The sequence below is a fragment of the Solanum lycopersicum genome, chromosome 3 (genome assembly GCF_036512215.1).
Source record: "Solanum lycopersicum chromosome 3, SLM_r2.1".
In the NCBI taxonomy this organism is placed as follows: domain Eukaryota; kingdom Viridiplantae; phylum Streptophyta; class Magnoliopsida; order Solanales; family Solanaceae; genus Solanum; species Solanum lycopersicum.
In genome coordinates, this window is record NC_090802.1 from 53699451 (window position 1) to 53771539 (window position 72089).

The 72089-nt window shown below is 33.0% G+C and overlaps 7 protein-coding genes and 2 long non-coding RNA genes across 11 annotated transcripts; 4 read left to right on the top strand and 5 right to left on the bottom strand.

Annotated features, from left to right (window-relative positions):
- Nucleotides 1–426: 426 nt before the first annotated feature.
- Nucleotides 427–4956, bottom strand: LOC101254979 (transcription elongation factor TFIIS). Its single transcript, XM_004235179.5, has 2 exons — nucleotides 4338–4956; nucleotides 427–1637 (listed from the first exon to the last, which is right to left on the bottom strand). Exons 1-2 carry the CDS (start codon nucleotides 4500–4502, stop codon nucleotides 657–659), a joined length of 1146 nt encoding a protein of 381 aa, XP_004235227.1. The 5' UTR covers nucleotides 4503–4956; the 3' UTR covers nucleotides 427–656.
- A 9003-nt stretch (nucleotides 4957–13959) lies between these two features.
- LOC138347765 (uncharacterized) lies at nucleotides 13960–14687 on the bottom strand. Its single transcript, XR_011220296.1, has 2 exons — nucleotides 14532–14687; nucleotides 13960–14445 (listed from the first exon to the last, which is right to left on the bottom strand). It is a non-coding gene; the product is annotated as an uncharacterized lncRNA (long non-coding RNA).
- A 2479-nt stretch (nucleotides 14688–17166) lies between these two features.
- On the top strand, nucleotides 17167–18075 carry LOC138347667 (uncharacterized). Its single transcript, XM_069295970.1, has 2 exons — nucleotides 17167–17517; nucleotides 17635–18075. The coding sequence occupies exons 1-2, from the start codon at nucleotides 17167–17169 to the stop codon at nucleotides 18073–18075; spliced, it is 792 nt and encodes a 263-aa protein (XP_069152071.1).
- A 941-nt stretch (nucleotides 18076–19016) lies between these two features.
- On the bottom strand, nucleotides 19017–19571 carry LOC138347668 (uncharacterized). Its single transcript, XM_069295971.1, has 2 exons — nucleotides 19402–19571; nucleotides 19017–19325 (listed from the first exon to the last, which is right to left on the bottom strand). Exons 1-2 carry the CDS (start codon nucleotides 19569–19571, stop codon nucleotides 19097–19099), a joined length of 399 nt encoding a protein of 132 aa, XP_069152072.1. The 3' UTR covers nucleotides 19017–19096.
- A 1673-nt stretch (nucleotides 19572–21244) lies between these two features.
- LOC138347766 (uncharacterized) lies at nucleotides 21245–23137 on the bottom strand. The gene is made up of 3 exons (XM_069296069.1): nucleotides 22319–23137; nucleotides 21694–22206; nucleotides 21245–21626 (listed from the first exon to the last, which is right to left on the bottom strand). Exons 2-3 carry the CDS (start codon nucleotides 21898–21900, stop codon nucleotides 21261–21263), a joined length of 573 nt encoding a protein of 190 aa, XP_069152170.1. The 5' UTR covers nucleotides 21901–22206; nucleotides 22319–23137; the 3' UTR covers nucleotides 21245–21260.
- A 1560-nt stretch (nucleotides 23138–24697) lies between these two features.
- Nucleotides 24698–29888, top strand: LOC104646456 (chlorophyllide a oxygenase, chloroplastic). Of its 3 annotated transcripts, XR_011220057.1 has the most exons (8): nucleotides 24698–24975; nucleotides 25834–26004; nucleotides 26412–26705; nucleotides 26876–27061; nucleotides 27185–27256; nucleotides 28987–29093; nucleotides 29232–29374; nucleotides 29550–29888. XR_011220057.1 is itself a non-coding variant. In XM_069295159.1 (6 exons), the coding sequence occupies exons 1-3, from the start codon at nucleotides 25835–25837 to the stop codon at nucleotides 26946–26948; spliced, it is 537 nt and encodes a 178-aa protein (XP_069151260.1). In that variant the 5' UTR covers nucleotides 25784–25834; the 3' UTR covers nucleotides 26949–27256; nucleotides 28987–29093; nucleotides 29232–29374; nucleotides 29550–29888. The 3 variants fall into 3 exon arrangements, 1 of the variants encoding a protein (XP_069151260.1); XR_011220056.1 differs by having other exon boundaries at nucleotides 26876–27256; XM_069295159.1 differs by lacking the exon at nucleotides 24698–24975 and having other exon boundaries at nucleotides 25784–26004; nucleotides 26876–27256.
- A 3594-nt stretch (nucleotides 29889–33482) lies between these two features.
- On the top strand, nucleotides 33483–38863 carry LOC112941092 (uncharacterized). Its single transcript, XR_003246029.1, has 2 exons — nucleotides 33483–33637; nucleotides 38434–38863. It is a non-coding gene; the product is annotated as an uncharacterized lncRNA (long non-coding RNA).
- Nucleotides 38864–52550: 13687 nt separating this feature from the next.
- Nucleotides 52551–54984, top strand: LOC138347669 (uncharacterized). Its single transcript, XM_069295972.1, has 5 exons — nucleotides 52551–52600; nucleotides 53441–53698; nucleotides 54686–54785; nucleotides 54827–54882; nucleotides 54981–54984. Exons 1-5 carry the CDS (start codon nucleotides 52551–52553, stop codon nucleotides 54982–54984), a joined length of 468 nt encoding a protein of 155 aa, XP_069152073.1.
- Nucleotides 54985–57229: 2245 nt separating this feature from the next.
- On the bottom strand, nucleotides 57230–63155 carry LOC101256267 (rhodanese-like domain-containing protein 7). The gene is made up of 5 exons (XM_004235182.5): nucleotides 62661–63155; nucleotides 61536–61787; nucleotides 61322–61420; nucleotides 58228–58512; nucleotides 57230–57745 (listed from the first exon to the last, which is right to left on the bottom strand). Exons 1-5 carry the CDS (start codon nucleotides 63075–63077, stop codon nucleotides 57368–57370), a joined length of 1431 nt encoding a protein of 476 aa, XP_004235230.2. The 5' UTR covers nucleotides 63078–63155; the 3' UTR covers nucleotides 57230–57367.
- Between the last annotated feature and the right edge of the window lie 8934 nt (nucleotides 63156–72089).

The window sequence follows — 72089 nt, forward strand, 5'->3', positions numbered from 1 at the left end:
GCTTCAAAATGTAAAGTGGCGAGGGGGAATGCATGCACAAGAATAACACTTGAAAAACAGAAAGTTGAAAAGTCACACTGTTTGGGTTGTGTGGTCCACACATCGGCTCTAAGAAATAACACACACCAACATTTTAACATTCTTCAGTTCCTCTCAAAGTCGAGGTAGAGAAAGAAGGGAAGAACATGACAAGCAACATAAACAAAGAAAAACGGGAGCTTTTGGATCAATTGCAGTGAAGGTACATGGAAGAATTCTTGCAAAAGCAAAAGCAGAGCGGTGCAGCACTTGGCTGTAGGTACCAAATGGACTCACCTGATGGTTCGCATGCCATTTAACCTTCCCTATTCCTTGAGCCCATACCAAAAACTATAGGAGTCACACCTCTCCTCTGATCAAGCATAGAGCTGAAAGAGTCCTAAGAAATAGACGAAAAACCCGACTTCTAAATAAAATTGGGTCAAAAGAAACAGACATGGTTCAGATGTCAAAATATACCATACAATAAAATAGTTTGGGCGATCGTACCATGCATATCAAAGACCGCCTCAAAGAAGACAATTAAAAAATAACCTAGAAACTACATCATAGTAGTGAAAGGACCTACGAAGTTCTTCATCCATACCACTGAGTCACAAATGCAAACAAGATCTAGTTTAACAGAACTTCCAGCGATTATCACAGTTTACACATGTGACATAGGTTGTCATTGGTTCATCAGCACTCCGAGTTTGCATCTGGTAGTAGGTGGTCTGATTTTTCCCGCACCTACCACACTTAAACTTATCTGTGCTGGCCTTGGGAGGACCTCCAAGCTGGCTATTAAATAAAGCTTTTTCTTTGATCTTCTTGTTCTCCTTTTGCCTTTCATCACTTGCCATTTCTTCTGGGCTCAAATCAACAATACTGTGAGGTGAATACTGTCCTGTAAGGACTTTCCTCCGGAAATCTGGGTTGTTTGGATCCTTGATATTAAACATTATTGACCTATACTTAAACTTCTGGGAGCCACTAGATTTTCCCCACTTCTCAAACATTGCAGTCTCAACCTGAACTGCCACTCTATAAGGATCAGAACCATTCACAGCATCCCTCAAATCATCGTCATCAACTTCAACAGAGACTTTGCAAAGAGCCTCAGAAAGGAGCTCCCGAACTTTGTCTCTCACAGGATCCTTGCAATAAACAAGAGCAGACAACTTTGGTGGGGCAGCACTAGCCCCAGATCTCAACTTTTCATCCTTGGGTTTCTTCTCAATCTTAACACTTTTGGAAGTTGTATTCTCAGTCTTCATAACAGAAACATTCTCAGACTTTACGTCAGTGAAGGAACTTTCTGCCTTCACTGCTCTCTCAGATTTTAGAGTCAGAGACTTACTTGACCTCTCAACTGTCACATTCTCAACCCTTGCCACCTTTTCAACCTTCACCGAGTTAAGACGCTGAAATTTATTGCCTTCATCACCATCATCGCCAGCACATTCAGCTTTTACAGATTCCCCATTTACTTCATTGCCGTTCTTATTTTTCATTGTCTCTCTCACAATTATAGTCTTCCAGTTCTTCACTACATCAGAAGCCAACATCTGGATCTTCTCCCTAGGATGTTTTGTCAACGTTCGGAGGCGTTTGCCCACCTGTAACATTATTCATTATGTCAATTACAGAAAAAGGATCCATTAGCAGATGAGCACCTCCAAGAGGACAATATAAGAAAGAAACAATAACAGGTAATAACACCAATACATGAAATTCCTGAATCAATCTCCGGGAAAGCCCCTGAGAGAATGAAACCACACTAGCTGAAACACACAAACACACAATACTGACCAATGTTTTTTTATCCAAAAGAAGAGAAAAGAGAAAGAGATACTAGTAGTACTACTAGTAACAACCAACAACAATAACCGTGTGAATAGTGTGAACTTACAATACTGACATTCTTCTAACATTGTTCTCGAAACATTTGAATATATTGAATTAAAAAATTATATAGTATTCAAGTATTAAGTATAAACAATACAACAACAATAATATACCCGATATAATCCCACAAAATAAAATTTAAACAATATAGTAATTAAAATTCTAGCAATCATAATTTTTAAATCCACAAATTTTATACACTATTGAGATTTTTAACTGGAGATCTTGATTGTACTTATTTTTTACAGACACAAGATTAATAAATTTTCCTCTAATAACAATACAAGCAGCAAGAAAGATAGATATACCTTAACTCTTAAAATGAGACAAAAACATTATACATAGCTTGTATATAGATGTTATGAAATCCCATCTATTTGGATAATAATTAAAATGAAATCGATACGTCATATTTAATTTAACCCAGCAATTAATGCACATAATGAGCCGCTGAAGAGTGCTACATGGGTTTTAGATTTCATTTCAAATATGACCGACTCAGATGTTTCAAGACCCGATAAGTGGTAGAATTTTAAGAAAAACAAATGTACTTAATGAGCTATCATCCAAATAATTCAGATTCAATGAGACCTAAGGGGCGTCTGTCGGTTTTTAAGAAATACATATTTAAAAAATGTTTGTAGTAACTTGGAATCGAACCCAAGTATTTACCATGATATTGAACAATTCTACCACTAGACTACACATACTCTTTGATGGAATACTTCCTTTGTTTTCTTTTATTTATACTCTACGATTGCAGTTTTGCATTTCAAAAGGTGGCAAAATCGATCGGTTTTCAAAGAAAAAAATTTATAGTTATTGAGCATTTTATGGTGGATGGCCGTCGGTTTTTCTTAAAGAAAAATAAAAAAAATTATAGTTCCCGAGGAACATTGCGTGAAAAATTATAGACAAACATCCTTTGATTTTCTTTTTTAAAAAAACCATTGAAAAACCAGCAGGCTCCATCTGTTTTCACTAATTGTTTAGTACTTTAGTCACACACTTCAAGTTGGTATTAGAACACGCAGAGGTCCTAAGATCAAATCTAACCGTCATCTGTTATCAAAAAGAATTTGTACATGCTTAGCGATGAAAAAAGAATTAGGCCCACACGTGAAAGAGCACGATAAAATATAATTAAGCAAAAGTGTGTGCTCTCTATCCTCTTAAACTAGATTAGATGATCACACAATTTTAAATTTTACTTATTCATCGATCCGTTAGAAGCGCACGCTTCTTTGAAATCCCATCACTTCTACTTCCCTTTTCATGATTGACAAAACCTTCTATTTAATCATGTAAAAGGTACTATCTGCATATGCAAGGATTTAGATATCACGGTTCAATTGCTTTTTTATTCTCTAGCTCTGATTTCTGATCACATGATTCAAAAATGGTAGTAAGAGCAAAAGTTGATTTCGATATGATCACTTGACTAACTCCAAGGATAAGGATAAAGTTCACTTCTTCATACAAAGAAAAAAAAAATGTTCACGACCTAATTAATTCATCGTGATTGTCTGCAATGGTCATTAAGACTTAAGGTTTCTAGGTAATATGATGTCAGGGCCATTATGTTATTTTAGCATGCTAGTATGCTAGCTGTGTTTCGATTTAAGAAAGGGGTACAGAAAGAAAGCAGATATTTGTGAGTTGTAACACTTTTTTTAGACCAAGAGAATATCCATTAGGCTGACTTACCTCTTCTGATTCTCTATTTGCTTCCTGAGTGGTAGTTCTTCCACTACTGAATGTAAAGGCATTAACTTGTATACTGCTAGAGTACTAGTTAAAGTCCAGGAGGTGGGATCACTTTAACTTAAGCAGTGATGACCCCTTGCTTTGTTGCTTTAAGTGATGGGTATCATTTTAATTCCTGATTTGGAATAATTACTAATAATGGCTTCTACATGATGTGCCAATTGATCCTAATTTTAAGGAACAGTAGTCCCAAGATTGCAATTCCACAACCTTCCAATTATGGTAAATCACATTTTTGGATAATAACCCAGAATCCTCATGAAGCTAAAAAGCATATCAAACAGCGGAACAGATCATTTTCTTTAAACAAAGAACGAATTCATTTTCTTTCAATGAAGAAGCACAATTGATATCCAAAGCAATTTGTAACTTAAAAGTGACAGAATGGTGCAAGGCTAGGGGTTATCACTTAGCATAAGAAGCAAGTGTTGTCATGTACAGAACTTTATTCCAAAGAAAAACACACAGAGATTCCCTTTAGCAATTTAATTTATTTTCTCAAAATAAAAAGATGAAGAATTCCAGGAACTGAAACCGTGCAAAATCCAAGCTTTTCAAGAGCAGGCAAATGGAATTAGCAAATGCGTGGATGCTAAAACTGAAAATAGCAAGGCGACGAAGAAAATGAGGATATCTTTGAATACCTGTGTGGAAACGAGGACTTGATAATTGACAGGAAATTTCTTAAGCCGCTTCAAAGCGTCAAGGCACCTATCCTCCTCCGGTGAGGAATCTGCACCGCCGTCAACAGCGGCTGCATCAGCCGATCTCTTTACCGCATCAAACAGCTCGATTAGCTCCTTCTCCATATCTACTGACTAAGAACAATCGGATCTTCAAGCAAGAAAAACAACAAACATTCTAATGCGCAAAAATGGAGCAGGTGAAAGTCTTCGGCGTTTCTTCAAATGATGATGAAACCCTAGAGTTCAGATGCGGGGGAGATTAGTCGTTACGATTGAAGCGGGGATGAGCTAATCAAGGTTGTTGCGGCACGTGTGCGGCGATCGGACGGTAGAGAAAGGCACACTGGATATCAAGATCCAATGACGTAACATCGGCGATTGATTATAATTAGCATAGTCTTAATTCTTTGTTTTTTCATTACTACCGCTTCCTCCTCCTTTTTTGGGCATATATTTAAAAACCGTATAAGAAATACCCATTGTAAATCACTACATTTTTTAAAGATCAAAATATTAGAAAGATCTGTTGCAGATAGTAAAATTGCGGTACTAACATAGATTTTTTCATTTTATAATTAAAGAAAAAAAAAAGAGTTTACGGTATAATGTGATTCCAAAATGGCTGTTTGAATATTTGAAGAACCGACGAGGATGATGCTTTGCAAGGTAAATGAGCAAAGAACCAATTAAGCAATCCAATATTAGAAAAAGTCCGTTAGATACTTTTGCTATTCCCAGCTTGCACATTCTCATTTCCTTCACAGAATAAATAATATGCCCTGCGAGTTGAACCCCAGTTGGCTCACAGGCATGTTAGTGTTAGATTCGGGTCTTGACATCGAGCTCAAAGCACTGATGCCTACCTATCTTGTATTAGATTATGGTACAAGCTAAGAATGTTATGTAATAATTCTTATCTAACTGTTCACTCTCTTGCTGAAACTGTGAAGCACAAAATTTAATCATCAGATAAATGATGAGATGAAAATTGAACATGCAACACCAATTAAAAATAAAAGTTGGATTATTTTGGAAACCCATTCAACCTCTGCATAGCATACACACAGGATCACAATTCTTTCTGGTGAGTACACCATAAAACAAAGCGTCAAGTTAACAATATGAACAAACAGTAATGAGCACAAAGCTCGACCAAGGAAAATAAATCCAAATCAGAAAATTGATGGAAGCAGCTAACCATCAAAGGCTCGTGATCATAATAACAAGGACCATGAAATGTAAATGTATTATTGACTTTAATCCTGCTCAAGGATTGTTTATCACCAAAAATGATATCAGTTAGCTACCAACTTCCTCAACATTTTTATCACTTCTCTTCTTCCTGCTTCTCGATAAATGTCTTCCTCAAAAAATCCCATGGCTGAAAAGATATAGTGAAGAATGTATAAAGTCAGATAAGCAAATTAATTATGACATCAGTAAATCAATTTCACATACAACACTGTGGCAATAGCAACTAAATCAACTAGAAACACATTCGAAAATCTCAAAGGGAGTTGCAGGTATTTCCTGAATACCTCCCCCCCTCCCTCCCTGGAAACTATATTAACTGGAAAAGCATTGAACAATCTCAAAAGGAGTTACAGGTATTCCCAAAATCTTAATCAGCAACTTCTTTTTACCTCTAGAGACTGCCTTACACATACATAATCCTTTCTGGGGATATAAAGCAAACAGCTCATTACAAAATATCCCATCAAGCTCAACATATTTCAAAAAACTTCTATCCAGCTCAGCTCATCTGGCATCTATAATTAAACCTACCTCTCCTATCTGTTTAACACATCTTTGGATATTATGAGCACGGCATAGATTACAACTTCCTCATAGCTGCAGGAAAATGCCATGGGTCATCAAGAAAAGGTCTTATCAGACCTGATAAGAAGCTTCTTTAAGTTATCAAAACAAGAGAAAGAAACAGATATAATTTCAAAGAACTCAAGGAAATAGAAGTGTGGTGAAACCTAACATTTATATCACATCCCAAATAACTTAAACTATGCAGCCAAATATAAGGGATAAACCATCAAGGATACTCCTGGGGAACCTTTCAAACTAATAACAGGTAGGCAACTCGTAAAAGATTTCAAGCAACAGATCGTTGGGAGAACCAATTTTTCCCATATGAAACAACAAGAACATAAAGCTACAAAAACTAAGGTAACCACCAAGAGAGATCAAGAGTAAACCAGTATCAAGAACCAAAAATCATGGCATTTAGAAAACAATAGTTCAAAAAGATGCTTGCCAGAAAACTGTTTCCACCTGCACCCTCCTCCCCAAAATTGTAGCATTCATGTCTAACTTCCATAGTATAGCTTATTGTAACTCTTTGAACTGAATGTTATCTAACACTTCACTTTTTTAGGTCTTTTAACTTGGAACCTACGGAGTACGAGCACCGAAGGAAACCAGAGGCAAATCTAAGATTTATAAATTATGGTTCTAGTTTGTGGTTCTACCACATCTCATTTGATTTGCTGGGTTCAAACTCAATCAATTATACTTATTTTGCAGATATTTTAACAGGGTCCAAATGAAAGCTATAGGACTCAGATGAACCCACAAGCTATACACTACATCAGCCTCACCTTTATTAGACCAAATCAAAGGAGAAACATTAGCTTGATGGTGTAAAATAAAAACATCAATATTTCAGAATAAAAAAATTTCACATTAAAGAGTACCAAAATCTGGGAGGTGGCAGAACATCTCAGTCTATCTAAGATCTGGACTAACTACAACAGTAAGTGGCTCGGAAAAGTTCCATGGATCACCAAAGGTCACTAACCATACAATTCTCGTACGTTACAAGGATCAAAGAAAGTAAAGCGGTATTTTGCAAGTGCAAAAAGCTGTGTATTGTTCCTATCCTTCTCTTTGTCCATTTTTATTGTTTTCTATTAAAAAAAAAAAGAAATTCATCACTGTAAACATTCTACTAATAACCCATCTTTTGTTACTTCGTCATTGCTTAAACCAAACATATTCAATCCCCTACCGCATCCTCAAATTTAGATCGAGCAGAACACATAGATTATGAAATCTATCAACAAGAGTGTAAACCCAAAAACAACATGAATACACAACTGTTCAACCATTGAACATCTCCAAATCCAAATCCAATAAAACTCATTAATCCTGATTAATCATTTGATAATGATTCTAGATTAGGGGACTGAAGGAAAAATCAACACAATCGATTCAGTATCTAATCAACAACTTTGACTTTCAAATAGTATCCAAAATAAATGAAACATAAGGGAAAACAAAGCAGATCTGGATATATATTATAAGTAGAGATCTTAAAATTAATCAAAAACAGAAATGAGGAATTGAGGAAAAGAAAAGGAGAAAAGACCTGAATCACCCAGAGGGCGCCAGTAACGGCGGCGACACCCCACCCTGCGGCGGCCTGTATATCGGTGGATTGGGGACGGCGTTTGGGGCTGAGGAACTTGAAGAGTCCGTTACCTGCTGCAGTAGTCATCTTCGGCGTCGGAAGCCCTAGACTCTGTTTTTGCAATGTAATTAATGAGAAAAAGCAAAAGGAATGACAAGTCCTATAAAGCGATAGCCCCACAATTTAAGTTGGTCGAATTCCAGCAGAATAGTTTTTTCACCTTCTAGGTCTAATTTTAGATCACCACATTTTAAGGTTCGTGGCAAATTGAAGTTAAAAATAAAATAAAATAAAATATATATATATATAAATAATTTTCGCATATATATATATATATATATTAATGTGTCATTCAATTTAGTTTTAATTAGTATCTATGTATTTTAATTTTGAATAAAATTAAAATTAAACTCGTATAAAATTAAATAACACATTCATGTCATGTGATTCTACAAAGCATTCTTATGTGGCGTTTTATATGTATTACGCCACGTAGAGTGTATAATTTTACTTTTACACACTCAAAATTAAAAATATAAATATCAGCTAAAGTCAAATTAAATTACATATTCATATATATGTCTATAATTTTATATTCATGAAATAGGTCTTCACAGATCCATGTCAATAATTGTAAAATTGTTATAAATACATTGAATTAAGTGGATTGTCCATTAAGCTTATCATAAATTTATCCTTATCATGGATATGTATTCCCAAGATGATGAATCTTTTTGGGATAGAAATGTATCTACTAATGTGACATTAAACATGGTGACCTTTTGGTTGATTTCTCTACCTATAAATAGAGATATCATTCACCATTGTAATATACACTTGAATAAGAAGAAAATGACTCTTTTTTTTATCTACTTCTCTTGTCTTCTTCTCTTTATACTTATATTGCTATGAGTTTACTTTTATAACACGTTATCAGCACGAGTATCTAGCTAATTGAGAGTGACTTTTAGTTTTTCTTTAACTCATGTTTAGGTTGATCTCGTTATGAGAATCAAGGTATTATTTGTACAGAATCAGGTATGTGTTAATTTTTATGATTTAGAATACAATAGTATTTAATCACTAACAATTATCAGGAACCAAAGGCATATACTACTTTTGGTTGAATATGAAATGCTATACAAAATTTCTTAAATAGAAGAAGGTATAAATTTTGAATAGCATGAGTTTGAATATTATTTTGATTGTTTTGAAAGACTCAAAGAATAAGTCATGTTGTACTTCGGTCTATTATACCGTTGGTTAAAGGTAAGACGATGGATTCAAATTTCATCGCACCAAAAGGGTAAGACATCAGGTTAAAGTCCAGATGCACCATAATGAAAAATATTTGAGGATAAGACGATAGATTCAATATCTATCACACCAAAAGGGTAAGACAACAATTAGAGTTTTGATGCACCGTGATTGGGTTCAAGTCCCATAGAATTATGGCGTAACACACCGTATATGGGTAAGACATTGAGTTTGAGCCAATGCACCATAGCGATGATAAAATGATGACTAAGAAAAAATAATATATTTTTGATGAAATTTCTTGAAATTCATCATATTGAATTTGCTCCATTTCTTGAAAAGAATGTGGTAGCAACATGTGATAACTCTAAAATTCGCATGTTGACTTGCTCCATTCAATCATATGAATGTGGAAGAAGTGAATGATTAGTCTGAAAGATGACAAATAACTAATGGTATGAATAAAGCGTGGAGGGACGGAATCATAATAGTCATGATTGCGGTAATGCTAAAAGGAAGAACACTATGAGTTCTTCAAATAGTCCTTCAAAATGTGAAGACATCAAAATGGTATGAAAGGTCATTAGACTTGTGAATGTTGTCAACACAATAATTTGACAAGTTTATAAATCCTCTATCATGATATAAGAAGATAAAGTGATGGTACACTTGATCTTTCAAAGTGATGTTGAGGTGTGTCATGAAAATATGATGAATTTTAAAGCCATGACAATGTGCTTATAATCCAAATTTATGAAGTACATATAAATAATTAGTCCATTCCTTGAAGAGAATGTGACTTGTGATGAGTATCGTGAATGCTCGACCATTCTATAAGAGAATGAGTCCAGATGTGATAAAATCATTATAGGTTGGATATATGTCACAACTCACCTCTATGGAAGGTTTGAGAAAAAATGGTATATGTCACTTCTCATTTCTACGGGATATTTAAGAGGAAATAAATTTTATTTGGTAGAAATGGCTAATTGTATTGTACGTTTTATACGTCACTATGGTATGTTTATTGTGAACTATCGAAAGGGCAAAAAATAGAAATAGTTCTTGCCTATAAGGGTTGTGGTCATTATTGTGTGGCAATACAAATTTGTCATTTATGGTGTACCTATGGTACAACAAAAGTAAAGCAAGAAAGACGTCTTGCTCGTAATGATTTTGACCATGACAATAATAATATAATTTTCTCCTTGAAGGAGATGCTCACCATAGGGATGGTGTCATGCAATATGTGATAGTACACAAAATTAATTGCAAAGTCTAACGAGTTGTGCTATTATCAGAAGAATAATATTGGGGTTGTAGTAAGTCTCAAAAAAAAACTTTTTAAGTTTCGGATGAACTGAAAATAAATATTGAGACTATAAATCACTACAAACCGAAGAGGGTTATAAATGTTTATGTAAAAGATTACTCTACTTTTCCTCTTGTTTCTTCCATACAAACATGTACATGCTGATGAAATCACATGTAAAAGTAAATTATAAGTGTACTAAAATAAAGATCAGTTGGCATGACTGGTTGACCATTCCGATTAAATGTGATGCAAACGTGATTGAGAATTCAGGTGATTTATATGATGAAGAAATAAAGATTCTTCAAGAATTCTCTTGTGTTGCTTGTTCTCTTGATAAAATGATCATTAAGGTTGGGATTGTAATCCCCTAAATTTTTTGAAACATATAAAAGGGTAATATGGGCCCGTTCACCTGTCATGTGGATCATTTGCAACTATATGATTGATGCATCTATGCGATGGTCACATGTATTTTGTTGTCAACTTATAAATTGATTTTTGTAAGGTTGTTTGCTCGAATTGTTAAAATTAAGAGCACAGTTTCAAACTATGAAATTATATTAATAATGCTGGTTGATTTAGCAGAAATTGTATGCCTCCAATTATAGCTAAATCATGGTTATGAGAACAAAACTTCCAAATAAGATATGGTATGAGATAATTTTATTTAATATGTAACAACACATGTATGCATCAAACCAACAAGGTTTCCCCATTAAAATTAGTTCAGGGTCAAGAACCATATAATTTTCATCTAAAATGTTGAAAGTGCGGTTATGATTTTAATTGCTCCACCTCGCATAAAGATGAACTTCCAAATAAGGTTGGAATGAATGTTAGATTTTCTAATTGGGGGGGGGGGGAGATGATTGACAGCTGAAAATTATTTGTGAGGTTAATTATGAATTATCTAGATCCTCGTTAAATAAATATGTGAACTTAAAGTTCAAGGGATAATTCAGTTGCATAATGTTGCAAATCAATTGCCAGATGAATGCACTGACCCTATGATATAATTCAGCTGCAAATGCTCCAATGTGAAGTCCTTGAAGGACAGAGTCTATGATACACTGGAAGCGTAATAGACCAATCGATTCCAAATATAAAATTCCTTGAAGAAGGAACGAGCAAATGATCAATATGATCATGATAATGAGGCAAGTGCTATAAGAGAGCACACTAACATAACACTTCATAAAATCTTGAAAAAGGTTCAGGTACCTGAAATAATGAAAAATGAAGAGATCTCGATAAGTTATGTCTTGTTGGAACCGATATCAAATAACCGTCGACGGTATCTTTGATATGAGGTAGCACTCAATGATATAAATTGTGACGAGGATCTTGAATTCAAATCTGTCATATAGTGTGGACAGATAAATGGTTGGCCAAGTAAAATGCACAATTCAAGTATATTTTGTTTCACTTAAAAAAGTGATATTTTGGACTGGTAGTCCATAAATTAAGGTATAATGTCAGTGAGGTACAAATAAATTATTATGCGATAGTATAATTGTAAAATATCAAATACGATTTGTGCCTTGGGGCATAAAGGTTTATCGCAAAAATTTTGACATTATTGGAGATGTTTTCTCCTTTGGTGGATGCAATGAGGTTTGTTTTGATCTGGCAACATATGAAAACTTGAATGCATGTAATTAATAATTGTAATGTCTAGCTAGACAATGAAGGTTATATGAAAATCCTTGAAACAATCGAGGTGTCTGAAGCATATAAGAGTTTGAAAGAAACTTTTCCAATAAAGCTTCAAGAATCCTTATATGGATTAAAATAGTCAAGGAAGAAAAAGGGTACAAAAGAATGACCCTGATTGTCCTTGTATTTTTATGAAAAGGTCTTAGTAAGACAAAATTTTGTTTTGACCTGCAGATTGATAATTTGACAAATGAAATATTTGTCTAACGGTGCACATACAATGAAAAGTTTTGATGCAATTTTATATGGATAAATTGCATTCATTGAGTACCCAAATGATTATGAGATCACTTGAGATAAATGATGATTCAGTTTGATCTCAAAAGAAGGATGAAGAGTTTCTTGGTCATGAAACTCTATCTTGGTGCAATCAGGGCATTAGTGCATCTTACTAACAATATTTGACTAGATATTTGTTTTGCAGTAAATTTACTGGCAAGATTCAATTTCTCCCGATAAAAGGACATTGGAATGGTGTTGAGCACATGATTGAATATCCTTGAATGACTATAGGTATGAGTTTATTCTATTCCGAGGAATCCAAGACAAAATTGATTGGGTACGCAGATGCATAATATTTATCTGATCCGCATAAAGCTCTATCTCAAACACGCTATGTGTTTGCATGTGGAGGCACAATAATATTCTGGCGATCAATGAAGCAAATGTTGCTATGCAGAAATAAAAGTCCTTCATGAAGCAAGTCGAAAGTGCGTCTGGTTGAGATAAATGACACACCATATTCAAGAAATGTGTGATTTTTCTTTGAAAAAGAATATACCAACCACAATGTACGAAGATTGGAGACATCATCACAAGAAATTAAGTGATGTTTTAATCAGGGGAGTATAATACGTGTTGCACTCTTTTTCCCTTAACCGAGGTTTTTTCCCATTGGGTTTTCATGACAAGCTTTTTAATGAGGCAACAAATAGTGCGTATCAAAAGATATGTGTACTCTTTTTCCTTCACTAGCGTTTTTCCCATAGAATTTTTCCTAGTAAGGTTTTAACGAGGCACATTATCTATGGACATCCAAGGGGGAGTGTTATAAATACATTGAATTAAGTGGATTGTCCATTAAGCTTATCATAAACTTATCCTTTTCATGGATATGTATTCCCAAGGTGATGAATCTTTTTGGGATGGAAACGTATCTACTTATGTGACACTAAACATGGTGACCTTTTGGTTGATTTCTCTACCTATAAATAGAGATATCATTCACCATTGTAATATACACTTGAATAAGAAGAAAATGACTTTTCTTTTATCTACTTTTTTTGTCTTCTTCTCTACTTGTATTGCTATGAGTTTACTTTTATAACAAAAATGTTACTATTTTTTTATATTTTTCATGCATTAGAGTTGTATGGGAAAAATTAATGTAAAAATGTTGTATGCCATATTTTTGACAATACAAGGTTTTCGTCTATAATTTTTGCACTCTAAGCCTTCTCCCATTACTTCTCGTTTAAGGCATATCTTTAAAGAATATTTATGAGCAAATGACATAAATGGTCCTTAAACTATTATAGTAAACTTAAAATAGTCTCTTAACTATACATATGAATATGATCTTTTAACTATTCTTTTTTTTAATCAAGTTTGATTTCTATTCATTTTTTGTAAAAACTATTAACAAACACAAATAAAAAATCATTAGACGCCAGTCTGTCTCCTTTCTTTTTTCCAATTCTTCTCGGCTAACTTTCTTTTTTGTCATTTCTTTTGTCCATTGTCTAACTATTTCCTCATCTTTTTTTTTTCAATTCTTTTCTTCATTGTCTTATTGCAATTAAGTCGTTGGTCGTTATTTCATGCAAGTCAAAACAAAATACAAAGTAACGAATAGAATTGAGAAAATATTGTGAGCAAAAATACGATTCTATTTTCATGTTAATAATCAATTATTATATCAATGAAACTGCATAAATTTGCAGAGAAGTTCAAAAATCAGCAATTAAATTAAACTATAGTGCTCTGTTTTCAATAATTTTTGTGCAGAAAATAGCTTAAACTACTAAAAAAATAGCAGTTAATCCAATTGCAGCACCAAAACACCCAAAAAATCAGCAGAAAACTGCAAAATCAGCACCAAACTATACATAGCACATCACTAGACAGCAGCATCAAACCGCCAAAAAATCAGCACCAAACTGCACAAAACACAGCTCCAAGAAACGTCACCAAACTGCACAAAAATAGCTCCTAAAACGCCACCAAACTGCTGCACAGACAGCAGCACCCAACCACCAAAAATCATCACCAAGCTGCACAAAAACTAGCATAGAAACTGCGCAAACTGCACCAGGAAACATCACCAAGCTAACCTAAACTGCACAAAAACAACACTAAAAGACTGCAATGATCAGGTAAAGAAAATAACACAAAACAGCAACTAATCACATAAAATTATCACTCAAATGTAAATTTGCACCATAAGTAAAATGTCGTCAAACTACGTCAATCACGAGAGCACGTCACTTTGTTAAGTCGAAATTAGCTTGTCTCTCCGGAGATAATGAAGAATTGGAAAAAAGAAAGGAGACAGATTGACTTATAATGATATGTTAACGGTGTTTATAAAAAGTGGATAGAAATCAAATTTGACCCCAAAAATGGATAGTTAAAAGACAATATTTCTATAGTTAAGGACTATTTTAGATCTATTAGGATAGTTTAGAAATTATTTGTCATTTTTTTGAATATATATCCCCTTATTTAGAAATAAGACTTTGGGTACGAACACAGTAGACTGTTGTACCCAAAGCAATGTAAATTGTACTGTCAATTTGTTGCTGAATGGACAAGTGAATAAAAAATAATAGTGAACATGTGTAGCATCTCACATGTGGATTTTTTTTTTTGTATAAATTTAAGGAATCCCATAGTGTAATTCAATAATTACATTCTGTCCCGATAAGTTTAATAATTACAAAAAATTCCTTAAAATTGCTGAGTCGTGATACTTTAGAAAGTTGTGATACATGGTAAATGATACATAGTAACTTAAAACTGTTAAGAAAAAATAGGGGATAAAAATGGTAAATTTAAAGCTGTTACTAAAACAGCTTAATTTGTGATAACAGATCATTAATCAGCATTAAATCAGCACTTAATTGGATATTAATTTGAAAATCAAAGATTGTATCAGTTATTTAGAAAACAATTGGAGCTGCCGAAATTTTTTTGTTGTTGCAGTGGATTTTTGAAGATGAATACTTCGATTTTGATGAGACATTCCGGAATTTGGGTGAACGAATTGCAGTATGAAAATTACAAAATTGATGGAATCGTTGTTGGAGATTCAATTTCGTTTTCTAATCTCAAAGCAACAATTGCGGCTGAGTTGGACATTGATGTATCAAGGAAAGAAATTGAAATTCGACACATTGTAGAAGGTAACTCCTGTCCGATGAAACTTAAGAACGATATGAGTGTTAAACTATATTTTGAACTGAAAAAAAACGAGCCTGAATTTTCAATATATCCATTATGTATTGACACAATTGAGAAGAATAGTGGTACTGTACATAACTTTGATGGAAGAAGTGGAGAAATAACGTGTGTAGAAGGCACAACAAATGATACACAGGCTTTGGCAATAGTTGAAAATAGCTTATTTGAGACACATGAAAATTCAGAAGTTGGAGTTGCAAATGTTATAATCAATTCAGATATTGTTGATGTGAAGACAGGTCAGATATACAATGATAAAGCAACACTTGTAGATGTGATGACGAAATATAAGATAAAGACCAACTTCAACTGCAAAGTGAAGAGGTCTGATCAACAAAGGTATGACAGTATTTTGATATTTTAATGTATCATGTGTTGTTTTATAATTTAATTAGTACATGAAACATTACTGTTCTATATGAAAACCTGCAAGTTTCATATGTTATTTTATAATCTAATGTATCATCATTTCAGGAATTTGTTTTTGATACATTGAAATAAGTATATTTGATACTTGAAAGTACTACTACTGATATAGTAAGGACTGTATCATTTTAAACAGTCATATCACAAATAGTGGATAAATTTCATTAAAGTTTGATACTTTTCTTAAAAATTGGTTGATACTTTTTGTGTGATTCATTGTTTGATTACTTTAAACATTATTGTTGAATATATTATATATGATGTATTTGATATGTGTATTAATATGCTTAAAAAATGTACGCAGCTATGTGTTGGTATGCTTTTCAGACAAATGTGGTTAGACTATGAAGGCGTCGTGCAGGAAAAAATCTGATATATTCATTGTTAGAAATTTCAATAGTGAACATACGTGCCCGATGAGGGAGAGGGTATTAACCAAAGTCCAAGCAACAGTGGGATTTGTAAGTGGAGTGACAGCTCCAAAATTGGTCAATTATAAACGAATTTATACACCAAGGGATATAATTGATGATATTTGAGAATATTATGGTGTTGAAATATCTTACCAGCAAGCATGACGTGCTAAAGAACGTGCACTCTGAATGATTAGAGGAAAACCATCTGCTGGATATAGACGGATGCCGCGATACATACACATGTTAAAAACTGTGTATCCAGATTCTTATATAAGAATGCATAAGATTGAAGAGGATGAATTTATGTATCTGTTCATCGCCTTAAGACCATTCATTAGGGGATTTAAATACTGCAGACCAGTAGTTGTTGTGGATGGTGCACATCTGAGTGGAGCTTACAAAGGGACATTTGTATCAGCAAGCACACTTGATGGCGCAGGTATTTTTTATTTATAGTAATGATGTCTTTTTATATATTAAGTATCAAATAATATAATGTGTGTGTAATCAGGTTGCATATTTCCATTGACATATGGTGTTGTTGACACCGAAAATGATTGTTCGTGGAAATGGTTTTTCGAACAGTTCAAACATGCATTTGGCGATAGAAAAGATATGTGTGTTGTTTCAGATAGAAATGAGAGTATCATGAAGAGTGTAAGGATTGTGTTCCCCGATGTACCTCATTATGCACGCATCTGGCATCTTTGGAAGAATGTATGTGGAAACTTCAAAAGGAGAAGAAAGGCCATAAGTGATCTATTCTACTCTATGGCCCAGGCATATAGAAAGGAAGATTTTGATAAGTTAATGGCTAAGGTTGATAGAATTGATCACAGGGTTAAGGAGTACCTTGAATATGCAGGTTACGAAAAGTGGTCAAGAGTTCATGCAACAGTAAACAGAGGTAGAATGATGACTTCAAACATTGCAGAATGTATCAATGGTTGTCTTGTTGAAGCACGCCAATTAACTATATTAGAATTCTTGGAAGAGGTTAAAATTCTTTTTGGATCTTGGCATTGCAAAAATAGAGAAGTAGCCTCATACACAAAGGACACATTAGGTAGAAAATTTGAGGAATTGTTGATTATAAACGCGGCTAAAAGTTCAAAAATGGAGGTATGTATCATTATATGATACTTTATATTCTATATATCTAATTCTGTGTATCATTATGCTTTTTTAACATGATTTGGTTTTTAAAAGTTATATATTTAAAATTTTTAATGTACACAGGTTGTTCCATCATCTGAGTTTATTTTCTCGGTTTATGAAAATGGAAGAAGATATATTGTTTGTCTTGAGCGGAAAGTATGTTGTTGTGGTAGATTTCAACTAGATGAGATACCTTGTTCACATGCAATCGCTGTATTGAAAAAAAAGAATGTCACCGATATGAATCCGTATTGCTCTGATTATTACAAGCCTGATGCGTTGGCAAAAACATATGAAATTCCAATGGTGCCAATGCCAGATAAGAAAGATTGGTCAGATCCTAAACACGTGGTAGCTGAAACTGTGTATCCACCTAGATACAGAAGATCATCTGGACGACCAAGAAAAAGAAGAAGAAAGAATGCAGATGAAAAGATTTCGGTGAACACAAACTGTTGTGGACAATGTGGACAAGAAGGGCACAACAGAAGAACTTGTACTTTCTACCCAAAAGAGAAGTGAATTTGTCGTAATGTTTCTATGATATAAAGAATAATTTATCACGTAAACATTTTAATGAATTTCAGATTTAATTACGACTGCAAATTGAACATTTTGTGTTTAGATAAATAAACATACAAACATGTGGTAATTACATTTGAAGTCGTGCTTATGATTATAAATACTTTCTTATTATTGGTGTTGATAAAAATACTTTTGTCAATATTTGTTTTGAATATATAAATCTTATGCTACAGTAAGATAAAATAATGTACATGATACATATGGTTAATCTAGTGTATCATGTACATTTATTGTGTATTTTTTTACACATTGTTTATATAAAGTATCATGTACTTTTAGTGTGTATCATTGGTTTGCATAATGATACATCTCCATTAGATAAAAAATACAAATATATTGTTAATGTTATTGAGTACTTTAGAATGACTATAAATCATGTATCATGTGAATTTATATAATTTAACTTGTGTAATGTTTTTTTTGATATGCTTTTATTGAAATATACAGTAAATAACTTTCCTTTAAAAAAATAATAGCAATTCATATGAATATGCTATTCAATTTACCTAAATATCTTGTAAAATTTAAGGATTAGAGTGTAACATATTGTACATTATACATACGGTTTGGCCAATGTATCAGTTATTTTTAGTGTGTTTCTGGTACATATGTATCATTTGGTTTTGGCAGTGTATCATCTAGATTAAATAAAAAATTTAAAAATCTTTATGTCTATGTTTGATTATAAATACTTTGATTATACTTTATTAAATGATTTAAACCTGGTTTTGTCAGTATATTTATTATGTCTATTTTTAATTAAAAATTTAAAAATCTTTACGTCTATCATTTGATATTTATATCTTCAATATAAACAAATTTGTTACGTAATGTGAAAAAAAATATTCATGGAAATTGACAAAATCAAAAAAATAACATTAAAAAGGATAAAAATAGTTGTTCAATAACATATAAAAATAATAAATATAACATTAAAACATTGTTTTATCATGAAATGCTACGCTATGTGAACTAAATCTTCTTCTGGTGGTGGTGTGACTACGCCCCTGGATTTTGGTGGATCATCATTGTCGCTAACATATCCGCACTTAGCCTTCTCACTTCCATAACTCCACAGCAATGCTCCATATCTTTGACGCAGGTAATCAGGATTAAAATCAGCATAAGATATATTGATTTGGTCACTGATATACTCGGCAAATGCAGTAACATATAACCCACAGTCTCTACAAAAAATACAGAATAAATTAAAAACTTAATGATACATTAAAAAGGGCAAATGAAAAAATTCTTGATACTTACAGGCTATCGCTTTCCTGTGTAGGGATGTCTTGTGCAAATTCTATCATGAAAGGAACTTGAGGCTCCAGAAGTGAGCCATTATTGTTGTCTTTATATGCTTGACAATCAGCAAATTTTGTGCGTTCATTTTCTTCAAAAAATCCACCGTCAAGTAGGTATGAAGGAAGCATTTTAGACAACATCTTGATCTCATGAGGAATTGTTTGTTTCCTTGTGCTAATTGATGAGTCAAAAACCCTTATCAACCTGTTTTTCAACTCAACAACAGCCAACACCCAATGGAATTGTTGATCACAGTTAATTGGGATGTAGACCTCATCTACAAGATGCCATGGTAAAGCAGCTAGTATTCCAAACCCTTTGATGATGTTAATTATTGACCTCTCATGTACAGATACAACTGAAGCGCGATCAATATGTTCTTGTGTAGTAATACTATCATCATCATCGTCCATGTAATATCTATCATAACAGTTTTTTACATGTGACATGAACAAACAGTGGGTTGTTGTGTATCTGTATTGATCCATGCTGCAAAGTTTTGATTTTTTACGAAGGTAGTAAAAAATCACATCGATGTGCTATAAACAAAATGAAAACAGAACAAGAAATTATTTACATCTAAACAATATAAAAAAAGAAATATAATTATGTGAATATAGTATGATACTTTTGCAAATTAAATAGTATGATACTTATACATAATGTATCATTGCTAATTAAATAGTATGATACTTATAGATAATGTATCATGATGTTATAATATAGTTATGACTGATACATATTTCATAAATAGTTTAATATTTTACCTCATCAGACCAACACTTGTTTGGTTGTGACATGGCATAAAACCAATTCTTGTTCATTGGAAAAGCAACAACAAAGTCCATCATCGTAAATCCAAAAGAAGAAGATCTTGATCTGTATTTATCGTCCGATGGGTTCCTGCATATATGATACATAAGTTTTCAATGTATGTACATGATACATAACACTCAATTATTTACAGTTTTTATATAACAAAGTATCATGAATTAGTTGTATATAAAATGATTACGCCTAACACTGAGAAAAAAAATGTATAAAACTTACTTATTGTTATGATTTTTTAGAAGCCCCCTCAACAACCAATTCATGTAATCCTCAATCAGTTTCGGCGAAACTTTATCTGCAATGCCACATCCTTCGAACGGGAAATGGAGTCGAGCCATATCCTTCAATTTCTCTTTTCCCTTTTCGCTTGACCCAAAAGAAGTACAATATGGAGATTTAAACCTTCTCGAAGGCATTCTATTTCTATGCGCAGGAGTGACTGCATCAGTTTTAACAACAATCTCCGTTATTGGAATTTCAGTGGGTAATTGACTGTCGGTCAACAAGTACTGGCTGCTAGTTATATTCTTTGGATCGTAAGAATATAACTGTCTAGCATTGGTAGCATCTTTACCCAAATCTTTGATAAGCGCATCTATTGCTGCTTGAGTTGATGCCGATATTGTTGTTGAAGTTGAAGAATCCTGTATAATATGATGTAATGATTTTTAGAATAAATTTGTGTGTAATGAAATTGTGTGTCATAAATCAAAATTGAAAAATGTACCGATGAATCCGTTGTTGTTTTTTCGGGCAACACATGAGGGATGTTGTGATGAACATTGTCGTCAACGACTTGGTCCATGATATGTTCATTTAAATCTTGGTGCGACTGATGTGCGTCACCATCCTGAATATGCAGTTTTGAAATAAAAACTGTTAATATAATTTGTGTTGATACGTAACATTGATAACAATCACATGATACATAGTATTGATTAAATATGTATGATACATGACAGAATATAAAATGAGAAAAAAAATGATCATGATACAAAGCATTGACTATATGTGCATGATACACAACATACCCAATGTATCATAAACATTACCTTTGGATCACTGACTATTGGTTCACCCTCATTTACGGCAACACCAACACCATCCACATCGACATCCCCTGCATCGTCGACGATATGATGCTCACCATTTTTACCAGAAAAACCACCACCATCCTCAGCTACACCACCCATATCATCGAGATCAATCGGTATTTGCTGAGATGTTTGTTTGTCAGACTGAAATGTGCTTGTATCAGCCTGAAAATTGATGTTCTCTTTGCTAATAGATTGCATCAGCTGGGAGTGATTTGCTTTTATCAAAATAATCAATTCCTCAAATTTCTTGTCAACCTAAAAATTGTAGATACATTTAGGATAAATAAAAGTTTGTTTAAAAATTACAAAATAATTTACTTACGTAAGTTTTCAAATATCCTTTCAACTCTTCAATATGAGGAATTATATTGTTGACATTCTGTGAATCTGCATATCCATGAACATCAGCAGCCGGGTTCTGAGAAACGTCTGGAACAGAACCATGTACATCAGCAGCCGATTTCGGTGACACTTGTGGAACAGAACCATGTACATCATCAGCATTCGAATGTTGAGGCAGACTTGACATGGAAACATGTACATCATCATCCGGTGTCGGAGACACATTTGATTGATCAGGCTATTTCTGTTCTGATACCTTCTTTTTTTGAATAATCGATTTTTTTCTTCTTTTTGACGGTGGTGGAGGAGATGTATCAGACACTCTAGAATATGTCCTCAATAACTGTTCTGGCGGTCTTGTGGAGAAATCATCTAAATCATCTTGCTCGTTTGGTTGTACTAATGGTATTGATGTAGAATGAGCATGTTCAACTTGAGCAATATCAAAAGCTTTAATTTCCTCTGCTGTTGGGACAATGTTTGAACATGCATTCTAAATGTATCACAAACACATAAGATAATTTAACTGTTAGATACAGTAATAATTCATAATGTATCACAAATACATAAATAACGATATTCCATATACAAAAATAAAATTTTACCTTTTGGAAAATGGTGGACATAAGCATTTCAAACTTTGCCTTTTCAGACACAACTCTCCAATTGCATATTCTTGGGATGACATTGCGTTCTCTCGCAGCTATTTCTGAATTTAAATTGGATGCACATTCGTATATCCAAACATTTAGTGCATATGGCATCCCATATAATCGGTACAACTTTTTACTAACGTCAAAATCCTGTCTAAGTGAACCAATTAGTTTGGAAGATGATAGCTGACCCCAAGGAAAATGTTGATATCTACCATCTTCAACCATTAGAAAGTCGACAATAGATATCGTTGTGTTATCAATAGTAGCTAATACAAATGTATGAATAAAGAATAGTATAGACATTTGGAGTGCATCCTGATTGCTCTCCCAATTACCCATCTTAAACCTTTGAACTAGTTGATGCTTTGTAACACTATTGACTGCACCAGGGAAATACTTTTTAAAAAGCATACAATTAGTTTGTTCTGGGTATTTGAAATCATTGGTATTTCCTCTGACCTTAAGTCCTGTTAATAATGCAAAATCATCTATACCAAATTTCAGGACACACCCGTTGGAATGTCTAATATGCAACACATTAGGGTTGCTTTGTTCCAATTCTAAAAGCAATAAGCACTTAGTTATTTGGCCCTGAAAATTACATTTAGAGATGTCTAAAAAGGGTCCAAAAATTGTATCCTTAAACATTTGGATAACATTATTCCCCACGTATTTTTCAAAGTCCTTTAGGAAATTGTTGTTAAAGTTGACAGCAAACCTTATGGGATGTGTTGGTATCTTTTTAATCTTGTACTTCAGTGGCTGCAATTTGAAAATAAAACCGCAAATTGAAACGATATAGAAATATAACTACTAAATAAAACAACTAATAACTTAATGGTACATGGTTTCAGTTTTCAGAATTTCATACTATATGAAAAACATGTGATACATGTCTATAACACGTATCATTGAATTAAATAAAACATTATAACATGTGATACATGTCTAATACATGTATCATAAACAGCGACTAAACAACGTACACAAAGAATCTATATGTATCATCAACTATATCTGATGAAGCATTTATTGAACTTAATGAATGATACATTATAACAAGTTTCAAAACATGTATGAGTAAATCAACTAAACAACTAATACCTTACTGATACATGATATCATACAGGAATTCATACTACATGCAGAACATGTGATACATAGCTACTACATGTATCATTACATTGACTAAACAATGTACACACAGATTCAACATGTATCATCAAGCACAGATTATACTTTATTACACTTATTGAATGATACATTATAATAATTTTCAAAAACCTAATGATACATATAAAATATTATGAAACACAATAAATTCACGTATCAGTTGACCATCTAAAACACTATACACCCTTTTTAAAATGTATCAGCAAGCACACTTGATTCCTTAAAAATTTTACTAATTTAAACAACACCATTTTTAAGTACCAAAATACTAACCCGAGACAATGTAGGCCTAACAACAGTGTTTGCTGCTTCTTTTTTCCTTTTTGGTTGTATTTTTACAACCTTTGATGTTTCGCCATGGTCTTTGTTTGAATCCTTTTGAAGATTCATAGGATCATGCAAAGACTTTTTCCTATTTTCTTTCCAATTATCATCATCGGAATCATATATCCTTCTATTAATTGACGGATCCATTACTATGAAGTAATAGAACAATTAACAAAAACGAAAAAGAGAAGAATATACGAATTGATGATGGATTAACTATAAAAAGGGTCTGAGTTCTTACGATTTAATATTAGGAAGAAATAGTCGAATATGGATTAAGAATAAAAAGAAGAAAATAGAAAAATCTGCTGGGTTGAGAAGATTCAAAGTTATGAAGAAATAGTGGGATGAAGACGATTAAGGAAAAAAAAAGAAGTGAAAGGTGACTTTGGTAAGAACAAAACGGTAGAATGCAGTGGAAGTTACCCTGCTTCCATATTTTTTGAATTTTGAAATTCAAAATTACAAAATTTGTTCTTTTATTTAAATTTAATTAAATTTAATAATTCAAAATTAAAAAGCTGATTAAAAGGTTGAGTGTTTAAATGGAAAAAATTTAAAATTCAAAAACTGATTTAAGAGGTTGAGTGTTTTAATGGAGAAAAAATAGGCATTAAAATTGGTAAATGTGTATTATAGGAGAGAGAGTGTAATGTATCTAAAAACTTACACTAAAATAAAAAAAAAAGGAAATTATGTAATATTTAAAAAAAGTAGGGAAAATTGGAGAATATAAAAATTATAGTTGTGTATTTAAGTTATTTTTCCTTTTTTTTTCGTGCAATACACTTTAATTTACAAAATCTTCTTTATTGCTTCTCAATCATTATCTCTCTTTTTCCCCTTTGATGGGGTGAAGAAGATTGGTTAGGGTTTTGCTGCTTCCAGTTTTTTCAATCAAATTTATGCATAGTTCAATTTTATACTTCTTGTTGTTATGATACTATGTCCAATTCCTCACTTCAATTTTCTTTCATTCATCATTGGTATAAATCTTAAATTTATTTGTTCTTCTGTTGTGACTATGCCAAGAACATATGGTCCAAAATTCTGCAGTGGCAGGGGATACATTGACAAGCACTATCATGGCAAGAGGAGTTGAGTTGGTATAAATCTTAAATTTATTTGGTTATCTTTCCAAATACTTTCACAAAGCTAAAATATTCACTTTTTGCTCACTATGATGTTTGCTCTGATTAGTTCTTTTGAGTTTCTTCTTGTTGGGTCTCTTCGGCTCTTTTTGATTCGGAAATTAAAAGTAAACACAATTTTAAATGTGTACCTTAGTTTTCTACTCTTTTGATATACCGTCTACCTAAGATTTCTACATGCACCTTACTAACCGTTTGATTTACACATGCATTATGTTTCTTTGATAAATTTAATTGTTATAGCCATTAATTAGTGCAAAAGTTGGACCATTTTACAAAAATATAAGATATCAAGTGGATTGTGTATCTAAGTTGTTTGATAATATATCTCAATTAACTTATTTAAAGTTCCCAATTGCCATTTTTCTTTTCGGGCTGCAACACGATTATTTGTATCACGACTAAAGGCATATATGGGAGCATACCAATTTATATTTATCTTGGTGGTTTTGGTTCTACTGGTCAAGATGTAGGCTATTATGTTGTCAATTATGATCTTCCATAAGACGTGCAAGATATTAGAATATTATTTTCTTATGGATATTCTTTTTGGCTTTCTCTTGGTCAATCAAAAAGCAAAACAACAATATGTAGTCATTGTTTTACAACAATAATATGGAATATACCCGGCTTGATTTTCATTTTTATCTTTGCGATTACATTTTACTGTACAATTCAATTTAATTGAGTGTTTGATGAAATATGTGTTTTGCACAACAAATCAGGGTGATTTTATATTTCTCCTTCCATTTTCATTTTGCAGAGGACATGAAATAGCTACCACTAACTTTGATATTTGTTTAACGGAATTAGGATGGAGTATTCCACTATCGGGAAGTGTGAGACAATGCCATCAACAAGATTACTGAATGTAAAGATCAAAGCACTACTTTGCTTTGAACAAGAAAGAATGATATGGATTTGTCACCTACAACTACTCTTTCTTTTTTACAACGATCTTTTGGATTTCAAAATGTTGCAGAGGTTTGGAATCACTACCATTAGATTTTCAGTTGTTTATATTATTTTTCCTTACAACCATTTTCACTAAAACTGAATAGACGATAGTCATGGAATTTCCTGTGAACATGGACTACTTTTGGACAATCTTTTGGATCTACCACACGCTCCTTAAATTAAGGATGGAGTGTCCCAAGGTAGTTATGGACATGGTCATTGTTGCTTATTATCTAGACGTTTAATAATAAATCAATAGTTATTAAAAGAGTGGATTGTTCTTCTATTTGTTTTCATACATTTTCCAGAAAACTTTAACATGATTTATTGGTCCAAGCTCTGAGTTTTAAGACATAAGAAATTCTTGCAAGTTGTGCATTGTGTAATATATGAAGGTCTACGTACTTATGATTTACCTTTTATTTTTATTTCAGCTTGATAAATTTCTTGACTCCTGCATCTGGTGTGCAAAAGATATTGGGATCCGTATACATAGATATGGTCCTTAGACCAACTTGTATGGTTTATCCACCATTGACATCTCAAAGCCAGGCAAATTGGAAATTGGAGGGACAGAGCACCAAGCAATGTTCAACTTCGTCAAATGAATGTTTGACTACCTTTATTATGACAGAAGACACGGTTAATATATCAAATGTCACTGGATTTTTCTCCCCTGCTGAAACACATCCCCTTGATGCAATATGTTCGAGGCATTTGCTGAGCAGGTTGGTTTCTATCCTAAACTTTACTGTGATTACATTAACATCTTATAGAAGTCATTAGTCAGTGACCTCATGAAATATTGACTTGTGCTTGGCTTACATTTTCCCTCTTCTCTTTAAAATTGTATACATGTTTTTTATATGAAGACATATGAATTGTGCTTGGCTAGCAGGATCGCCTACTCAAAGGCACCAATATTTGGAACCTGTCAGTCTCTTACAATAAGCTGTGTTTTGAGGCTGTAAATAGTAGAGCAAAGGAACTACCATTCAGCAGATAAACATAATTACATCAACTACCAAGCTTTACTTTTCAAGATGACTTTGATCTCTTTATTATCAGGTCGCCGTGAAATTCAGTTAAGTTGATGAGAAGCTCTCTCACTTGCTGTAGTTACCATATTTTTTCTTGTGAGAAGATGCTTAAATGATTGCTTCCTCATCACTCTAGAACTAAATTTGTGCATTTCTAATCATTATAGTCGGAAGGGATCGAACTTCCTTATATCGTGCAGGCTCGAGACAATGTCATGCTACAATATCTATGTGACAAGGTGTGCTCAGTGCTCTCTAGCTAAAGAAAATGTCTTTCTATTCTTTAGTCGTATGTTCTTTATCCTCTTCCCAGTGGTCTGCACTTCTGTATACCAAGCCATGTTAGAAGCTAACAAATACATATCTGTACAGAAAATTCCGTACTTTTTTTAAAATTAGATTTTTGATACATAAAATTATTATGGAAATTGATTAATATATCCACTTCACAAATATTTTGGCTACCATTGTAATTGGAAAACTACAGACATTGTGAAACAAGCAAGCACTTGATCCCCAATCCCGTGGGTTTAGTCCTAATTTACCATGTCAAGGTAATAGTACCATTTAGAGATGGTTGGTTTACACTTAACATCCCTAATGGAAATGGTAATCTTGATATGGCTTTCCTATTTGTGTTTGCCACCAAAATGTATATCTCAGGGCACATAGACTACAGAATAGATTCAAAAAAAAAATCTACATGGGAAACATTAGGAATAGGTTTATTCAGAATTCTTTCTTGACTTGGATATTGGGCAAATGTCCATAGTTTCAATTACTATATGACTATTCAAATGGTTGCTGGATCATTGTTCCAGCCCACTAGATGTCCTTTAGTAGTTGCAATGCTAGGGAATTGGGTTTGCAACAAAGAGGTGACTTATAATGGGTATTTAGCATGCTCACACATCTATTGGAAACCTTACGGGGTACATATTCGCATCAATATTATTTGAACTACGGATGGGGTCGGTCAATGATTGTTGCTCATATCCTTATTGATTTTAGTTACATGATAGTGTTCATATTCTTACCTGTTTTATCCGTAATCATTTTGGGTAATAAAGATGAAGTGTTATCGCCAGGAAAAAGAAGACGAGGAATTGAATAAACCTCTCTCAAGATCAAACAGAAAAGAGAATCAGTTGTGGGTTTTAGAGAAGCATAGAGGATTCCAGGAGTCGGGTCATTTGCTTTTTGCATTTTTTGGTTGCTTACACATTTCTCTATCGTGCCTCCGGTACTATATTCGCCATACAAATATGCTAACTGTTCTACATTTGTCATATTGGATATGTCGTCTTGTTGTTTTCTTACTCTATTATGTAAAAGTGTATCTTGATCCTTTTGTGACGATACTTGTCCTGAGGAATCTAGTAACTTATCAACATTGTTTGATGTCAAAGGGGTAGTAGGTGGAATCCTCATAGGTCATGTATCCCAGCTCCATGCCTATTTCAAAGCTACGGACACATCTCCGTGATATAAACATTATTCTCATAATAGCCTAACATGTGTATTAGAGGAGAACTTAACCTTTTGAATACTTTCAGGAAATGAATTTGAAATAAAATAAAGACCACCTTGTCAGTACACATTTCACTTCCATCTATAATTTCCATCATCCGATTCTCCTTCTAGCTTCTCCATTTATTGATTCGATTTCTCAATATGAATAGTTTTTTCTGTGATTACGTTGTAATGTGGATGTATAATTCAATTAATCATCATTAAGCTTTATTGAGGCTTAACAACTTATTCTTGTGTATTTGTTTAATTACTTGTAACTCCTGACATTCTTCTCTTGAACATGTCATTCGAGGAGCTTTGAGATTTTCCATTTTTGCTACACTAGAAGTTTGTTCCTATACAATATAACTGGTTTTCCATTCTATTTTTTCTCTAAAAAGATTACAGTGGCGTTTTACCCTTTTTGCTTAGGAATATTGCTTCAAATGTCTTGCAGAATTTTACAGGAGATTCTTCAAATGATTAGAAAATATTTATTGGACATCATATTTGGCAAATATTTATGGAACATGAAGCCCGTGATATTGCTACTTAAGGTTTAAGGTAAGCATAGATTACCACTCTAACCTGTCTTTGCTGGTAGATAGATGTAATGTGGTCGCATTGGTTATTTCACTGAATAGTAACTAATTTGGAGTCAGTAGTAAACTTCTAAAAGATTCATAACCTTTGGCATATCAGTTGGTATCAGCTGTCGAGCAAAATTTGTTCAAAATATTATAGTCTTCATGTATGATGACAAGCATTGCTTAATGAAGAGAATCCAAGATCAGAGTTCTCATTATAATCCTGCTGGTGAGGATGTTTACAAAGGAGTCTCTAAGGTAGGTGTTTCTTGTGATTGTTTAGTATGTTCCTAGCTCAATTTTTTTCGTCAATACACCATTTTAGCTAAAGATGGAATGTCGTATTTGTAGTATTAATGGGAGCAGCTTTCGTTGTTGGTTTGTTTTTGACCTTCTAGATATATTGTTTATGTGTGTATTTATTATGGTTCAGGTTGTATATTATTAGAGACATCGGAGGGTGGTGGAGAAAGAACACATAATAGTGTTATGCCTATATGACTTATGAAGACATTCTCGGGCATAAACTTTTAAACAAACTTTTTGCAGTTGTGTATATGTTCATGTTGCCACTACTTTAAAGTGTAAAATGTTGGGAGCACGGGCAACACTCATCTAGTATATACTAGATTTCACAGTTTCAGAACTAACAAGGTTATTACCAGAATCACAAATGTAAATATTAATGGAGAGTGAAAAGGACTAGTAGATATGAAGGATAAATAATAAATTTGCATGATTATTTTATTTTAAAGATTATTTGGGTTATTAACATCTTTTGTGTTGCTACATTTTTCATATTGTTAATGATATTTTAATTTATTTGGAGAATCATTGAAAATTACTTTTACTCATTTTTTAGTAATAAAATTATAAAATCAAAGATAATATATACACTACAAATATCCATAAAGATTACGCTTTATAATTTGAGATTGACACTTTTATGCCTCAACTCACACTCCCATTTTTAAAACACGGGCTCCTTGGTAAGTAGTGGTACTGGAATCTCTAAGGGAAGACTTAATGAAGCCTGAGGGAATTGAAAGCCCACATGAATCAAATCCTAAGGGCACCTACGCTCTTGAAAGGCCAAATTAAAATAAGTACATCGAGTTATCTTTGCGAAGACAGCGCGATAACAAGGCCTATTTCAAAGATGTTTATTTGTATCGAATAAAATTAAATTAATCTAGCTAGAAAAAGGAGAGAGGAAGGATATATATATATATATATATAAATAGAAGTTAAAATTCAATAACATCTCAAATCTTATGTTTTCCTCTTGAGCCTTCATTATTTTGTCAAGATTGGCTTCATGTGTAACTAGATTAGGCATCCTTAGAAACTCAGGAATACTTTTCGAATCTTTCCTTAACTTGAGTTTCAGTTGGACAAAAGATAACTTCTTTCGGACAAAAAATAATTAGCGCAAGTGGGACATCACACAAAATTGATAATTCTTGTGCTTTTTAATTAGACAAACTTGTTATTTTTTTTATAAAAGGGATTTGTTCTGTCACTATCATCAATTAATTCCCTATCATTAGACATATTTTGTATACACTCAATAAAAAAAGGAACACTTTATTTGAGAGAAAAGAGACTATGATTGAGCAAGTGAAATGAAGAATATAAATTTATTTATATAGATGTCTAAGAATGTTATTACCATATAATTAAGTATATTATTTATGTATATTCTTAAAAAAAAACCATTTATAGTTTTGAAAAACATAATTCATGAAGCAGATTTAGTTCCAAGAATTTTATTTTTTTGTATTTTCTTAAAATGTTAAATTTTTAATTGTGATTTTGAAAAGTATAATTAATAAAGCAAATTTGTTTCCAAGTGAATATTTATAAATAAATAAATAAAAAGCTAAAAGTCCAGGTGTGATTTTGAAAATAATAATTATTATGGTTTCCAAGTGAATTTTTTCATGTTTTTTCTTAAAATGTTAAAAGTACAATTATGATTATGGAAAGTATAATCCATGAAGCAGATTTGGTTTTAAGTGAATACTATATTTTCTTAAAATCCAAGAAATTCAATTGTAATTTTAGAAAGATCAAACTACGAAATTACCATTCCTTAAAGTCTTGTCTTCGAATAATTCCAACTGTTCAAATGCTTAATCACATATGTGTACGTATTTGTAAGTACGTAACCATATTGATAATTGATATACTTCAATTTCGATCCAAAAGTCAACCTCAACCCTTCAAGGTCAAAATTGTAGTTTTTTATTTTAAAAGAAAAAGAATCTGATATACTCCTTAACTTTGTTATTTAGAATTGATATATCCTTTATTATGAAAGTAACTCATATATACCTCTACTGGTACAGAAATAGCTCACATATACCCTTTTTCTCTAATGGAAGTGAAAAAATTAATTTTAATTTAATTTTTTAATAGTATTTTAAACACAATATGTCTCATATGGGTATGCTTAATCCTCCTCAGACATATATTTTTTTACTTTCTTTTTGTCTTAATTAGATTTATTATTTTGATGGTCAAATTTATTTATCTTACACTAATATTCTTGTAAAATTCATTATAGATGACCCAAAAAAATTTCAAATACAAAAACTAAATTATAAAATAGTTGAAAAAAAGTTTTAAATTATAATATAGCCAAAAAAAATTATTTTAATTTTTTTCTTACATTAAGGAATAAAAGAAAAAAATAACATAAGAATAAGAAACTCAAATAATGATAATCAAAAAAGTCAAAAAAAAATATGTATGAAAAAGATTAAAATCTACCTTGAACTTTGCTAGAAGGATCATCTATACCCCTAAATGATTTTGAACAATCTAGTTCTAACTAGCATGTGAAATAATATTGTAACGGTAGGGGTATACGTGAGCCGTTTGTATAATGGTAAGGATATACATGAGTCACTTTCATAACGAGGGGCATATCAGCTCCAGATGACAAAGTTAAGGGTATGTCAAACTATTTTCCCTATTTTAAAATCAACTTACCCATCGTACAAGGATCTCAAATCTCAAATTTCCTATTAAAAATCGAATTTGAAACAACCTCCAAATCAAAGAAAAATGATTTCTAAAGCTAGAAATTTCCCTCAAATTCTACTTTTAAATTACGATAAAAACAAATAATTAGTGAAATAGCAAAAAAATATCTCCTTAAAATTGCCCAAAACTGAAGTCCAACACTCAAAATATTCTTTCAAATGATAATACTATTTAATATATATATATATATATATATATATATATATATATATATATATATATATATATATATATATATATATATATATATATATATATATATATATATATGTATATATATATATATATATATATATATATTGATTTTTAGGTATTACCAAAAATATGGTACAACAGACGTGGGACAAACACTAAACAAACTCTAAAGATATAATATTTGACTATAAAGAAAGATATCAAAAATAGAGTAAAGACACCACAAACACAACTTTCTTCCTCGACTCCATTTACCAAAAAATAACTCTGGAATCAACACATAAAACTCATCAGAAATGTCATGACCCGAGCCTACACCCTGAAGGAGATCGACACTTGAGAACTATTGATGGTCCCCTAGCGAATTCTCATCATGGTTGACTATGCACGGAAGACTAACTCAAGCATATGCAAACATCAAACTGAAAAAATTGTTTAACAACAATTTACTGAATCACATAACTCTCTAATATTGAGTAAAAACATAAGGTTTGAATAAAATATCTGAAATTGAATGTTGAAGGACTAATCAAGAATGTCTATCTATGAAACATACATTGTATAAAAATAGTTGTAAAGACGAGAACCACAACAACTCAAAACTCTACTACACTAGCAAATCATAAAGGTGGAGTCACCTAAGAGCAAGTGTAACAGACTGGAAACTTGTAGGCTTAACTAGAGCTTGTTGTAAGTGTTAAAGTCGTAAAATTTGCTTCTTCTACTTAGAATGAAGATTTAGAGGTTAAACGTCAAGGTACAACCCCCCCCCCCCCCAAAGGACCAAGCAAGGATCCTTAAGGAGAACCCTAGAACTCCCCTCAAAACTGCCCAAAATAATGACCCACGGAAGGACCTACGCCCCATAAAGTGGTCCTCTCTCCATGGATGAAGGACTCGCGGATCAAGAAAATTTTTCAATGATGCAGACCCCAGCCTATGCTCCACCAGTACGGGTCTCGGGTCCACGCCCCTTAAGTGGTGGTCGTGGATAAAGTCTGCAAGTTGTCCCATTATTGTTAAATTTAAAGGTTGCTTAGGTAATTTCTATTTTAGTTAGTATTAAGTGAGGTCATTTTGTATAGTGTTGATACACCTATATAAGCCTTTTTAAGTCATTACGAACTCATTCACTTCAAACAATCCCAAAAACCCAAATCAATAGACCAACTTTTTTCAAATATTTTTCTCTAGAACTCCAAGGAAAAAGAAGAAGAATGTGGAAGCTAGGGTTGAAAATCAAGACTTCCTCCTCAAATTCGTGGGAAAAGCTAGGTATGGTATCTCTTTATCTATGGATAGAATTCATCCATAGAGCCCCTTCAAAATCCCCAATTTCAAAGCTAAGAATTCCAAAAGTTAGAATTTGACTTCAATCTCATGGATTCTTTTCAAAATCGTTCTTAATGATTGAAGCATTTTCATTTATGGATATATTGATTATTTTATATGGGTTTTATGTTGAATTCACCAAGAATCCATTGAGTCCCCTACTTTTGCCCCAATTGTGAAGATGAATCTCCAATCATACTTATGGTTCCATCCTACATTTTGGGTATTGTAGCATGTTGATCCAGATGAGTGTATAATAGTTGTTTATGATTGATTATGATGTAATTACATGATTTTAGTATGATGATACATATATTCTTGATTAACTTAAGATTCAAGGGTGAAATTGATAAAGTTTAGTGTTATTCCATGAAAGAGGAAATTGAGGGCTAGATGTGACCTTCTAAGATTGATGAATTTCTTTATAAATTGCTTGAGATTAGAGCATCCAGACATGAATTGCTTAAAAGTGAAGCTTGTAGACATGAATTTATTAGATTAAGGTTTATATGATGGATTATGGTTTAGTAGAGTTGATGTTGGGTTTACATGATGCTGTATGACTATAATTGGTCAAGAATGAAGCATATGTTTATATTATCATTTGAATTAGACATACATGATGAACATGTGAAGTATTGCTTGAGAGTAAGGCTAGTAGCATGAAGATGATTTATAGGGATATAAGGGTAAAAGCTAATATAAATGAGCTAAGAATGTTAAGACTTTAAGAGGGAAGTTTTTATGTACGTTGAATTGTATATGTCATTATTGTGGAAAGACTTTACGCACATGACCTATAATATGAGTACATGATAATTGAACTACTTGAATTATGATTATATTCATGTCTAATGTAGTAAATTTTAGATGTGTTGATTTAATGTGATCTATGATCCTTGAATGTAGTATATGAAAGACAGAACATATAAGCGACCCCTTGAACTTGCACAATTTTTCCTTTTAGACGATCCTTCATATTGAACACTTAAACCACTCAAAAAGTGTACCTATCAAATACACGTGGCCGACTTGTCACCTGTCGTTTGAGGCATTTATTTTAACATGAAGCGCGTGACATTACACACTTCCTACGTGAAAAAATCTTATCTACGTGGTAAAACACCCAACCCCACACCTAACCCCTTAGTCATTCCCCTAAATCCCTAAAATTTATTTTGGAAAAACCCTAGAATTTCATTCACGATTCCCGCTCAATGTGGCCGATTCTCTAAGAAAACCTTGCAGTCATCTCTCTAATCTTCATGTATTCTTCTTACGGCGTGCTCGATTGAAGAAACTAATTGTTGTTTTTGTGTTCTACGGCTGATTAGAGAAAGCTAGGAGATTTTGTGCTGTAAAAATCTTGAGAAGTAAGTTCATTTTCGAATATTGTTGAATTGCAGTTTCCCCTTTAAATGTAGCGTCTATTTTTGTATGTTAGTGGAGTGATAATGTTTTGTACACATGTGAATAAAGTTGATCTTTTTAGGATTTTCTTGTCAGTAATTTGTCGACTTTATTTGAATTTTTTAGGGAATATCATGGATATTATTATACTTACTCATTTTCATTATGGGGGTAAATTTGTAAAAGACACATCTGGTGAAGGTCCACTTACATGGGGGAAAGTGAAGTGGAATATGTAGATATCGATAAAAACCATTTTTCCTTAATGGAATTACATTTTTATACTAGAGATCTGGGGTATGTTACTGTGGGTGTGTTTTATATAAAAGACCCTACAAGCAATAAATTTGTCTTAGTGGATAATGATTTCAGTTTACTAAAACTTATAGAAGACCTAGGTGATAATGACTATTTAGACTTGTATGTTGAACATGTTGTGGATGATGTAGAGGTTTTTAAAGATGGGGTCCCTACAGCTTATCTTTGTGGGCCAATAATTGGTGAAAGTGTTAACAATGATGGGGTAGAAAACTCACATAATATTGATGTAGATAGAGGGTGTAACCCCTAGAAAATTCAAGACGAGTCTTAGAGCCTAACATAGGTTCCATATGGACTAAGCACTATTTTAAGACCTATTTCAATGAATATAGGTCATTTAAGAAGTTTAAGAACTAAAACATAACTAGTTCTAAGGGGTACTAACGTGTCAAAGCCTATTTGACTAACTTTTAGGAGTCAAAAATCCATGAAATTAGGAGAAAGGGTGTATAATATGTGTTTAATATAATTCATGGTCGAAACTTACGGGTACGACTCCCCAATGACCAACCAAGGGCCCTTAAGGAGGACCCTTGCAAGTTGATGTCAACACTGCCTAGGCAGTGTGCACCGACGAGATGCAGACAACGGTCCGTGTATGGATCGACGGGGCATCGTTGCCAACCATTTATCCATACTTAAAAAATGGAAGTCCTCCACCTGCACCAGTCTCTAACCAAGACGACGATTGTGCAAGACGGAGGGGGGGACCAATAGTCGACTCACAGATGGCCCGTCGACGGGGTTCCGTCTGTGAGGGTCAAAGTTTTCCTGCATGTTTTAATGTTGGTTTATTTGATTAGTTAAGGGGTTAGGAGGTTAATTAGGGATGTAAGTGAGTGTAAATAAGTTAATTAACTTCCCCTATAAATTCCCCAACCATCATTAATCTAAACACAACTCACCAAAATAAACTTTCTTCCTTCTCTCTTCTTTCTCTCTCTATTTGGAAGCCACCATTAAAGACAAGCTAGGGGGAGGTTTTAGGGGCTGGAAATGGACGATTTCACCATCAAATTTTTGTCAAACGTTAAGGTATGGGATCTAATTCACCTTTGAGACTCTTTCCTCAAAAGGTTCCCTCAAAATGGATTTCAAAAGTTGAGTTTTCATATCGGTTTCATCCAATTACGAAATTAATGTTGTGAACTGGGTTGTTTATGATTTCTTTAGGATATAATGGATATATAAACATGTATTTTAACTTAATTATGATCAATTGTGATGGTTTGGCTCAAATTGAAGAATATGATCCTTAACCCTTAACGCTAGGTTTGATCTTGATGTAATAAATTGGATTGTGATTGATTCAATTAATTTAATTATTAGTTAAATCACTATTAGATGATGTTGTTACACAAATCATGAAAAAGTTAAGATGAATTGTAGTCTTCCATAATAGTTTTTGAGAAGTGATTTAGGTTATGAGAAGTGACCTAATTATCTTGTCTTAAGCTTTGAGTTAGTATTGAATTATTTTGTAGTGGTTCTTCTAGTCTTATTACCATGTTGGATATTGAATTATGTTGATGTGATGACCTAGTCGGGTTGAGTTATGGGGTGATGGTAAGACCCTTATGATGAACTGTGAAGGAGACTTGGTAAGTCTTAGAATCTCTATTTGTTACTTCCAATTGTGATTAATTGTGGTTAAGTCATGATGTTATATTGGAGTATGCCTTATATTAGGATGATAGGGTGGTATTATGTGCCTTGTATTAGGATGTTAGGGTGGTATGATGTTGAGTTGAAATGTCTTGATTATGGTTGTGAGGTTGATTAAGATGTAAATGCTACAAGGATGGTGATGTATACCAATGTGCCTTATTATGAATTGATATGTAATGTGTTAACCTCAACTATATGAATTGTGATGAAAGGATTTATACTATACAATTCTTATTGAGCTATTGGTGATGTTGATTATACAAGGGGTAAACCCTGTGACCTAAATTAAGCTATGGTTGATAATTAAAGGCTTAAAGACATTTCAAAAAGGGAATCTAACTTAGCACCGAGTGAACTAGATTGAGTAGTTTCCCTTCCCACATAGGGAAGGTAGGAGCACTAAATTACTCTTGAGATTGGACACTACAATGCATGGAGCATAAAGAGGGTCCCAACTATATCTCCTAGTTCTTGAACTATGTTGCCCCCATAGGAATACTAGCTAGTGGATTCACGTAGTTGCTATGTTTTATGTTTTGGTAATACCTTTGCAAGTAGTCCGCCTTCTTTCGGTGTAGGTTTTCATGACACTGGATTTCACACTAGCTTATGTGGTCTATGTCGGTTAGCGCAAGATATTCCCAAAAGGTAAAATGAACTAAAGAATTGAACTCTAACTAGGATAACCTAAGGGGTCTAACTTAGTCTAGGTAGGGGTATGTGACTCTACCTAAGCATTGCACTAGTTAGACTTGAGGGGAGTCTGAGGAGGACTTATATATGTTTATGTTATGATGATATATGATATGTACATGATGAACTTTGCACATTGTTGATACTACATGTTGATTAGTTCACTTATGAGTATGTGTTGTGTTGTATTCTTATAATAAGATGAAGTGTATATCTAAATTTGATATTACATGAAGTCGGTCATTGGTTATGGTATATTGTTGAAGCTACTTGATTGAGTAAAGTTGTGGGGATTTGCTTGGTCATTGCACTTGTTGACTTGATAAGGATTCATGAGTAGTTGTATTGCTTATTATGATATGATTGACTCTTATTCATGCTTGTGATGTTATTCCTTGATGATAGGGTTGTAGTAAATCATGGGTTCAAGTATGTTGGGATACATTTTACTTGTTTGAGTTAGTAAGCATATTTGGTTGGTTGGTATGACTTTTTTGATTTTGCATTAGACTTTTAAAAGGTAACAATGACATGTTTTGATTAAATGTCCCCTTTTAGCATGTTTTGCTCTTATATGTGCATATGGTCTCATACTTAGTACATGTGGAGTACTAAACCCATTTCTTCTTTTTCCCCAAACATTTTAGATTTCGATCATTGAAAACTCATTCGAGATGACATGAAGAAGGTTTGGATATTCTCTATCATCCAAGTGGGTAGGTCTTCACTTTTCAAGGGCGATGTCAATATCTTGCCTATGAAGTTCCTTTGTTTTTCTAAGAATTTTACGTTCTTTCCACTTTCATTGTGTACGACTTGTATAAGTCTATATGTGGCTTCTTTACATTTGATGTAGGGTTATGCCCAACTTGTGATGATCGTTTAGATGGTATGAGATGAGACAATCTTTGAGACTATTCGCTATTTTAAAGTATATGTATATTCAATAAAAGTAGAAGGATATGTAACCTTCCTTTTCGAAGAGTATATGTATACTCGATACGTATATATTATGTGTATGTTGAGGTCTATGTAAACCTCCAAGTAGATGTAATAAAAAGTTTAAATTTTTCTGCATTTTCAACCTATGAATGTAATGACATGAGACTATAAGGCTAGTCTTAGTCCTCAAAGAGGACGACGACGCCACTTACGTCTAGGGGGTAAACCCGAATGTGACAAAGGGGACCAACAAAGAGCTACTCAATCTGAGAATATTGATACTGAAGTTGGTGTGTATGAAGAGTTACAGTAAGTTGCCCAATCTGAGAATATTAATGTTGAAATTGGTGTAGATGATGCATCAGATCTTGAAGGTGTTGAAACTGATTGGAATTGCAGTGATGATTCACAAGAGTATGAAGATGACTCAGAGATTGATGAAGAGTTGAGAAATCTTAGAAATGAAAGGAGAACCAAATTGCTGGTTAAAAAACCAATTCCTACAGAGGAAATAATTGTTGGAGTCGCTGATGTTGATATGGATTTGAAGACATTGGAAGGAACCAAACTGCTAGGTCTGTTACAAGATTGGGTTGGGGGGGGGGAAGATGAACAATATATTGGTAGTTCAGAACTAGATAGTGATGATCGTTGGGATGAATTAGATACTAAAGTTGTGGAAGGTGTTGATTTACCAGCTAGAAGAAAAAGTAAAAAGGTTAGATTTGATCCTGATTGTGTAGTTGCTATATTTGAGCTTGGTATGGTATTTGAAAATGCTATAGAATTTAGAAAGGCTATAGCAGAGTATGCTGTGGAATATTAAGTCAAATTAAAATTGAGGCCTAATGAAAAACATAGAGTTAGAGTTAAATATCAACATAAAAAATGCAAATGGTTATTGTATGCTAGTCTAGACAAAGACTCTGGTGACTTTATTGTTAAGAACTATTATCCAGTTCATCAGTGCTCTACCATAAAAAAGAAGAAGTTGTGTACATCTAACTTTATTGCAAATAAGTTTAGGGACAAAATAGTTTCTCAGCCTCATATAAAGTTGTGGGAAATTCAAGAGTTGGTAAAAAAGGAGACAAGATTGTATGTTGGAAGAAATCTTTGTTATAGGGCAAAATTGATGATTCTTAAGATGTTTATGAGTGATTAGAAGATGGAGTTTTCAAGGTTGTGTAATTATGCAGACATGATAAAACAAATTAATCTTCGTAGGTCATGTTGGGTGAGACAGACAGAGAATCTACTCCAGGAAAAAAGTTATTTGTTTACTTTTATGTTTGTTTTGATTCATTAAGGAGAGGTTGGTTGGAAGTATGTAGAAAAATCATTGGTTTTGATGGATATTTTCTGAAGGGTGCTTGCAAGTGTGAATTATTGGTTGCAGTTGGTAGGAATGGAAATCAAAAAATGTTTCCAATTGCTTGGGCAGTTGTTGATCAAGAAACAAAGCACAATTTAAGTTTCTTCATCAATTTCTTGATACAAGATCTAAACTTAGACACTGGACATGGATTAATGTTAATTTTATTTATTTTGATCTCATTGTCTATTTATTTAATTATTACTACTCATAAATTATTATGATATGTAGGGTCTTGTAGCAGTCATAATGGAGTTGCTGCCAGATTGTAAGCAAAGGATGTGTGCTAGACATATTTGGTCTAATTGGTAGAAGACCTAGAGAGGAGAAGAAAGAAGAAAACAATTCTGGAGATTTGAAAAATCAAGTTTTGAGGTAAAATTTCAAGGTGAAATGGACAAACTTGCTAATAAGAACATCTGTGGGGACTTGTTAAATTATGAAAGGAAGACATTGTGTAAAGCATATTTTAAGGAGCATATTAAGTGTGATATTGTTGAGAATAATATGTGTGAGACATTTAACTCTTGGATATTAGTTGCTAGGCATAAATCAATTATCACCATGTTAGAGAAGATTAGACATAAGATAATGGATAGAATGTGGAGATGATAAAATTTGTTGACACTTGGATATCAGAAATTTCTCCTATGACTAGTTTAGTACTCGAAGAAAACAAAGATTATGCTAGAGATTGTCAAGTTAGGTTCAATGGCCAATTTGGATATGAAATTTTAGAGGGTCATTATAGGCATATTGGTTATATCAGAAAAAAGACATGTACTTGTAGAACCTGGCAGTTGAGAGGCATACTATGTCAAACATGTTGTTTTGGCATATAAGCATGCTGGCAAAGACCCTGAAGATCATGTTGTACATTGATACAAAAAAGATACTTTCATGAAGGCTTATAATTACTTTATCCAGCCAATACCTAACATAAAAATGTGGCCTCACACTACTTATATAGTGATTGAACCTCCTGAACCAAGACAAATGTCTGGCAGACCACCAAAATCCAGAAGAAAGTCAAAGGATGAACCAAGAAAAAGAAGTGTGGGAAGTTATCTAGGAGAGATGTAAAAATGACTTGCTCCAAGTGTCATCAACAAGGCCACAATAATAAAGTTTGCAAATATGTGGTAATACTCAAGCCACCTTTGATTACTTCAATTAAATAAACAAAATGCATTACAATTTTTCTCAACCCAACCTACAAGCTAAAGCCAACATGCTAGCTCAAGTCAGCCTCAAAGCTCAACAAATTTGCTAGCTCAAGCTCAAGGCAACCTACAAGCTCAAGTCAGCCTCAAAGCTCGAGGCAACCTGTAAGCTCAAGCCAACCTGCTAGCTCAAGTCAACCTCAAAGCTCAAGGCAACCTGTAGATTCTAGCCAACTTGCTAGCTCAAGTCAGCCACAAAGCTCAAGGCAACCTGTAGGTTCTAGCTAACCACCAACCTGGAGACCATTACAACATGTCAGCTCAGGCCAACAATCAACTTCTATTTTTGATGATACTTCAACTGTTGGAAGAGTTCAACAAGCTGGAAGAGGCAGGGGAAGAGGCAGGGGAAAAGGTAGGGGGAGAGGAGGTGATGATACTTCAGCTGTTACAAAAAAACAACAAGCAGGAAGAGGTTTGGAAAGAGAAGGAGAATCAACATCAACAGGAGAAAACAAAAGGCTTAAGTCTGTGAGATTTGGAATCTACATTGATGATATAAGTGACATAAGTCTGTGAGCTTTGGAATCTACATTGATGATATAAGTGGCATACAAACATTAAATATAAGAGTATAACCACCTTTAATTATTTATAATCTACTTACTTTGATAATAGGCACTTAATTTTAGTTTCTTGTATACAGCCAGGTACAACAGGTGAAAGAATTGTTACTCCAGCTGTTTTCAAGTGTGTAGCACCAACAAACATTGATATTGGTTATAAGCCTCATAGACTGAAATGGAAGGGTAAAGATATTGTCACCACTTCACAATTACAACGCAAGTCCAAAAGCAGTGGATCTGCAAATGTCTAGTGCAACAAAAACAAGAACATGGGTGTGACTACTTTAATGTATCTTGGGTGTTTTTTATGTACTCTTGGGGGTTGTTTTATTTTGAATCTGTAATGCAAGCAGGAAACAATATTGAGACTGCTTTAATATGTTTTTGATGTAATATAACTAATGGTTTAATTGTGAATTTTCTTGCAAGGAAATGCAAAGAATTTTTTGTCTATCATTCATGCTTGTTTGGAGCTTATTGTTGTATTGTTCACTTAATATGGTTAATAAACAAGAAAACTATAATAGATTAATGAACAACTTATCTCCATTCCTTAGTCTAACATCAGTAAAACAGAAACACAATACTACTGATACAATCACTCTAAGCTTAAATGTTGCCATATAGCGAAAATCACGAGTGCAAAAACACATGTGATCCTGATTTTTGTTGCCTGCTTCCTCTTTGATTCTTTTCAATAGGCCCCATATGATCTTTTTTGCTTGAGGCGATAGATCATCCTCGTACCATCAAAAAAATTGCATTCACCTCTTGTCTAGGTAATAATTAAAATAATTAAATTATAATTAGCAATAACCGCGATTTTTTAACCAGATTTAAATAATAATAAAAATATTACCTTTGTGTTTTTGCAACAAAAAAATCTACGTCCTGTATTAAGTTGTGTCCATGAGGTTTTCAATTCAGTATTAACCCCAAATCGACAAAACACTTTTGCAACAGAAGAAGTTAAAATCGACAAATTGGACATTTCATTCGTTGTAAAAAAGATGAATGAAGAAATTTTTTTGATCTCCAACAGCAACAGTGGTGAGATATGGAGAAGAAAGAGATTAGAAATTAAAAAATAAAAGAATTTAGGGTGGATAAATAAAAGGGAAAAAATTGTACCATTAAGTATGCCAAATCAGACACATCAACTTTGTTTTCCTCACTTCACATGCTCAAAAGACGTGCTTCAAACGACAGGTGACAAGTCAGCCACGTTTGTTTGATAGGTACACTTTTTGAGTGGTTTAAGTGTTCAATAGGAAGGAACTCTTGTTAAGGTGTCTAAACAGAAAAGCGTGCAAGTTCAAGGGGTTGTTTATGTGTTCTGCCTATATGAAAATTATGCATGATTATGAGATTTATGTGTATGCTTTATGAACACTTTGAGAATGAAGTGTCTATGATGATGATATTGTTTTGTGTCATTAAAAGGACATTCTAAAATACACACTCCATGCATGAGCATGATTATGATGTAACTATGGTGTTGTTGAAAAGTTATTCTCATATACACCCTTACACATGACTATGAATGAAATTTCCATGACCATGATAATCTTGTTGTGTTGATCGAAAGACCATTTCCATGAACACCCAATAAACATGATTTGAAAGGTATCCTCACATAATAATGATTCTAAGGTTGAAAGACAATTCTCACCTCTTGAATCTATGGGTTATATCATGATATTGTATTAGATCGATTATTAAGACATTATTCGATAAACCTGAACCTAAGTCAAGACTTAATATGAATTTAATGGGAATTGTGCTTAGAACCGATAGGATATTGAATATGAGATGAAAAATTTTACACCAGTAGTCCGGATAATGGGTTCTTTCTATGCCAGTAAGTCTGGGTTTCCAAAATATATATATCTCATGAGATGGAAACCTTCTACTTTAGAAGTCTGGGTTTCTATTAGCAATCTCTTTATTCCATAACTATGTGCGCACATAGGTCTTTAGCTAGTGGATCCATCTAAGCTAATAAACTTTATATCTACCTTAGGCAAGTAGGACACTTATTTTTGGTGTGGGGGCATGACAAATTGGATTTTATGTTGAGCTCACATGGTCTATGTCGGTTAAGGCTTATTCCCATCGTGATGAAATGTGAATTATGATCTATGGCTCCTCAAGAAGCTCTACTTAGTGTGGGTGGGGTACGGGACTCCATCTATGCATTGCACAAGTCGACTTTGAGATAGCTATGGTATGCTCCTCTTATGTTATGAAGGTTTATGAAATGATGTATGCTTAATGTGGATTATCACTATGAGTTGTTTTCGTTGATATCAGTTATTGAACATAAATGTCTCTTTGTGTATGACCAATACACTAAGAAAAATGCCAAAAGATGGTAAGTATGATTATGATGGCCTAAATGTGGTACTTAGTATGAATGGAATTATGGGATTTTATCAATGCATTGCATAAGTACAACTTAGGGTTATGTATGAGATGGTTCCATTATGACATAAAGAACAAAGTGTTGACTATGTTTTATGATGTCTAATGGTTACATTAATGTCTATGATAGAGGTTATGCTTATGGTTATGTTCCAACTAAAATGTCCCTTTTTAGCATGTTTTGAAGGTTATTATGCATGATTTTATGCTAACCCATATTTTCTACAGTTTCAGTAAGTGTAGGGTCCGACTCTTCAGGTGTTCTTCTATTGATTCAATCTTGGATCAACTATTCTCCTAGCTTGTGGCGAGTCCTCAAGAACGTGGACGGAAGAGTCATTTGTAGTTTCATGTCTATCATTTCATTTTTGGACTATGTAGTAAGTATTATGTCCCTATTTGATTCAAGGATTGCAATAGATGGCTAATTAAAACAAGTGTAGACTTGCTTTTATAAAAGACTTTGATGGTATGGATAAAGTTTTAAATTCCGCATCATTTCTATTACTTTATGTTATGATATGCTAAGAGACTTCTATGAAATTTTTCGGGGTTGATTACACCTTGTTACATCTAGGGGGTACTCCTAGGTCATGAGAAACTTTGGAAAGAACATTTTACCTATTTAATAATATATTTTAAAGGTATATATGTATCCACGTGGACACGTTACTATTTATTCCAACCTGACTTGACATCGACTTGTAGGATTCTTTCATAGAAATCGCAAAAAGGGTATGTTGTTGCCACTTTGAAAGGATTAAAAAGCATCAAAGTAATGTCTAAACCCAATGGTTTAAAATAAAACAAAGATAAAGGATCCTAGAACAGGGAAATACCTTTTCATTATCTTAATAACTGTGAGCATGTTTATTGTTTTTAATTGACCTTCTTTGGTATATGAATTACTTGTATGTTTGAATACTGGTTGTCAGAAGTATGTTGGGCCTTAGTTTAGGTTTGACTAGGGTTTTCCTTAGAAATGCATGATTCAAAGTCGGTAGGATTTAGTTTAGCCCCGACGTCGCTCGGCCGGCTTAAATCCTTGTAGACTGATGTAGCAGACTTGAGTCTGATAGTTGGGTATTTAGAAAGACGATGAGTTTGCTCTAGCGATAGTTACTCTTATTTCTTCGATGTTACGGCTTCTCGATTTACGTCAGTGACAATGCTTTCCGCTCCGTGATTCAAAGTTGAGTTCGATTCAGCTTTAAGGACCTACATTGATTAGCTAAGTCTGGATGGTGTTCCACGGGTTTATATGATTATGGATAGATAAAGAATCTTTCAGCAGCTATATCAACATCTTTGTCGGGTATCCGGATTTAAGGTCCGGCCTCGAGATCAAACATTTGACTGAAAGAACAAATACAATTCAAAATCAAATAGAAGAGAGAAAAAGATAGTAACTCTAGAAATAGACATTGATCATAACTAAAATTCTTCAACTTTGAATATGCATATTTCAACTTATATCTATTACTATATCAATCGCATACTTCAACTTACAAAATGATCATCTAAACAAGTATTCCCTTTGAGATGAAATTTAAGAAAAAACCAAATTAGGTTGTGGTTGGTAAGACAATATTTTCAAAGAAAAGAGGCTTTCAGTATAAGTAAAAATGTTTTCAACCCAATAAGGAAATTTGTGTACTGCAAAATATCTCCAACTCTTGTTCTTGACATTATAAAAAAGATAAAGTAAAACATCACTTGATGTCTTTTTTATTGCAAATACAATTTCTTCCCACCATACTTGCAAATCCTTTTCGAACTCAATTCTATATGTTCATTTTTCCATCCTAAAGGAAATTGAAATATTTGGTGTTCCCATTCTTCATCAAAAATCCATATATTGAAGTAATTCGTACGTCGAAACGATGGAAAATTCAGAATTCCTAATTTTCCATTTGCATCTATTAGCATATAGTCCTCATATCCACTTTGACATAAGCCATTACGAAATTCAATCGACGTTGTGATACTTGTGAAACTTTCTGATTTAACATCAAACACAACTATACAACCCAGAGAATAGCTAAAACGGTAGATGATCCTACTAATGCAAATTGCATTTTTGCATGGAGAAATAGTAAAACCATATTCGTTATATTTAATCATCTTCCTCCATGAAGTATCTATGCCTAAAGTAAAAACCCATGCTCTTGATAATCCTTCTTCGATATCAATAGTCAAAACAACTTTATACTTTTTCTTTGGGCTCAAAACCTATCGAACATATAAACTTCAACTCCTCACCAAGAGGATCAAAACATTTCAAGTAGGGAAGACGTCTTACTTCTCCAGTATAAGGATTGGAGATTGCAACATATTGCATACCCCTTTTACAAAACAAACCATTATCGTAATCGAAACAAAGACGACACCTAAAATCCCTAAAATGAATGTCAATGTGATTATTTAACTTATCAAAATACTCAATTTGATAAAACTTGGTGGTGTTTTTTCCATCATGCTTTTCTATAGAGTAACAAACGTCGTGTATCCATGTAATTAACTTGGTATCACCACGATTGATCAAAGGATAATTGGATGAATGGAGATCCACGAAATCTGGTTCCAAAACAATTGTATTATAAAACTTTGGAACACACCTAAAACGTATTAAAGACTTAACAGGAATCCAGGAGAAAATTGAATGGTAATATCCTCAGGAATTGACCGTTCTACTGTATTCACTGCCATGTTTGATGGCTGAAGTCATCCTAATTGGAGTGAATATTTTAGGTTAAATTTATTATTTATAAAGTTTGTTTTATAAAGTATGTATTTGTTTTGGGAAAAGGGTCAAACATACCCCTTAACTTTGGTTTATTATTTAATTTTATCCTTGCTGTTAAAATTAAATTAAATTTATCTTCACCGTTAAAATAAAGTTAAATTTACCCCTCTCATTACTAATTTCACCATAATTACCCCTCATTTAACGGAATCCCCAAAATTGACCCTAATTATCCGAATTTTAAAGAAAACCCCACATTTCCTATATTAACCCAATGCCCCAACCTTTTAGACGATAACCCATTTCTCTTTTACCTATTCTCTCAAATTTTCATATAACTCATTAACTTCTCTTCCATTGTTCTTTATTTCTCCTTCCTCCATTGTTCTTTATTTTTAAATGTATATTCAGAAAAACGATGGGATGCATTAATAAAGGATGAGAGACAATAGCATAGCTGAAAGATGAGAGATTTTAGGTATTAGAGTTGATTAGTAATTTTAAGTCTTTGCCTCAAAGATTCAATCTTTGGTTCTTCATGTTCCAGTGAGGATGATGTTGATAAAATCCAAAAGGGTATACGAATTGAGTGTGTGTTAGTAATTTTTACCTCAAAAGATTCAGTCTTTGGTTGTTTAGACTTTGTTCTTCTTTATTAATTTTTGCCTCAAGAAATCCTTAATGAGTTATTGAAAAATTCATTAGGTTCAGATAGGGGCATATAGTAATATTATGAGGATTGAATTTTGAACTGAAAAGTTTAAAGGTTTGTTCTTTAATGAGTGGGAATTGGTAAATGGAAATGGGTAGATTGTATTAGGTTAATCGGATTACTTCTTAAAGGGGTCGGGTTATCGGGTTAAAAATAGGAAATAGTTTTTTTTTTATAAAAAAATTGGGTAATTGGGTCAATTTAGATCAATTTTGGTGATTCCGTCAAATGAGGGGTAATTTTAACTTTATTTTAACGAGGATGGATAAATTTAACTTTATTTTTACAACAAGGATAAAGTTAAACAATAAACCAAAGTTAAGGGGTATTTTTGACCCTTTTCCTTTTCTTTTTTTTAAGTTCTAGTTTAGGTTTAGGATTCACATTACTTAGGTTTAGGACTCTTTTAGATTATAAAGAATAGAACTCTTTTAGGTTTAGAATTCTTTTACATACAAAAACTTATGCAACTATAATAGTATAAATCATTATGCTAAAAATCGAGTTAACTCCTTAAATGGTTACCCAAGTTAAGAGAATTACCTTAAAATATCATTTATGTTTTATTTAGCATTAAAATATCACTATTTTCCTCCAAATATATTTGACACTTCAAAAAGCCCACTCTCTCCTAGTTGGCATGACATGTCATTAAACTCTTTTTTTAATAATAGACCAATTTAATTCATTAAATTCATTTCACTAAAATAATGATCATATTTTTAAAAAAATAAATTAGTTTATTTAGAATAAAATTTATACTTAATGATTTTTTTATCATAATTAAACTTTTATTTTTGTATGTTATGAAGAATAGGTTTTTAAAACTTATTATAATATCATCAATTTTGAATATTTATAAACACAGACATTCAAAAATAGTGATATACAAATCAATTAATCACAACTTGTACGATGAATCAATAATATTAAATGTTAATTAACTATTACAATAATATAAATTGTGTATTTTGAAATTCATGCTTACAATATATTTTTTAAGAAAAATAAAAGTGAATAATATAATATTTTTTCTCTAAAAAGAAAAAAAAACTAAATACCTCAAAAGTCTCCTTCTATTCTAATGATATGTCATTTCATTAAATCATCAATTTAATAATAATAGACCTATTTAATTCATTAAATTTATGTCTCTTCAAAACAAATATATAAATTACATGAAAATATATGAAGATTATAAAAAAAAAACTAATTCCTTATATTTATTTCACCAAACAAAATTCAATGAAAAACTATATCCGCAATAATTACCTGATAATTTTTAAAATTCTTAAGTTAATTGATCATTTGAAAATTTAAAGCGATTTCTTATAAAATATCCAAATAAATTTGTAATTTTCAATGCTATTTCTTATAAAAACATTCAAATAAATTTGTAAAGTTACAAAAGAAGTTGGTAAGAAAGAGAAAATTATTATTTAACTTTTTTAATTTAATTTTTATTTTTATTGTCTTATTCTATATTATATTATATTATATTTTAACTTCTCATACAATTAAACACCAATATATAATATTCGCATCTCATCCAAAATTTATAAAATACAAGTAATAAATAATTGAATTGCCTATACATATTATATGAGAATAATATACTGATAAATAAAGATAAAAAATTTATTTTCTAATATAAATATTATTTTTCTATTTTTTTATTACAAAAAACGACATCGTAAGCATATATAACTAAAAAAATATGAATTGTATGGGGATTAGTATGAGAATTCGCAAGAAACTTATTTTTCATACTAATTCACACGAAAATCCCCATTAATTCACAATTTTCTTGTAGTGTATGGATTTCAAAGTACCTAATTATTATTTTTTTAATAGTCAACTAACCTTTAATATTATTAATTTATAATATAATATATGATTAATTGATGTAAGTTGACATTCATAAGCGATTTGTATATCAACATTTTTTTGAATATATGTGTTTATAATTAATCAAAATTGATAACATTATGGTAAATTTTAAATAAACTATTCTTCATAGCATAAAAATAAAAAAATTAATTACGATAAAAGATTCTTAAGTATGAAAATTTCTTCTTAATAAACTAATATATAATTTTTAGAAAATGATAAGATTATTATTTTAGTTAAATGAGTTTGATGAATTAAATAAGTTTATTATTTAAAAAGAATGTTTCAATGACATGGCATGGCAACTAGAAGAGAGTGAAACTTTTGAAATGTCAAGTATATTTGGAGGAAAATAGTGATAATTGAATGATATTTTGGTCCTAAATAAAACATAAATGATATTTCAAGGTAAATCTATAAACTTGGGTGATCATTTAGCGAATTAACTCCAAAAAATCTCAAATAAAAGAAAACAAATGGTAATTAAATATTTTAGTATTTGAATTATATCATAATTCAAAAGGGGGGGGGGGGGGGGAATCAACAATGAGCGGGGGAATTCAACGTAATTGGAGGCCTAAAGCGAAATTTTAATTTGCGACCTAAAATATAAATACACTTCAAATACGTATTTATTAAATTAAAAAAAATTACACTATTTAGATGAAACTTATTAGTACTTGATATCGTTCTTTCAATTACTCATTTTAGGTAAGATTTTATCAACTCAACATTGAAAAACATCCTTTAATTGAGACAATTATTATATGTATTATTAACATAATGATACAAGTACCATAGAATTGACTAAAAAAGTTGATGACTTGGTATACCTCATTTAAATATGCTTATAGTAATGCTTGAAACTAAAATTTAAAAAAAAAATAAAAAGAATCTACGATTTACTTTGTTCAACACTTTCACTGATATTTCTTATTCTTAACAAAGTACCAAAAAAATTTAAAAGTGGGTAAAATAATTTATTTTTAAAAAATTATACTTTTTATTATAAATAATTAATTTTTCTATAAAAATTTTAACACATAATTTATTCTTGTCAAGAATTTGAAGCCCCCAAAGGCAAATGCTTTATTTTTAAAAGGATAGAGCGGGCCTGACAATGAGAATCGACCGGAGAAAAGAGAAAAATATAGGACGTTTATAATTTTTACAATCATATACTTTCGGTCACTATCACTAGCAACAATTTACTATCATCATTACAAAACACTATTATCATAATTATCATGAATCACCACCATAAGTCACAATATTAAATATCGATAAATCTATCATTATTCAGCAACTCTATTAATTATCATTGTTGTCCATCACAACGAATTATCAATTGCCAGTAACAATATCATCATCAATCTTTATTGGAAATCACCATCACTAATGGCTACTATCCAAATCATGCCATTAGCAGACATTGTTAGGTAGTGGAACCTGATTAATTTTAGGTTTTCCTATTTAGTCTCTATTTTATGTTTTCCTATTTATTCTCTATTTTATGTTTTCCTATTTATTCTCTGTAACCAAAAATACTCTGATTTATATAAATATACCTCACCGCCGTGGAAGTTTACTTACGGGGTGTTACCACGAAATATTGGGTTTTTCTTTCTCTCTCTAGATTTCTCATCTCTTTCTCTTGAAAGTTCTTGCGTTCTTCATTCATCTAGTGTGTGTGCGTGAATTCGATCCTAACAACTTGTATCAGAGCTAAGGAGATTCAACACGATAACAAAAGATGGATAGTTCGAAGCTTGAAATCGAGAAGTTTGATGGATCCGATTTCAGTTTCTAGAAGATGCAGATCGAAGATTATCTGTACCAGAAAGATCTTCACGAACCGTTGACCGGGGTGAAGCCGGAATCCATGACGGAGGAGAAGTGGAAACTCAAGGATCGCAAGCTCTAGGGTTGATCCGGTTGACTTTGTCAAGAAACGTGGCGTTTAACATCGTGAAGGAGAAGACTAAGTCCGGTCTGTTGAAGGCACTATCAAACATGTATGAAAAACCATCGGCTATGAACAAGGTATATTTGATGCGTAGATTGTTCAATTTACAAATGTCTGAAACTGGATCCGTTTCTGATCATATAAACGAGTTCAATATGATTGTGAGTCAACTCAATTTTGTGGATATTAATTTCGAAGATGAAATTAAGGTGTTGATTGTGATATGATCTCTGCCCGAGTCTTGGGATACTGTTGTTGCTGCGATTAGCAGTTCCCGTGGATCTGAGAAACTGAAGTTTGATGAAATCCGTGATGTTGTTCTTAGCGAAAGTATTCGCAAACGAGAAGTGGGAGATTCATCGGGCAGTGCTCTCACCGTTGATCGATGGGGGAGAAGTAAGACGAAAGAGCAAAATCAACATGGTCGATCAAAATCAAAGAATCGAGTAAAATTCCTGAACAGATTAAACGTGACTTGTTGGAACTGTGGAGAAAAAGGGCACTTTCGGACGAATTGTACAAAGCCAAAGAAGAAACAGAATCAGAAATTTGGAGATGACAATGATTCTGTAAATTCAGTAGAGGACATTGGGGATGCTCTAATCCTTAGTGTGAACAACCCGGTTGAATCATGGATTTTGGATTCTGGTGCATCTTTCCATTCGTCTCCAAGCAAGGAGTTGTTCCAAAATTTCAAATCTGAAAATTTTGGAAAAGTATATCTTGCTGACAATAAAGCCTTAGAGATTGAAGGAAAGGGGGATGTTTGTATAAAGACCACCTCGGGAAACCAATGGAGATTGAAGAATGTTAGATATATTCCTGGGATCAAGAAAAATATGATCTCTGTTGGTCAGTTGGATAGCACGGGATATGTAGCACAGTTTGGGAAAGGTTCGTGGAAGATCGTGAAAGGTGCTATGGTAGTAGCTCGTGGCACCAAATTTGGAACCTTGTACACCATTGCAGGGTATATAAACATGGTCGCTGTTGCTGAAGGTGCTTCCGGTTCATGTTTGTGGCACAACAGACTTGGACACATGAGGACTAAAGGAATGAAGATGCTGGTTGCAAAAGGAGCATTAGAGGATCTGAAGTCTGTTGATATGGGTCTTTGCGAGAGTTGTGTTATGGGCAAACAGAAAAGAGTAAGCTTCACAAAGACTCCTAGAGAGCCAAAGAAAGTGCGGTTGGAAATGGTCCATACAGATGTTTGGGGACCATCTCCAGTATCATCACTTGAAGGATCCAGATTCTATGTTACCTTCATTGATGATTTCAGCAGGAAGGTATGGGTTTACTTCTTGAAGTATAAGTCAGATGTGTTTGAAACTTTCAAGAAGTGGAAAGCTGAAGTTGAGAATCAGACCGGTTTGAAATTCAAATGCCTAAGGTCTGACAATGGAGGAGAATATAACAAATCATAGTTCAAGTCATTCTGTGCAGCTGTGGGAATCAGATTGATGAGAACAGTTCCTGGTAAGGCAAGGGAGAATGGAATTGCTGAGAGGATGAACAGAACATTGAATGAGCGTGCAAGGAGTATGAGGATACACTGTGGGCTGCCCAAAACACTTTGGGCGGATGCTGTGAGCACAGTTGCATACTTGATCAACAGGGGACCATCAGTTCCTTTAGGGTTCAAGATTCCAGAGGAGGTGTGGACAGGAAAAGAACTCAAGTACTCACACTTGAGGACTTTTGGTTGCACTGCTTATGTTCATGTTGATCCAAAAAAGAGAGACAAGCTTGATGCCAAGGCTGTGAAGTGTTACTTCATAGGATATGGTTCTGATTTGTTTGGTTACAGGTTTTGGGATGACAAGAACAAAAAGATCCTGAGACATTGTGATGTGGCATTTGATGAGTCTGTCTTGTACAAGGACAGGGAACAGAAGGTTCTAGAGATTACAAAGCAAGTGGGAGTTGAGGTTGAGTTGGAGAAGAGTAACCCCAGAGATGTCGAAGCAGATACTCAATCAAATCCTACTGAAAAATCTGAAGTGGAGCAAGTTACACCTGAGCAGGTGGTAAGGAGATCATCCAGATCCATCAGGGCACCAGATAGGTATTCACCTTTATTACACTATCTATTGATGACTGATGAGGGGGAACCAGAGTCTTTTGATGAGGCCCTACAGGTGGAGGATTCGATCAAGTGGGAGCAAGCCATGGATGATGAGATGAGGTCACTTGAGAAGAACGACACATGGGTGTTGACTGAGCTACCTGCCGGGAAGAGAGCATTGCTGAACAAGTGGGTGTTCAGAATCAAGACTGAACCAGATGGCAAAAGAAGGTTCAAGGCTCGTTTAGTGGTTAAAGGATATTCACAAAGGAAAGGTATAGATTATGCTGAAATATTCTCTCCTGTTGTGAAGTTAACCTCTATTCGAATTCTGTTGAGTGTTGTTGCATCGGAGAATTTGCATCTAGAGCAAATGGATGTAAAAACAGCATTTTTACATGGAGATCTGGACAAAGAGATCTATATGCAGCAACCGGAAGGATTTGTGGTTCCAGGCAAGGAACACATGGTGTGCAAGCTCACCAGGAACTTGTATGGACTAAAGCAAGCACCAAGGCAGTGGTACAAGAAGTTTGACTCCTTCATGGCCAAGAGTGGATTCTGCAAAGCTGAAAAGGATCTTTGTTGTTACTTCAAAAAATACACTGATTCATATGTCTTTCTACTCTTGTATATGGATGATATGTTGATTGCAGGATCTAGTATGAGGGAGATTAACAATCTGAAGACAAGGTTGTCTGCAGCGTTTGAGATGAAAGATTTGGGTCCAGCAAAACAGATTTTGGGGATGAATATTTCTCGGGATAGATCTGCTGGCACTTTAAATCTATCTCAGAAGTTGTACATTGAGAAGGTGTTGAGCAGATTCAGAGTTAATGATGTTAAAACGAGGACTACTCCATTGGCAAATCACTTTAAATTGTCAAAGGAGCAGTCACCCAAGACTGCCGAGGAGCGTGATCACATGGCACTTGTTCCATATGCTTCAGCAGTTGGTAGTTTGATGTATGCTATGGTCTGCACTAGACCTGATATAGCACATGTAGTGGGAGTAGTTAGCAGGTACATGGTGAACCCTGGGAAAGAGCATTGGGAAGCTGTGAAGTGGCTTCTGAGATATCTGAGAGTACTTCACTTTGTTTTGACAAAGGCAAGGTGACTCTACAGGTTTTTGTGGATGCTGATCTTGGTGGGGATGTTGACTCGAGCAAGAGTACATCCAGGTACATTTACACTATAGGTGGAACAACATTGAGTTGGATGTCCAGGCTTCAGAAGTGTGTTTCTCTTTCATCTACTGAAGCTGAGTATGTGGCAATAGCTGAAGCTGGGAAAGAGATGATATGGCTGGCAGATTATCTTGAGAATTGGGCAAGAAGCAAAGCGAGAAGATTCTTTACTAAGATAGCCAGAGTGCCATACAGTTGGTGAAAAATCCAGTCTATCATTCGAAGACAAAGCACATCAGAAGGCGATACCATTTCACTCGCAGGGCAGTGGAGGATGGTGATATGTGCTTGGAGAAAATAGAGGGTGCAAAGAACCTGGCAGACATGTTGACGAAATGTGTTGATGTTGGGAAACTGAGGTTATATAAAACCTCGGTTGGTCTTCTGTAGTTGTTGCTACAGATGTTGCGGTGCGGTAAAGATGTTGATGATGAAGATATTTTTTTTGAGAATGTATTTTTTGGATGACTGAGTCAGTCTCCAAGTGGGAGAATTGTTAGGTAGTGGAGCCTGATTAATTTTAGGTTTTCCTATTTATTCTCTATTTTAGGTTTTCCTATTTATTCTCTATTTTAGGTTTTCCTATTTATTCTCTGTAACCAAAAATACTATAATTTATTAATATAAATATACCTCACCGCCGTGGAAGTTTACTTACGGTGTGTTACCATGAAATATTGGGTTTTCTCTTTCTCTCTCTAGATCTCTCATCTCTTTCTCTTGAAAGTTCTTGTGTTCTTCATTCATCTAGTGTGTGTGCGTGAATTCAATCCTAACAGACATTATCCTCAATCGGTATTCGCAACCGCTAGCTATCACTATATAATTTTTAAGAAAATATTTTGTTAATATATAAGTATTAGATTGATTTAATATTTTATTAAACCTCTTAACAATCAACTAAAAAATAAAGAATTTTTTGTATACATAAAGGTGTTAAAAATAATATTTTAATTATTTAGTATGCAAATTTTAACACAACGTCCCAATAGTTAATATTTGTATTTTTATTCATACATCTATATCTAAATACACATCTTAATATTCATACGTCTTAGTCTAAGCATATTAAACATATAACTAATTGAAGCATGCAATTTTGGTCCTACTATTGGTGAATATTAAATTATCTACCATTTGATTATTCATGTGTCATGTTTAATTTGTATATTTATATTTAACAATAATATAATTTTATAAATAGTTAAATGAAAACATAGAGTCCACTTTGAAGGGATAAACACCATTTTGATTACCAGAAAATGCTCTTCAAAAATTGTTATTAAAGTACTAAATATAGTCTTAAAATGCTCTTCTTCCACCCCTATTTGATGAAATTTGCCCCTACTATTCTTTCCAAACTTATTATTGCCACTCAATTGCCGGCCCAATTATTGGACCATGTACAAAACTTTTAATTAAACTAGTGATTAGAGGTGTATAAAATCAAACTTAAAATTGAATCAAAATATAAATCGAGCTAAATAAAAAAAAATTTTGATTAGTGATTTTATTTGATTTGATTTGATGTTGGAAAAAAAACTCGACTATATTTGGATTGGTTTGGTTTCAACTGAAAAAACTAATTTGAGACTAAATCAATGCGACATTATATATATAATTATAAAATTTTATTTTATACGTCAAAATACTTACTTTGATATAATTTTTAAATATATTTTATACTTTTTCATAGTTTTTATCTTTTAATATATTTATTTCATGTTTGGAAGTTAGAATTTTAATGATCTAATAAAGATATAGTTCATACATTTGGTAATTATAATAAAGTTTGAACAAAAACAAATTAATACTGATTCAAAAAGAAAATCAATTCAACACTAGGAAGTACAGTAATATTAAATATTTTTTTAGTTATACATAAATTTAGACAATTAAAATAGATGATCTAATTTTACTTTCTTTTAATATTTAGTCATGTAACTAATACTTACTAAACTTATTTAGCATGATTTAGTACTTTAAATTATGATCAATTTCATTATGACTTATTAATTTGCAATATTTGTTTTACGCGATTTCATTATTATTTTTTTTGTTGGATATTTTAGTGTCACTAATCATATCATATTTTGTGTTATTTTCTTGAGAAATAACTTGAAAAGTTGCATTTCAATAGGAGTTAAAAAATATTTAAATTACAAAAAAATTATATATTTGTATAAATATTTTACCGAAAAAATCTGAAAACCCAAAATTGAAAACCCCTAGTTTTATTGGTTTAATTTGATTTGTAAATTCAAAAATCCAACTCAAATGGTTTGATTTGATATTTAAAAAATCTAAACCAATCCGATCATGCATACCCCTACTAGTGACCTTTATTTATTTTCAAAACAGTAACTGCCATTCATAGAAATGTTACTTTTAAACTTTAGTTCCTACATAAGACGTAAAATCTCACTCTCCAAGAGAAAAATGGTACAAATCAAGTCCAATTCTTAGGCCGCGAGCATGACTATAACGATTTTGACATCTGAGTAGCAGAATTCACGTTGGTATCCACCGTCTTTGGTGGTCTGTGGCCCTTGTCTGGACCACCAATGATACCCCATCTCTCGAACTGGCTTTGTCGAGCTCTTGCCCTTTCCTTTTCTTCCTCAGATTTTGATGCAAAGCAATAGGGACAAGAGACGGCATACTCCCATTCTGGGGATTCCATATCAGCATCACTCACTGGTTTCTTGCATCCATAGCAAAGTTTGAATGTTCCTTGTACCAAACCATGCTCAACGGAAACTCGTTTGTCAAATACAAAGCATTCCCCCTCCCAAAGGCTCTCTGTCTTGGGAACTTCCTCCAGGTACCTTAAAATCCCACCTTCTAGATGATAAACCTGGTAAGAATCAGCCAAAAGCACTGTTAAACAAGACCGTCTGAGCAATTAAAACACTACCATGTTATAACCATAGAATTCTTGAAAACACAGGTTTGCACATTAAGGTTTTTGAAGAATTTGCCAGTGGAGCAACTTACAACATGGGAATTAAAAAGTCTCAACTTGTAGGAAGATACTTGTGTATATGCCTAGTTCTTTCGTCTTAAATAGGCTGAGATTTCATGATACCGCATAGCAAAAATAGAGGCAACCCACATTTCAATGGGTTCTCTTTTTCACCTCTTTCAGTTAATTTGATTTGCCAGCAAAGAAGGGGGGGTTGGAGGTGCTGGTGGTTCTAAAGAACACATGGATATATCACTCAAATTCCACTATACATATAACTTACAATGCAATGATAAGAGAGAAACGCATGTGCGATATACTTAGTAGTTTCCTGAAAAACCCTTACGAATAAACCATTTTGATTTAACTTTTACCTCATCAAAACCTTTGGCGAGGAGAAAACTTGAAGCTTTCTCGCATCGAATTCCACCTGTACAGTACATTGCAACTCGGGGAACCTTTTTGTTTCCTTTTTCCTTCGTCAGCTTGTCTGATGCTCCAGCAGAACCAGATGACTCCGACTTGTCTCCTGAATCAGCAAGTTTAAAACGATCCTCCACCCATGATGGAAAATCCCGGAATGCTGTGGTACAAGGATCAACTGCCCCCTTGAACTTCCCAACTCTAATTTCATAGTCATTGCGAACATCGATCACAACCTAATTGAGTGATACTAGAATTTAGTGAAGGATCACAATTGAAAATTAAAGTGGTTTTCTGTCATCAAAGAAAATCAAGACAGTTATCTTGAGTAGCTTAGGAGGCATTTGACCATGAAAAGTTGTCAAAAAAAAAATTTTGGACTTGAACTCCAATTTGTATACATGGTCAACCACAGTTCAATTTTCAATTACCATTTTACTTTTAAAAAAAGAACTGCCTTTTTCAGATTTCTCAATGAAACATGGCCAAACACGCACTTATTTGCCTCTATAGTCGGTCCTTGGGAGGGATAGCATGTCTTTTGCAGTCAATTTTCTTTAAGAAGTAGATTTACAAGAATTACATTTCAAACAATAGAACCTAGACAATGAATGTATCAGGAATGGGTAACAAATTCCTATACTTGATAATAAATTCCATAAAGAACGGACAATCCCCAAACTCCTCCCTTAAAAAACTAGAATATCTCAATATTACCATGCCGAGCTTTGCATGTGATAACTTCATTTGTATATCAGGATAGCAATACCTTGAATATGTATAAACCTAAACACTGATACCAAGCATGTTCACCAATAAGCTTGAGTTGGTTTTCAAAGTTGATTCCAGTTATTTGTGCAAATAGTCAACCCGGGAGAAACTGGGTTCACTTGTGGCATTAGATGGACCCGCATGCTGTAGTTATTTGTACAAGATACAGAGAAATTTTCATACATTTTGAAATACAAGCAATGAAGCAATTAGAAGTGTATATATGTATGCATAAAATACAACTATAACTGCAAAAAAAACTAATGCATTTAAGCATATTATTGTTCTACTATTAAACTTCATACTGGTGATTTTTGGGCATTTCATAAGAAAGAAGAAAATGGTTCTAAAATGCTAGATAAGTTACCAAATCAAACAAAATTTCATGCACAGCCCTTTTCGTGCAACTCCATCGCCACTTAGGCAGGTCAAAAGCACATATAGGTCGTTGTAATTCAGACCTCTCTATGATGGTGACGTTTGTCCAGACCCTTTTTTGGCTGCTATAGTGTATGACTGTTATACACAATAAAAACATTTGACATTTAGACCTTATTTGGTTGTTCTAGAGAGGATATGCAAAGCCGGTTATCTTGACTTTTTGTAAATGAAAACATATAAAAATTTAAAATCTCAAAAGATATTTGTGTTTGCTTAACAAAAAATTTTAAAAAGCTAATTCATCACTAGTTGTATTTTTCCTATAACAATTAAACCCTCTAAAACATATACGCAATTTTAAAATTAATTGAAAATTTTAAAACATATCAAATTCATTAGAAGAAATTCGTAATGGCCACTTGTTCTGCAGATTCCAATATCTTCGTGGAAAAATAATGCTTGAATTGTAAAAATATCTGTCCAAACTTTCAGCAAAAAGATAAGTCTTTTCTTCCATCAATCAAAATTAGCATCATTAATCATAAGGAAAAATTAATCAATATTTGATTAGGGCTTTAAATAGAGCTAATTCTATAAGAAAGTGTATTGGTATAATGATGGCGGCTATTGTTTTAGGTAAACCATTATTACAAAAAGGTAAAATATAACATCAAAAATAGCTTCCAAAGAAAACTTGGCAACTATAATGACATGTTGTCATAGAGAGGCCTGACTGTAACTATAAATCAGACAACCCTTTTGATCCGGTACAGGACTGATTTGCATGATTATCAATTGTTCACTAACATGATTTCAAGTCCCAAAATGTCTCTCCACCCTGTAAGCCTCTAAGATATTCTATACAATCTCTAAAATTCATCTTTCAAGAATGTGTCCCCACAACAGCTATGTCCCCAGAAATGCACTCTCCTCCTTCCACCACCGACCTTGAATGATATTTCCCAAACTAATCACAACACTTTATGATATTCCATGTACTTATTTATGCCCTTGTTTCTCCTCTTTATGTTTTCCTTAATTGCATTACAACACGCCTTGCTTTATTTTGGGGCTAGAGGCAAAAGACTTATTGGCTAAAGTAGGAAATATTAAGTACTACATTTATTTATAAAAAAAAAAAGGAAAATATGAAGAGTACTCTGAAGAGATAAAATGAACACTTACTAATTCACTCGGTCAGTCCAAGTACAAGCAAGTTCAATATTCTGAATTGCAACATAAACAAGACAGGATTTTGCTATTTCTATAGTAAACAAGTCCATTAGAAAAGATTATAGTTAAAGCAGGATGTTGCAAAAACACTGTAAAGGAAAAACAATACCAATTGTACCTACCAATTAAGTCAAATTTTGGTTCAGATAAGGGGCTGAATGCTCTAAACTACAAGATTGAGTAGGTATGTGATATTTGCTTGGCCCAGCCTTCAATCCTATATTGGACATGGTTATAAGTCTACGGACAACCCAAAAGGAAGACCAAACAGAATATTAAGTCTACTCCATGCATTGAAAACTCACGTGATACCTCTAGGCATACTATAAATGGGATGACATCCAACAATGTGGCAAACGCAAGGGTGCTTCTCTGTTTGTAGAAAAAACATGTCCAGGCAATTTTCAAAGGTATGAGCTACATTACCCACAAAGAATGGTTTATACAAATGGAACATAAAATCAAATACAGAATATTATGCACCAAAAAAAAATTACAAGATATGAAATCACAACTCAGCCGAAGGATATGAAGCAAACTAGATGAATTTTAGGCTCAAGTTGAAGGTATAAGTACATGTCAAAATAAGATTCTTCAAGAATCGATTAATCAATAATTAAGCAGAACAAGGATAAGGATGTTACTGAATAAGGAACTTACAACATCTGGATCACTAATCAATGCATTCCACTCTGTCGGTTTAATGTACTTGCCAACTCTCTCAATTGGTGAAACAGAAGGCATTCCAAGTGTAACTATCTGTTCAAGAAACATATGATGAGTGCTTAATGCTAAGTGGATGTACAATAAAGAAACTTCCAGGACATGAGGGGCAAAGTGGGGCAACTTCATCACACTTGGCCAGCGAACTTACCTCTTTTTTGAGCTTCACCCTCACGTGATCCCACCTAAAGGGAGCATCCTCACCCGCTGCAAGAGGAGAGCTGCTCATATGTCCATGATGAAGAGCCTCTTCCTCCGGGCTCACTGGTGACTCGATCAATCTAAGCCCCTTCAGACGCTCATCACTTTGAATGAATGCAAGAACAGTTTCCACTGAATCCCGTCTTCCGCATATGCTGCCATTGATTCCTTCAGGTGCAAGAATAATACCACCTGAAACACGCTGAATTTGATCAGCTTAGTGAGGAACGAGTAACATTGAAAATGTACTATCGAATAAAATATTACTTGGAAGAGAAACTGAATAAAGGGAAAAGGATTGACCAGCCATACAGAGAATACATCAAACAATGGGCGCTTCTATTCCATCATAGACAGAACCAAGTAGAAATGTTGAGAAGAAGAACGAGCTAGACTTCTTCTCACTTCCTTTTATAAAACATCTAACTTTTAATAAAATAAAAACTGAACACCTGGTTAAGGATAAATTTGAAAGGGTTTATCAACAAACAGAAATGAATCAAGGAGCATGCATATACTGAACAGGAATAACGAGCAAAACAGAAGTAGGCTCCTTGCGACCAACTTTTCCAATTATTCTAAATTGAACATAAAGGAGGATACGAAATTAGCTTATCATCCATCTAACATAACATAATACACACAAAGAAGTCATCTCTGACATGTAAATCAAAGCAAAAGCTTCCTGGCCTCTGTCAAAGAGTTATAGAAGCTAGTGTTTATCTATCAAATACCGTCCAACAGCGGGTCACTTAAACTAGAAAAACAAACTTGTGCATACTTCAAGAAAAAGAATAGGCAAACAGTTATGCAAGCTTGCAGAAAATGAACAATAGATATTCCTCTTCATATGCAGACGCCCCAATTCCAAACATGAATTAGATAAAGAACAAGGGTACACTTAGCACTGCATTCATCAAATAAATAAATTACCATATGCAACTAACCAGTATTGCAACTTTGAATCTGCAATAACAGGAATACTTCTACAACTTCAGCTGGGAAAAAAAATTTAATCTTTGTACAATAAAACAGATCTCTACTAACTATAAGCAAGTAAAGTGGCAATAATTACCAGTTTTTCACAAAGTTCCTTCAATGGTTTCCTCAAATCAGCATGGTCAGGAAAATCAGCAAATTTGTAGAAAGAAACCACCACAAGTTGTGATTCGGAGCTCAAAACGCTACCTTCAACCTCCTCGTTCCTCGATGCATTAGCCTTCAGAATGGGAACAGGATTTGTTGCAGAGAAACAGTTAGAGGGTGCAAGGTTTTGCGGTAAATTGGTTATAGTAATCTTAGGATTAGAAAAGAAAGGAAAGTTAGGGGGTTTTGTAGGTAGTTCAGATGTTGCTTTCATGGTGCAATGGAGTGAATTAATGGGAAGATTAGGGTTTGGTGAAAAGGCGGTTGATGATGATAGCATTCTGAGTGCCGCTAGTGAAGCACTTCTTGTATAGGGCAAACAGAGGATGAGGCCGCATTGAGACATGTACACTACACATGCCAAAACTCCCCTCACCTTAAACTTGGTTAAAAAATAGTAACTATGAATATAGTTTAGTCATTTCCTTCAAAAAAGGATATCTTATGAATTTGAATTTTATAACTGAAATATTTTGAAAATGACATAATCAAGTTATTTCAAATTCCATAATAATGTCATACAAATAAAATAGAAATCTTAGTAGGTGTTTGGCCATGTAATATCATATCACGATATGATATGGTGAGATGAAATTAATGTTTGGATATGTGATTTTACGCTGATTTCATCTCATGATTCCATGTCATGAGATGTGATATCATATTCTTCAAAAACTATGATATGGAATCATATGGGAATACCATATCACAATTTGAGTTATTTTAAGGGTCCGTTTGGTCATGCGATATGGTATCATAATATGGTATCATGATGTGGAATCATGAGATGTAATTGAAGTTTTGTTTGGACATGCGATATGAAATTTTCTTGTGGTATATTTTCTCATAAACATAAATATTCCATAAGTTCTAAAATTATTAAAATAACCCCAACTGTTTATTCAATCTTACAAGTAAACATAAAATTATAAAATCGTATAATAAATTATTCCGAAGTTATTTTTTTCCACTTAAGTAATTGTTTCATCAATATATTTGAGTAAAAATGAACACCTTTCACGGGCTCTTCAAGATTTTATTACTCAACAATCACGAAGTGTGAGTTAAAGTGATTATATGTTGATGAGAATAATAAATTTTGTTTGTGAAAATAATAAATTTTAAAAAGTAATGATATGATTATAAATTTTATTTACGTGTGAAATAAATGGTTAGTAGATATACATGTGGGGTTGTTTTAATAAAATATAAACGCGTGGATCAATTTTATAGTAATATAACTCAAATCATGATACGATATTACCATATGATTCAATATCATGATTTTTGGAGAATATGGAATCACATCTCATGATATGGAATCATGAGATGGAATCAACGTAAAATCACATGTCCAAACGGTGATTCCATCTCACGATACCATATCGTGAAATTGTATCACATGTCCAAACGCCTATTAATAAAAAATTAATCCACGAGTTTATATTTTGTTAAAACAACCCAACGTTTATATTTAAGAACCATTTATTTCACATGTAAATAAAATTTATAATCACATCATTACTTTTTAAAATATATTCTCGCCGACATAAAATTTATTATTCTCACCAACATATAATTACTTTAACTTACACTTAACGATTGTTAAGTAATAAAATCTTGAAAGTCCCGTGAAAGGTGTTACTTCTTTACTCAAATATATCGATGAAACAATTACTTAAGTGGAGACAAATAACTTTGTAATAATTTATTATACGATTTTATGATTCTTGTTTATTTGATAATTTGAATAAACAATTGAGGCTATTTTAATAGTTTTCGAATTTATGGGATTATTATGTTTATGAGAAAATATACACCATCAAAATTCTATATCGCATGTCTAAACAAAACTTCAATTTGATCTCATGATTTCATATCATGATATCATATCGCATGGTCAAACGTGCCCTTAGTAGTTCACTAGTTTTTTATCTAAATTTCATTTTGTTAGTGGAAGTTTCATTTGTCATCTTGTATTTGTCTATCACTTACTCTAATTTAATTTATTTTTTTAAAATATAAAAAAAATTATTACATTAAGAAAATGTTCATATACATGTGACCGTTTAGAATAAAGAAATATCTAGCAGTAGAGTGAAATTTGAGAAAGAGTTAATCGGGCTTCAATATGAATATCGAACATCGAATGAAAAAAAAAACTAGAGAAAGAGTTAGCATACATGCATGCATTAGAAAAGCTTCCTTTGAGAAATAATTGGAGAAGTATCCAGACCATTGCATATTTGATTTGTTTGCTTTTGTGGTGTTATTGAATTAGTCAAATGTTTTTAGTGGAGAAAAAGGTAGGATAATGACCCCAAGTTCAGAGGAAAGAAAAAAAAAATGTATTATGGGCTCAAGCATTTCTATTGACTAAAGCATTTTCTTTCTTTGTTATCTATAAATACTTGTTTTCACTCAATTATAAAAGATTGGATTTTTAGCAAAATACTAAGCAGTATATTGATATTCATCAGAGAGTACTTTACACTCATTCATTAAGGATCTGTTTGGTCATATGATATAAAATCATGACTTGAAATCGTGATATAAAATTATGAGATGCCGTTAAAGTTTTGTTTGGACATACAATTTGGACTTTTTATGTAGTATATTTTCTCATAAATACAAAAACTATATAAGTTGTAAAACTATTAAAATTGTCTCAAAATGTTTATATAATTTTACCAAATAAACAAAAGTTAATAAATTACATAATACATGATCACAAAGCTATTCTAAAAAATACAACATTTATTAATCAAACCTTAGTTCAATAAAAAAAATTAAATCAAACATAAGTTGTAGTTTTCAAGTTGTTAGTAACTGAGAAAAATATTTTTTTCAAATAATTTCATATTGGTTAGTCTTATCCACTCAATACAATAATGAATGTTGATTATTATTAAACACTAGTGGATTTGGCCCCGCTTCGCACGATTATTAAAGAACTAATTTACTTCAATCAATCTTATATTTAATTTTGTTGTCTACCCGTAATTATATTATGAAAACTCTTTGATTGACAAGTGCAAACAACAACCAATTATGTTGGTAATAGCTAATACATATGAATAAAAGTATGCAATGAAAATCAATTGTGCCATAAGGTTGTCTGAAGCGTGGAAACGACGGTCATTCATCATCGACTTCTAATGAATACTCTGTCCTCAAATAGAAGTATTGTCTGTCTTTTATGTTCTTTCACTTTACTTTATGTCCGTATTTCGATAGAAATTCTTGTACATGATTTGTAACGATCAGATTCTGACGTTATAGAAATGCCAACGAAAGGAAAATTGAGCCCAAATTTTTTTTCATAGTATTAGGATTTTCCCAACCTTCGTCCAGATTTGAAGGAAATTGAAGTCATCAAGGTGCAGGGAAATCTGGTAACAATTAGGTGGAATAAATATGGTTTTGATTTCATGAATAGATAGATAACTCGCTAACTTTACGAAATTAAATTTGGATAAGTAGATCTTCGAGAATCAATCTTAGCGTTAAGGGTATTTTCTGAGGGTAGTGAATTAAAGTGTGTTGTAAAAGGGGGAATTGAAATTTTTCTGAGAAGTTTTTGTCTCACTTTGTGCCGTTGTAATGAGGTCGTTGTAGTGGGATGGCGACAAGATAGGACTTCAAATCACAGATTTTTAGGGAGGGCTCATTGTTTCGATAATGTCGTTGTAGCGGAATTTCAGGTCGTTGTAGCGGAACATGCGCGAATTAAGTCGTTAAAAACCCTTTTAAACGACCTTATTTGGTACTTTTCAATTTTTAGAGATATAGAACGACCCCAAGGCGACCCTAGCTCGTTTTCCACCATTCTTGATGCTGAAGGTAAGTTTTTAACTCCCCAAATTCATTTTTCAATCTATAGAACGTAATTGAATGGGTCAATATTGATGGAGAAGGGTTTCTTGATAAATTTTATAGTGGAGACAACTCTAATTCAGATACTAGAGATCATGAGTATGATCAAGGGATGTGAGAATTGTTAGTAATCCGGGTAATTAGTGATTTTTTATTGATTTCCGTATGTTATTAATTATTTGTAGACCAAGAACAAGCTGAACGAATTTGAAAAAGGAAGGATCAAGTTTTTTTAGGGTTTCAAGCTTGTTTCGAGGTAATTGATGGTTGTGACTTCATCATCGTGTGATGTACGCATAATCTTGCTTCATTGTAATACTTGTATGTATATGAATGTTGTAATATTGATCACACCTGTTCTAACTGAGATAGATTAATGATGTTGCCATGAAATCATGATGTAAATGTATGATCTTAAAGATATACTTGTGATCTTGATTGTGGTGTGTAAATGGGGATCAAATTGCCATGTTCTGGCAAGCTAACTGGATCGGTCGTCACATTTCAGCATAACTTTGGATCGGGTTACCACACTCTGGCACAATATTGAATCGGATTGATACGTTCCAACATACTTTAGGATCGAATGGCCACGTTCTGGCAAGCTAATTGTTTGGATTCGAATTTCGTAAGAGGACCAATGATGTGATCAGCATGTGTAATGTGTTGTCGAACTGTCATGTTGATAATGTTATATATATTGATATATTATGCATGTGATTATAATGTTCGTTTAACTTGTTTATATTGCACTAGTGGGATAATTGTGTGATCCTACCAATACACAGTGGTTGTGTACTGATTTTGCACTTGATCTTATTTTTGTTGAGTATAGGGAATCTTCAAGCGACTATTGACAGGCCTCACTTAGGAGACTAGAGATCATCACATTGACTTCAAGGGTGAGCCGCATCTTCCGGGCTGCCATGGAGTTCTCTTTTGTCTATGTCCACCATTTTTAGACTTAGGCATTGTTTTAGATAGTTGAATAGTTCATTAGTTAAGGATGTATCCTTCTTGTTTAGATTTGTGGATCTTGTTAGATGTTTTGGTACATTGACTTTCAGATTCTAGGTATTTAAATTTCACATTTGTTAGTTAATTAACTTGCTTCCGTAACTTAATTTACTTAGTTTTAGTCTAGTTTCTTGGCTTGGGTTGTAGTAGTGATTCTTTTATTGTAGGCATAATGTGAATGCCAATAATGAAGGTTTGGATCATGACATGTATAGAGCAGATCTTCAAAACGGTTACAAATTTTTTGTAATAATGAATGAGTTTTGTTATATTTTTTCTTACTTTGTCTAAATTAGATATACTTCTTTAAAAGTTTTCTATTAGATGTGAAATGAATGGTAAGGGTCCATCCATCAAATTAAAATCAAGTAGGTGCCTGCAAGATCTGATAGTTTGTATCATATAAGGTCCACAACAACCATATGGACAAACAAGTTGGTCCAACCTCGATCATTACTATTAAAAGGTTCATGAGAATGTAAGTCTTTATTTGCCCACAAGTTTCACCACCACTAAAGACAATCCAGAGGGAAAATAAGATTTGTAAATAGGTTAATGAAGAAAATTTTGTCTCGAGATCTAAAGCCGTTAGATAAGCCAAAATTGTTAGGTTCTAGCCCAAGCTGACCCAAACACAATGCGAAGGTATGACAAAATGAAATAATCACCTCATCGATTGTGGGGTCACCAAAACCCATTTAGAGTGGGCATGTATAGACAAATGAATTACCTGTCTTCGAAGACGTAACATTCTTAGTGAAAGTCTTTGAAGAATGACCCGAATTTCATCTTTTGAACACCGACAATCAATGCGAACATTAAAAGTATTAGATTCTTTTAAAAAAGACGTGCAATTGTATGACTGCTCTATCTTATGTCCTGAAATGGTTGAAGGGTGACATCATGAAATCATCTTGAAAGCAATATGTCTCGGGGACAATATTATCAACTCCAAGTTCAGAAGGAACTCTATCTCTTCCTTTTTCCCTTTTCCTCAAACCACTCTCTAGGTAAGAAAACTTCGCATGATCAAAAGAAGACAAAGGCATTTTAGGTCATGATCACGGAACATGAGATGTAAGTTTAATTTACATAAGAGTAATAGAAGGGTGAGCCTGGGAAAAGATATGGAACTCTAAGGATGAAATTCAGAAGCATCAAAATAAATTCTCCAAGTCGAGATTAGTTGAAATGAACATAAGAATCCCAATTTATTAAAATCTAGAGAAGGAAGAAATTATTGTCTTGAGTGACACACTTATATTTTATTAGTGATTGAGTTATGCATAGAGTAGCATTTAAGATGATGGGCCAAACACTTATTTTCTCATAAAGATATTCATTGTCAATACCAACGAAAACATCCCGCTTCTCAGCCACATTTGGTGCCATACAACGAATAATGAACGAACTACTTATATTTAAAAAAATAACTAAAATGCGTGGAAGCATGAGTAGAGAATTAGATAATGTTCAAACCGATGAATTCGGGGAAGCAATGAGATTCAGCCTACAAAGAATTCTCAATGATGTGCCAAAAAGGTAAAATAAATAAATAAATATGTAAAAGTCACCCTACAAATGGCCTAAGAACGACGGACGAATATTAGTTGACACCGTTAATAGCATTGCATGCCCCATGATCAACATCCATTGGGTGTAGTACTTTAGGACTTGAGTGGGGCTTTTTCATTGATTGATGCCTACCTTTGTAATGTATTCGTACATTTGGAAGGGCAACCTAATTCCAAGCAACACTTGAGATCACCATATATATTTTCTATGCTCCAAGCTTTTATTATTGACTAATTCTTCATTATATTGAATTGATCCTCACTAAATCGTTCTTGAGCTGAAGCAATCAACACCAAATTCAGCTCTTATCTATATCCACAAAGCTTAAAAGCTTACTTCAACTTTACATTTATTTACTTTAACATTAATAGTCTTGTTTTATCTATTAAAGAATAACAATATTCAATCGCTAATAATCAAATTTTATGAATTAATTATTAGTCTCACATAAATTCAATGGTACAATTTGAAAGTCAAGAGCGGGGTGAATTAAAATTACCTTCAATCGACTTCCTACTCTAGTCAGCGACTCACCTGCAAATCGACTTCCTACTCTAGTCAGCGACTCACCTGCAAGTTAGTAAAACAGACAACAGTAATGATAACTTGCAATAAGTAAATAACACAAAGTGTTTTTATACTAGTTCATATCACTGATGTGGTGCCTACTCCAGTTCCCTTGGGTTACAAGGGTTTCCTTAAGAGCTTGTTGAAAACTTGGGTGTTACAGAATGTTACGATTAAGATCCCTTCTGATGTGCAATCATACCTTCTTCTTTGACACAAACCTAGACTCACATCTTTGTTACTTTTTTCTTTACAATTGTTCACTTAAAGGTGTACAGAGTTTTATGAAAGATAAAAGAATTTTACAATATAAGTTCAAGTGAAGTGCATACTTCACAACTATGGCTAAGAGAGGTTTATATAGAGTGGAAGATTGTTGTTCTATTATGGAAATCCAAGGGTGTTCAAATTAAGGATCTTTAGATTGAATCCTTGATTGATTTGCTGAATCATATCCATATCAGGTATATGAATAATTAAATCAATTCCTTCCTTTGTTAGATGATCTCATTGAATCTTGGTTGATGTTGGTAAATTTCATAATATATTCTTTCCTTCCTCCTTAGTCTGATGATTTATAGTAGTTTCTTCATAATATACTCTTTCCTTAATTAATTAAGGGGCTATCTCTTTCCTTGCATCTTGATTGATATTCGCAATCTGCCAAATATATTTTTTCTGTGATGAACAGGTTTACTTGTTCCCAAGTGTTTGTGCACATTCATTTGAATCCCTTTCCATTCATGTTTTGATCAATCTTTCCTGATTGATTTCCTTTTTGGAATGATGGATGATTGAAACAATCTTTTAGATTGATTGTGTGTTGATGCATTTCCATGATTCTTGCATATTGTGAGTTCAATCTATTCCTTAATTGGTGCGATCCTTTTTTGTGTACCTTCTCTTGATTATGCGACATGAGTTCAGTTTGTCATTATTCAAAATATCACAAGTTAACAATCTCCCCCTTTTTGATAATGACAACAATTAAAATTATTAAAACGAGTTTAGTTTGACTTCCATGTTCGATTCATGTTCACCCTTGTTGTATGTCTAATGTGTAAATTTCCCGCATGCTCCCTCTTACTCTATGGTAAGGTTAAATATTCTCCCCCTTTGGCATAGTAAAAAAGGAAAACAAAAAAAAGGATAGGCCAAAAGAACACATAATTATAATGATTACTGAGAGAATACTTTGAGGCGGTGATCACATTCTTCTAGAATGATGCACAATATATTTAGATAGACAAATAACACTAGTATTATTGCAAAAATAGATACTCCCTCAAAGGATAAATGATAGTCGAGAATTTGATGCATCATCCAAAGTAGTTAAGTGCCACAACTTTCAACTGCCAAATACTCAGATTCAATAGTTGAGAGGGCAACAGAGGTCTGTTTCTAGGGAATAAGAGATTTTCCCGAAAATTGGCATGTTTCACTGGTGCTTTTTATATCATTTTTATCACCTGCGAAGTAAGTATCTGAACATCCAATTAAATCAAAACTTAAAAAAAAAGATATCATAACCCCATATCAGAGGTTCCAATGAGATATCGAATAATTTGTTTCACGTGTGAGATGGGATTCTTTTGGAGCAGATTAAAATCATGTGCATTTGCAAACGCTGAACATGATGTCTGGTCGACTAGCAGTGAGATATAATACAGATTCGATAATTCCTCTATAAAGTTTTAACTACTTTTCCTGTTGTATCAAATTCTAGACCAGTGGAGGGACTCATGGGAGACCCAAAGGCTTTTCCCTTTTTCCATTCCAAACTCTTTGGTCAACCCTTTTGCATACTTACCTTGATTTATAAAAATTCCTTTATCTAACTGCTTAATTTCAAGACCAAAAATAATGAGAGCTCGCACATAAGACTTATTTCAGATTCACCTGGCTTTTTTCGATATAACCTTTCCATTTTCATTCAGTTTTTAAAGACTTGGTTTCTATTACTGAATATTCTTAGATCTTTTAGTAAAAGTCTACACTTGAGTCTTTTTAAATTGATCAAGTTTTTCTTTCATTGCACTGAATATTCTTAGATCTTTCAGTAAAAGTCTACACTTGAGTCTTTTAAAATTGATCAAGTTTTTCTTTCATTGCGTGTATTCACTACTCATCTTTCATAGCTTCATTAGTTCGTTTTGGTTCCATTTAGGATATGAGAGCCAATGAAGCTTGTTTCTTGATTGGATTTTGTGAACTGATTTTCCTATAATGAAGTTTTTAGGATAGTTGGCATTGTGTCTCTATTCCGTGGGAATATTTGCTTTGTCAGTTGGAATAGTCGACTCTGCCTCTGCAGTAACTGACT

Coding starts and splice junctions, on each gene's coding strand:
- LOC101256267 (XM_004235182.5), bottom strand. CDS start 63,077: ATGTCTCAATGCGGCCTCATCCTCTGTTTGCCCTATACAAGAAGTGCT. Junction 61,788..62,660: donor AGGAACTTTGTGAAAAACTG/GTAATTATTGCC, acceptor GATCAAATTCAG/CGTGTTTCAGGTGGTATTAT. Junction 58,513..61,321: donor TGATTAGTGATCCAGATGTT/GTAAGTTCCTTA, acceptor TCACTCAATTAG/GTTGTGATCGATGTTCGCAA.
- LOC138347667 (XM_069295970.1), top strand. CDS start 17,167: ATGGCCCAGGCATATAGAAAGGAAGATTTTGATAAGTTAATGGCTAAG. Junction 17,518..17,634: donor CTAAAAGTTCAAAAATGGAG/GTATGTATCATT, acceptor TAATGTACACAG/GTTGTTCCATCATCTGAGTT.
- LOC101254979 (XM_004235179.5), bottom strand. CDS start 4,502: ATGGAGAAGGAGCTAATCGAGCTGTTTGATGCGGTAAAGAGATCGGCT. Junction 1,638..4,337: donor AAGTCCTCGTTTCCACACAG/GTATTCAAAGAT, acceptor ATAATGTTACAG/GTGGGCAAACGCCTCCGAAC.
- LOC138347766 (XM_069296069.1), bottom strand. CDS start 21,900: ATGTCAAGTCTGCCTCAACATTCGAATGCTGATGATGTACATGGTTCT. Junction 21,627..21,693: donor AAGGATATTTGAAAACTTAC/GTAAGTAAATTA, acceptor TACAATTTTTAG/GTTGACAAGAAATTTGAGGA.
- LOC104646456 (XM_069295159.1), top strand. CDS start 25,835: ATGGAGTATTCCACTATCGGGAAGTGTGAGACAATGCCATCAACAAGA. Junction 26,005..26,411: donor GATTTCAAAATGTTGCAGAG/GTTTGGAATCAC, acceptor TTTTTATTTCAG/CTTGATAAATTTCTTGACTC. Junction 26,706..26,875: donor TCGAGGCATTTGCTGAGCAG/GTTGGTTTCTAT, acceptor CTTGGCTAGCAG/GATCGCCTACTCAAAGGCAC.
- LOC138347668 (XM_069295971.1), bottom strand. CDS start 19,571: ATGCTTCCTTCATACCTACTTGACGGTGGATTTTTTGAAGAAAATGAA. Junction 19,326..19,401: donor ACACAGGAAAGCGATAGCCT/GTAAGTATCAAG, acceptor TATTTTTTGTAG/AGACTGTGGGTTATATGTTA.
- LOC138347669 (XM_069295972.1), top strand. CDS start 52,551: ATGGTAGTAGCTCGTGGCACCAAATTTGGAACCTTGTACACCATTGCA. Junction 52,601..53,440: donor ACCTTGTACACCATTGCAGG/GTATATAAACAT, acceptor GTTTGGTTACAG/GTTTTGGGATGACAAGAACA. Junction 54,786..54,826: donor GGCTTCTGAGATATCTGAGA/GTACTTCACTTT, acceptor GTGACTCTACAG/GTTTTTGTGGATGCTGATCT.